Source organism: Pinus tabuliformis, chromosome 5_1 (genome assembly GCF_031772625.1).
Source record: "Pinus tabuliformis cultivar Carrire ecotype Pingquan chromosome 5_1, CPIR1, whole genome shotgun sequence".
Lineage (NCBI taxonomy): Eukaryota > Viridiplantae > Streptophyta > Pinopsida > Pinales > Pinaceae > Pinus > Pinus tabuliformis.
In genome coordinates this window covers 40,998,591-41,070,679 of record NC_142305.1, presented here as the reverse complement: position 1 = coordinate 41,070,679, position 72,089 = coordinate 40,998,591, and positions in this window count along the sequence as shown.

Below are 72,089 nucleotides of genomic sequence, written 5' to 3'. Positions count from 1 at the left end.
TTTCTCTCTATTAATTTTAATATGAATATGTTGAATGTTATTATAATGACTTTCATGATTGAGCAATGAATTTAGCAATTATTTTTAATCATCAATTTCAATTGAGTGGATTTCCTTATCAATTATTTTTATATTAGCTTATCTCAAGATATTTTTTTCAACTAAATTTATTGATTTGATTTTTTTTTATTTTTTTTTTCATTTTTAACTTTTTAATGGAAAATTTTAATTATACCAATGGATCCAAGGTTCAACCCCAAATCATGCAACTATAAGACTAACCCAATTGTTAGCATTACAAAATATATATGTATTAATTATAATTTTATCACAATTATCTATATATTTTTTATTTTTTAATATAAACATGTGATTATTAATATGTTTTATAACTTTTAATTAATATTTTTCAAATTTCTTTTTAAATATTAAATTTATTTATATATAAATGATTTCCTTGTTTACTTTTAAAATATATATAGTTAAAAACATGCAGGTTTCCACACTCCATAATTATAGTAATGTTATTTCTGTCATTACTATGTGGATGGATCTTCATGGACCAAACAAAGAATGATTAGAAAAAAGCCCAAAAAGAGTGCAAATAAGTTTGTATAGGTGCAGAGAAAGGAAGGAACATAAAGGAACATCAAAATTCATAGGTCAAAAGGAAAGTTGGAGAAAAGTTAATTAAAATAAAGACTAAAAAAGCTTTAAAATAAATAATGAATATTTATTTTGAATTACCCATTGGAATTAATGAATGAAAAATGTATTTTTATTATGAATTAATAATTGAAATTAATGAATTACAATTTAAGCAAAAATAAATAGAAAATATAAACTTAAATAATCAAATAATCAAATATGAAAACTAGATGAAAAGGGTTAAAAGGATTAGAACATCAAAGGCAAGAAGTGGGAAGATTTAAAGAAAAATAAGAATAAGAAACAAGAGCGGGGAATTAAAGTTCGAAAGAAAGTTATCAATCAGAGGTTTCTAGGAGTGTCTTAACTTGTAGCCATCTTCACGGTTAAAGTTATTAGGATGTTTTTCAATTTCAAGGGCTTAGTTGATGATTAAGATAGAATGTAATGGAGTGGATGCTAGGATTTCCTCTTGATCAAAGAATATAACGTGTTTAGATTTATGGAAATGTTCAGGAAGTGACAAATTCACACACACACACACATAATTTTAAGACATTTCTTTACTTTTATTTTAATTACTTGAATAGACATATTTATTTTGAAAGAAGATTTTAATTTAATTATCAATAATTATTAGGTGGATGGTAAAGATGTAACTTCCAAAAAATATTTTAGAATATTTTTAATTATATTGCCAAAACAAAAGTTAAAATTTATCTTCAAAATACTCTTATCATTTTTTCATTTTTAATAAAATTAATTAATTAAAAAATGATATAAATAAATGTAATATAAAATAAGTTATAGTATTTTTTATACCTGTGATATTAATAAACTATTACATTTATACATAATAAATCATTATTAAAAATCTTATATTTAACTTATATGTTATTTTTTTTTGTCATTAGTAATAATAATTTAAGGTAAAATTATAAATTAATTAAATATTTTAATTTTAACAACTTAATCAACATTATTATAATATATAATCGGCTAATTTTATTTTTAACTCCTGACTTTTCATTTTGACCATTCTCTTTTTATATTTTCCATTAACTTATCAATTTTCACTGATTAAGCAATACAGCGGCTTCATAACCATGGTTTTATTTCGATAGCTTTTGCTTCCCTCGCATACATGATCTTTGGTACGCGGAACATTTTCTTTCACCAATGACTTAGTTTCCGCAATTCTTCTTTGTTTTCTGTGCTCAGCTTTGCTTTTTAATCAATTTTCACCACCAGAGCCGCTGCGTGGTTAGAAAACATAACCCTTCGGTAACGACGGTTCCTGATGGCGACTTCTTCATGTTCAGTGGCACCCAAATCGATAGAACGCCTTTTGATAACGACTTCTTTCACTGCTTCCTGAGTAATGTTCAGCCGATTCAATGAATTGACAGGCTGCAGATTTTCCAATGCTGGCGGCATATATCCGTTCCACGAGAATATTTGGTAATCACAACCTCTCCCTATTTCCACGGACACAGAGAATGGAAACTTTACAGGTCGCACAACGACGTTGTTGGCTTTTGCAACTTTACAGGTCGTGTTTTGTTTTAGGTTATTAATTCTCAACATCGTTTGTTTAATACTGACGGCTCCAGCGTTTTGATTCGCAGAATAAAGAAAATTAAATGAATAGTCAATGCAAACATTATTATGTAATGTTGAATCTGTCTCCATCCCGACCTGAGGTCTGTGGTTCACTCGATTATAATTTTGTTTTGTAGGTAACGATGCATATAAAAATAGTCAAACATAAGATGAATTCTGTGGTCGACTTCATTGGGAGATTTATGGATTCCCTATACTCTTTATTAACAAAACACTCATTAGAAACAAGGCATAATTGGTGTGTAAGGGATATATTTAAATGTAAGGAATTGACTATGAAGGGATTTTCATTGGAGTTCCTAAGATTGGCGTGCGTGCAAGCGATATAGAGGCCATTTGGATGTTTTCAGCATTTGCATGTTCAAAATACTTCAAAGTCTATTACATGGATGTAAATTCAGCTAAATGGAAATTTAAGAGAAAAGTATACATGAACAACCAAAAGTTTGATTAGTTAGAAAATAAAGACTTTAAAATAAAGACTTTGTATACAAATTGAAGAAGGCCATGTCTGGATTAAAATAAGCTCCAAGAGCTTGGTATGCTAGAATTGATCCTAATCTTCAATAACAAGGGTTCAAGAGAGAAGTTGAAGGAAGCAATCTTTACATGAAGATGGATGAAGACAATCTTTGTTGAGATTATCTTCCGGATACATCGCATAAGGATTATTCTTCATCGAGTTTCGAACCACCAACGGTGGTTCATCTTCAGGATGTGAAAGAATATTGGAAGACTAGTCTTATTTTTCACTTATATATATAGAGATGCTTAGCAGATATAATTAGTTTAATTATTCTTTTTCTTTTTAGGTTTATGGTTAATGGTTGTATTAATTTATATTTTTAATTATTAAATTTAATTTCCATTGCTGTAATTCTTTTTAATTATTGATAATTAGTTTTAATTATTTATTTATTTTAATTGATTTTATATTCTATGATTTTTTAAATTACATTTATATTAATTAATTATTTAATTTTAATTAATTAATTATTTTGATTATAATTATTTTAATTATTAATTTTAATTGTTGTAATTTTTTAATGGTATATATTTTAATTATTTGTTTATTTTAATAAATTATTACTTTTGATTTTAATTGTTTTAATTCTATTTATTTTAATTATTATTTTGATTTTTAATTGTTATAATTGATGATGATGATGATGGTGGTGGTGGTTAACGTTCGCTGAGACCAAACAATGATCTATCGGACCTAAATAAACAAATTATTTATTTTGATTTAAGATTTTATTCCTATGCTCAAAAAGCTTGGAGAGAAGCCTCCCGAGCTCACTATAATTTTCACATTGTAAAAGGCTAGGAAGGTCAGTATTGTAACAAAGATTGTGAAATTGAGATCTAATGTGGTTGTATGCAGGGCACTCTACGAGGAAGTGGTTTTCATCCTCGATGCTCCTATTCTCACAAATATGGCAGATCCTTTCCATCCGTGGCGTTTTAGGAACTGCCCAACGACCTGTTTCACTATGGAGCTCATGAGAATTCATTCTAATATTTGTTATATTAATTTTCTTCTTTGAGCTAGTTAAAATAGAGAGATACTTTTGATCTTCAAGGGTGGAGTTGATGACCTTCTTATAATAACTTAATTTTCTTTTGGACGCTAAATCTTTCTCACACCACAATTCTTCTTTGAACTTAGAAGTAACAATATCTTTAATGTTACTTATGTTTTGCAATGCATCATTCTCGTTGATCTCCCAATAGTTTAACCAGGCCCTTGTGTCTTTATGCCATCCTCGATTGAGCCTTAGGTGGTTTTGGTTGGAATTTAAAGCTAGCGTAGGAAGTCTATGATCGTCTATGTTTTTGAGCTTGTGCTTGTACAACGGAAACCTAAGCATAGCTAGGCTCTTAATAGGGGAAAGACCTGCTTCTATAAGGAGAATAGGATAGGGTGTATTACTTATAATTTTCAGTTTATAAGTTATAAAATGCTTCTGGATTTGCTCAATCTTTCTCCATGATTCTCTGGAGATGCTGCAATCCCAAACCTCATAGCCATATAAGATAACAGGAGTGACTAAAGTTTCAAAGAGGAACTTCTTTTTATCCCACACTACGAGGTTTGCTATTTTACAATTATTTTCAAGACCAAAATAAGCTTTCCACCCCCCATTAATCCTTTTCTCAATGCTATGGTTCCAATTCAGCTTGTGATGGATATCAATTCCTAGATACTTGTAAGAATACACTTCCTCCAAGTTATTATTGTCATACATAAAATTAGCTTAAGTGTCCTTCTTGGATTTGATAATCATAACTTTTGTTTTGTCAGTGTTAACAGTCATACCCATGGTAGAGCAGAAATCCTTAAGAAGCTTGAGTTGCTTATCAAGATCAGAAGGGCACTTGCCAAAATAACAATATCGTCAGCATAGAGAAGAAGGATAACGACTATCCCAGCTAATATCGTGCCATCACATCCTGCTTCCTCTAAATAGCCTTCGAGCTTACCGATGTAAATGCCAAATAGGGTAGGGGAGAGGGGACAACCTTGTTTAACTCTGATGTTACACTTAATATCTTTCGACCACCCCTCATTGCTCTTTAGCTTGGCAATTACATTCTCGTATAACCTTATAGCAGCAGCTCTCAACTCAAGAGGAACCTTTAGCTCTTCTAACCTATTCCAAAGGTTGTATCTAGGAACTGTATCGAAAGCCTTTCTAAAGTCCACAAAGCAACAAAATAAATTGGATTTATCATTACGACATTCCTCCGCAATGATCCTAAGTGTAACAAGGTGGTTTGTTGTTGAGTGATGCCTTCTGAAACCTGCTTGGCCTTTAGCCCACTTACCTTCACTCTCAAGCCATATGCTTAACTTCTTTTCTAGAATACTACCATACAACTTGGCTAAGAGAGGGCTGATCATAATTGTCTGATAATTAGAGGGGTTATTTGTATCCTCACTTTTAAAAATAGGGATAATGAGGCTCTCAGTCCAAGGTTTAGGGAACCCTTTCTTGACTGCTTGATTGAAAAGCTTGTGGATGTGGGGGATGAGGACAGGACCTCCAATTTTTAAGATTTCCGCCTGGTAACCTTCAATGTTCCTAGCTTTCCCATTAGCGAGGTGATTAAACCCAAACTTAATGTCTTCTAAAGAGAAAACTTCTTTCTTTGTGAGCAGGGTTTCCAAATTATCCATGACATTTGGAGATTCATAAAGCTTATTAAGATAAGAATTCCAATCATGAAGAGCAATTTTATTATTATCCTTAGTCTTCCTAGTCAGAATCTGCTTCCAAAATTTCTTAGGAGCTACCTTAAAGAGGTGTAAGAGGTTCTCATGTCTTTGACGAATGTAATGCCTCTTTTTCCTTTTAGTTAGGGCTTTGTATATTTTTATCTTGTCCATTTTAAGAGAATCATCAACAACTTCCTTAATTTCTCTCCTCGCACTTTTACAATCTTTGTCATACCATGATGGCTCTATATCCCACCAAGTATATAGAAAAAGACTCACACTGAATAATATTTACATGCCTCCTCACATCATCACCCTACCCTCAACCTAGGAGTCCTCAACACTTTAACAACCAGAGCCCTTAGAATATCTGACAAGGAACACCTAGAAAAAGAAACATAACACCTTATTGAAGTTTTCCTAAAAAATGGATACAATAAACAACAAGCTATCAAAGCCATAAATAAGGCAAAAATGAGACCTAACAAAAATAAAAACTTGGACAATATAAAAGGTAAAGTCAACCTCCCTTACATACAACGGTCTACAGAAGAAATCTCCCGCATCTTGAAAAACAATGGAATTCTAACCACTTTCAAACCCTTAAACACTATCTGTAACTGCCTTAATCCAGCGAAAGACAAAAATGACCCTAAATGCCATAAAGGTGTCTACTTAATTCCTTGCTCATGTGGCAAACCCTATGTAGGTGAGACTGGGAGATCCTTTAACACAAGAATCCAGGAACACTCAGCAGACATAAAACACAATAGATCCAAATCCTCAGCTCTAGCTGAACATTCTGATAAAACTAAGCACCAAATATGCATAGAAGATACCCATATCTTAGCTAGGAGTGATCACTACTTCATAAGGAAATTCAGAGAAGCCATAGAAATTAGCAAACACCCTAATAACCTCAACAGAGACGATGGATGGACCATAAGCAAAAACTGGGTTCCATTCCTATCATCCAAATCTGCCCCTAACTAGAATTCTGCCCTAATTAACCTAGAACAAACATAAAAGGTCTAATCCATTTTAATTTAATAACACACTATGACCTTAATTAAATACAATTCTACAAAAATTCATATAAAATAAACATCGATTGAAAATATCTCAACTATAATAAACTCCTCAACATAGGATAATATGTAGAAAACCCTAATAAATAATCACGACTTATAACAAAAAACTAATACAAATACAAAGTAAAAATAAATCATTAATAAATAATTTAACAAATAAATTGAGATAATTATAATCATAACAATTAAAATTAAAATTAATAAACTAATACAAACTGAAACTAATATTTGTATTTTTTTTAATTATTATTATTAAAGCTAATACAAATACAAAGTAAAAATAACTCATTAATAAATAGTTTAATAAATAAATTGAAATAAATATAATTATAACAATTAAAAATCAAAATAATAATTAAAATAAATAAATAATTAAAATAAATATAATTAAAACAATTAAAATCAAAAGTAATAATTTATTAAAATAAACAAATAATAAAAATATATACCATTAAAAAATTACAACAATTAAAATTAATAATTATAATCAAAATAATTAAAATAATTAATTAATTAAAATTAAATAATTAAAATAAGTAATTAATTAATATAAATGTAATTTAAAATTTCATATAATATAAAATCCATTAAAATAAATAAATAATTAAAACTAATTATCACTAATAAAAAACAATTACAGCAATTGAAATTAAATTTAATAATTAAAAGTATTATAATTAGAATAATTAAATTAGAAATTATTAAGCTCTATCTATATATATATATATATATAATTAAAACAAATAGGATTAATACAACAATTAACCATAAACCTAAAAAGAAAAAGAATAATTAAACTAATTACATCTGTCGGCTAAGCATCTCTATATATATAAGTGAAAAATAAGACCAGTCTTCCAATATTCTTTCACATCTTGAAGATGAACCACCGTTGCTGGTTCGAAACGTCGATGAAGAATAATCCTTATGCGATGTATCCAGAAGATAATCTAAACAATAATGAAACTCGCAGAAACCTTGAAGACAATCTATTAATCTTACTCGCATATGTGGATGATCTTATTTTTTACAGCAACAATGATGAAATGTGTCACAAAGTTTCCCAAGAAATGTCAAAATAATTTGAAATGTCAATGATTGTAGAGTTTTCTTTCTTTCTTGGACTTCAAGTAACTCAAACCAATGCTGGAATGTTCATAACAAAATCAAAGTATCTCAAAAAAATCTTAAGAAATTTGGGATGGAATAATGTGTTTTTATAAGCACACCTATGATTAAAGATTTTGTAAGTAGAGTAAAGACGATGAATCACTTATAGTGGATAAAACTCTCTACAAATCAAGTATTGGAGGCCTTTTATATCTAACAGCTTCACAACCAAACATCATGTAGGCAATAGGTATGGTGGCAAGGTTTTAGCCAGTCCCCAAGGAATCTCACATGAAAGCCATAAAGAGGATATTCAGGTATCCAAAAGGCACCCTTGATTTTGGAATGTGATATCCTAAGAGCACAAATATTATCTTAACATCATAGCCAAGGACTCCAACTGAACTGTCATGAAGGAATCCAACACTCTGAAACTGGATGGGCTTTGAGTAGTCTGGAATATGAAAGGACACTTCCTTGTCATATCCAAGACCAGTTTGTGCTTGTTGTGTACAAGCTCTTCCCAAGGTCTGATGATGGTCTTGGGAAATGAAAACTGGATTTCTGCATCTGCATGTAACCTTGACGCTTCATTGGGCATTGGATATGAATTTGTAACATTATTGACGTGCTATTTATGGGAGTATGTTTCATTGTTCTAAACAGAAACAGGTTCAGAATGATGACTCCATTGTTGTAATTCTGCTCACTATAGATGAGATTCAAGCTGCAAAAAGTCAATTTTCTCCTGTGAATTTTGTAGACAGACCTGAATGTCTATGAGAGAAACTTTGCTTAATTTTAATGTATCATGAGTAGGAGACAATATCAGAGTTTTGAGGAGCTCTAATACTTCATTTCTGGCCATTTTCATTGAAAAAATAAGGTGAATTTCACATATATAGATTCTTGATCTCAAGCCATATATAAATAAACCAAGTCGCAGATATATATAATCATCTCAAAACCACAATAGAATATGGTTGAACATATAGAATATGCAAGCCTTCAACGTATTCAAAGCAGCATACAACAATTCCAAGCTGTGGAGTTTGAATTGCCCCTACTCGATTCTGAATAATACAAAAAAGGTATTCAAGCAGCTCTTCTTTTCATAAGCTAGAGAAAAATTAATAATATTGGCTTGGATAAAAGCCTTTATACTAGAAAAATTTGTAGTGATGAGGCTATCTCTCTAGCCTTAGCTTCACAGGTTTTAGTCTCAGAGGAAGCAAAGCAACGAGTGAAAATGTGATCTTAAAGCAAGATAACCACATGTGTTTTCACAATATCTAGGTAATAAAAGCTTATGCAACTATAAGTGGAGGAAAATCAAGGTAGTTTGCCTAAGTCAAAGATGAACACAACCCTTGAAAATCTGTTTCGAGTTCCTATGCTCCAATTTGTAGTCGGATTTGATGGACAACAATAAGAATGCATTATTGCATTTGGGCCAAACCAAAAATTGCCATTCTAATTGATTTCCTCAACATCGACATCCAGAGCTTTAACGCTCCTCCAAATTCAGATATAAAAAAGTGTGGGCTAGGCGTTAAGCATGGACCACAGCTCCATTAGAATGCTATGTGACTAGTAGGAAATGATTGTGATGCGACAAGATGACTGACATAAATTCCTCGCCCAACAAGTGTATGAAAATTAGTTGTCAATATTTGCAGAGATTTATATCACTTGTAAATAAATACCGGTTCCTTTCGGCTCTGAACAATGATAACCAGTTTCCACACTTAGATAGGGACACATGTTCTCCAAATCGAAAAATGGTGGTCGCAGGCTGGATTTTAGGCTTTCAATCTACCTTACAATCAACAACTAGTTTGCAATTGGATCATGGAATTTTGGCTCTTTGACAATGCAGCACCACTATAACTGCACTCAGCCAATAGATTCATGTCGGGTTCATGAGGACTCTTCTCTACGCAACATCATAGGCATATATTCAGTCTAGGAAAATCCTCTCAACACTGTCAATTAACTGAAGCACGAACATATACGATTACACTTTTTTCATTATATAAAAACTTGGGCTTTGAAGCATTTCATTACTCTTGATCAACTCTTCGAGGTCATAAATCAAACGCTGAATTCCACCAAGAATTACACACACACAGGTTTGAAACCAAAGGAGGAGCCCACAAAGGGGACAACATATACTCAATGTGTCACACCCATCATTATTAATAATATTTAATGGCCCGCACTACTTCAAGACTAGAAAGGCAGTATCATGACTAAGTCAAGGTGGCTCTTGAAGCAGCGCATGAATGATGGGGACCAACCTTCAATCCACATCCCAATAGAGTAGGTGGTGATTATTATTATCAAGTAAAGTGTTTTAATACCTCCTACTATGACTTCCATACCAGCGAAAGCTTAAAATGTTTGAACACATTTTGCTAGCATTGAATTAACATCATTACTATGTGGAAGTGTCCATAATGGAGAGTCTGGCTTGGAGTATAGAGCAATGCCTTCTAGGGGATCTAGGCTTCTTCAATGTTCGAAATGAAGTTAGGAATTGCATACGTGATGTCTTTCCTTGCTTGCCTTTATAGTATTTTACCAGATTTATTTTGGAATGGACTGGACTCCGAACGCAGAATTCACTAAACTTAGCGGCCAGAAGAAAATGAACATAACAAAAGAAAACAAGGTTGTCGGACAACAGACAAATTCACAATATCTCTACAATCCCTAGGATTTCTCAGATAAAGAAAATCTCTCGAGTGAGAAACAACGAATTTTTAAACTTAGACAAAGTAATATGTGAAACTCACATATTACTTATGCTTTAGTTTTCATCAAAACCAATGCAGGGTTGGTAAATTGGAAGCACAAAGACATTTAGAAGCGCTCAAATAAAACAAGTAATTTCACAATGACAGAGAAGCTAGAGGATAGTCGACATCAAAAGAAGTAATGTCCAATGCAGAATACAATAGTGCCCTCAGACAGGTCATTGATAAAAAATGAACGTTGTCTTCTACAAGCACTCACTGTAAAAATTGTTATGGACTGTCAAGTGCATTTGGTATCCAGTAACGGTGGGAAGAGATGTTATTTACAGGCCTGACAAACACAAAAATGGGCTCCAACAGAAAACTAAAACACTGACAAGAAGAAAATAGCACGTAAAGTGTGGTTTGGGAGTAGGGACCATTTCTTTTTGTTTGTTTGTTTGGATTGATTTACAACATTGCATGCAACACAAACCAACGCTATTCAAGGAGAAGGAGAATTGAAAAAGCTGAGGAAATGTCAGGGTTGACAGAGTTCGTAGGGTATAAAACCTAACACATAAATGGTAAAAGGAAGACTACACAATTAGTGGTTGAGAAACCTACTGAGAAGGCCACACATCACGGCTCTGATACCATGTTAAAGACATATATGGCGGAGGCAATATGAAAGATAAGCATGAGATTGTTTCTATTACTTGACAATGATATACATTTATAGTACATTTGTGTGACCATTGGGTTCCACATCCCAAGGTCTCTTGGACTCTCATGGCTGTTCACATTCTACACCAACCCATAGAGGATTAGGTGTCCAACATATATAATTTTCTCTTAGAAAGGATCCTCCATTGGGCCATGGCAAGTATGCCCATAATGAGAGCATAAATGTGGCGCAACTCAACTCGAACTACAATCACCAACTTGCCTACCTAGATTTTATGGCCTATAATCACTGTGACCCAAATACCTTACACCTAGATGCCTAAGAGACTCATATGATGGATCTCGTCTAGAGCCTACCACAAATAAACTATTTTGCATATGACTACATGTGATACATCCTATCGCATTATTGGTGTTGTCAAGGTGATCTAAAAAGTAAGGTGCTTATTGGGACGGGTTAGGCATACACCTAGGAGTATTGTTGGAAATACTGAAAGGGGGTGGGGGGTTGAATCGATATTTCTTTCAATTCTTAATTAGCTAGTTAAGTTTTTTCTTTGATTAGAAGCACAATATACCATAAAACTCTCTCTCTCTCTCTCTCGCTATATATATATATATATATATATATATATATATATATATATATATATATTATATATATATATATATATATATATATATATATATATATATATATATATATATATATATATATATATATATATGTAGAAAGTGAGGACTCTAATCCTCAAATATAAATTTAGTCTCCAACATGGTCTCTCAGAAGGCTCTAACATTGTGTCAGGACTCTGTTGTCACCTATTACACCTTTTGTGAAAATGTGTCAAATGATGTCAAAGGGTGGCCAAAAAATGGAGCCGAAGTGAAAAAGGCCAAAGAGGAGAGAAAATATTAGAGGCTAAAATCACGAGGAGGAAGCCAAAATATAAATCCTAAGTCTCGAAGCCAAAAGGAAAGCCGAAATCCAAAGGGAGGGAAAAATCTAAAGAGGACTGTCGAAATTTGAGACCCGATCACATCAAAGCCCGAAATCGAGAAGGATGGCAGGAAGGCATATCAGAGGTTAGAATTTTCGAGGATAGTCACCATCAGAACTTAATTCTAATTCCTTTTTAAAATATTACGATGAAGAGGGGCTCTGATTTAGGATGACACTTGGTCACAAAGCATTCCAAAGAACCATGGGACATAGAAAAAGCTGAGACCTCAGAGCATAGGCCTTCTGAACATTGGAGTTTCAAAAATTCTTAATAAATGCATCTATTTGGAAAGCACCAAAATCATGGAAGGATACAAATAAGACCTTTAAAAATCCAAAGACCACATGGACATTTTCTCTCTCCTCCAAGGAAGCCACTTGGTAGCTGATGATTGGTCCCGAAAAGTAGACATCGCTGATGACGTCAGCATGACGTGGTGGCATGGAGGACACTTGGTAGTCAATTTTGGAATTTTTAAGGAGTTAAAGGGGAAAATCTGAGTGACATGTGTCACTACCTGGGAGGCACCACGTGGAGGTGGGTGATGACATGAGCATGACATCATTTCGGAGGTCTATATTTTGAAGGAAGATGCCTTCGTACCTCTATTTTAATTAGTATTTTAAAAGATTCTAATGAGAGTGGCTTCAATATTTGTTGGCGCTTGGTCACAAAGACTTCAAAGAACTAAGGGTGTAGAGCTGGTCAAAGCACCTAAGTGATAAGATGAAATTTCAAAGGTTTGAAGCATCAGAACTCTTTCAGAAAAAGTTTCAATGAAGAGGGGTTTGATATTTGATTGGCGTTGGGTCATGAAAGTACAAAGGAAACCAGCGTGAAGCCAAGGACCCTAGAGACCCTTTCTCGCTCCTCAAAACTGGACACATGGCAGCAAATAGTTGGTTTTGAGAAGCTGACAGGGTGGATTCCGTTAGCATGGCATGGCGAGACAAGGACACATGGCAGGTGATTTCAATGTTTTGGAGGGCCTAAAGGGACAAATCTGGGTGACACATGTCACTACCCATGATGCGCCACGTGGAGGTGATGACATCAACATGATGTCACTTTGTAGGTCTACATTTCAGAGGAAGAGACCATCGTAACTCTGTTTTAATTAGTATTTGAAAAGATTCTAATGAGAGGGGTTTTGATATTTGCTGGCACTTGGTCACAAAGACTTCAAAGAACCAAGGGCTCAGACCTAGGCCAAGCACCCAAGCATTATAAAGTATTTCATAGGGAAAGGCATTGAAACTTTTATTGGAAGAACCTTCGATTGAAGGTGCTCTGAAATCATGTGGTAGTTGGTCACGAAAGATATAGAGAACTAAGGGTGCAGAGCTAGGGCATATCACCGAGATCTATGGGCCCATCTAAATTGGGAGTTTTCGTAACTCGAAGGTTAAATCTCACTTTGAAAACTTCTGATATAAGGTGCTCTGATATGTGGTGGCACTTGGTCATGACAATTCAAAAAACCAAAGGTGAAGCATGAATTACAAAGGGAGATAGGCCCGCAACAAGAGCCCAAAGGCAGTAGCACCCAAGCGTTGAGCCTAAGGTCACGACACTCGATCCCATGGGATACACAGGAAGAGTGCCAATGGAAAACAAGCTATAGGAATTAGGAAGTTATGATTTTGGAAGGTTATTTCGAATAAAGTTACAAGGATAGAAGTCTTTGATATTGAAGTGCCTATGCTTTAAGCCTTTGGGCACAAATGGTGGTCCCATGGTTGAGAAGTGATAAAGGAGCTTAATGTAACACCCTCCTCCCACATCTACCTAAGCAACCAGTGAGCCCAGATAAACATGTGACGAGAGGCCACTATGATGACTTGACCTCCTAAGTCATGTTAAGGAAGTGGAATTGACGAAAACACACAATGTAGACATTCGACATCAGTATTAGGATCCTTAGGAACCAATCCAACCTTTTTGCCAACTAGCCTATGGGTCCCACTAAGATTTTGGACCACTTGACCTTTGGACGCTCTCATGCTATGGGCATGAGAGCATCCAGCGACCTCTGGACGCTCTCACAAGCTTGCAAGCCAGCATCCAGGGACTATTTTGCATAGTCTTATGCCAACATCCTCGAGATTTGAGCCACTTTTATAAGCCGAGAGCACAAGTCACTTCCCAGAATTTAATTCCATATTCAAAATAGTAAAATAATAGAGAAATGACAATACAAATGAAATGACTTGAATAAGACCTTGACTAGACCCCGACTAGCCATGACAGGCATTTTGTCAAACATATTATGAATATGTAATCTACAGGTGTAAATAACAGATCTAAGCATAGGGGTTTCAATACTTAGCTGAGAATTACTAAGAAGCATTGATTCCTCAACACATCAACTTCCATTTCATCCATTGGGTCATAGATACATTTTTCATTCATTTACCAGTAAAAATATGATGAGAGCCATACATAGCTATTATCATAAAACATATATATAACCATCATAATAACAACAAAAATACCAATGGAATCACAACCATGTGATCCACATATAAGCCAACATAATACTAATAGAAATACAAGGAGAAATAACCTCATATTGATGATGAAAAATCAAACCTGAGATGACACTTCCACGTTCCACTCGACCGTAGAATGGCTTATCCAAATCTCTCTTCTGCCATTCACCCATGTTCCATATTCCAAGAATGAATTTGGGATCTCATGGAACATATCAGTCCAAAACCATCCAAGGCTTCCAAAGGCCATCCATCTCAACCCATCAAAAATTTATTCCACCTCACGGTCGGACATCACACAACCATCATCAAATTGGTCTATATCCAAGCCTTCCAGGGCTCCAGAGCATTTGTTTCAACCAAGGCTCCAAGACTAGTAACTTAACTCACAGCTATTGCTAGGCTCTAGAGCGTTTGCCCAACCAAGGCTCCAAGACTAGTAACTCAACCCACCAAGGACTCTAGAGTATTTGTCCAAACAAGGCTACAAGACTAGTAACTCAACCCAAGCTAAGGAAAAATGAGAACCAACTAGAAAACAAAGAAAATGAACTCACAACACTATGGCTATCCAGGAAATGGAAAGGCTAAGAAATCCACTATCAATCCAGGAAATCCTCCATGCTAGTGACAGATTATAACCAATAATCCACATGCATATGTCATGCATACTAAAACTAGTGAGGGGAACATACATGCAACTCGGTATCTACAAGAAAATCCCATTGTAGTTGTTGATCCCGATGTCTTCTTATGCTATCCTACTCTTCCTTTGCCTTCTTTATCCAAAAATTCAAGTATGTCACCACCTCGAAGAGTGCTAAAAGAAAACTCTAAGTATCCAAGAGTATGAGAGAGAGAGAGAGAAAAAAATGAGGGAGCTCCAACACTAAACTGACAAAAGGTTACCAAATGATCCTGAGACGCCTTTTTATGAATGAGGCCTCTATTTTCTTCATTTTCCATTATTTTTGTTCATTTTCCTCCTCACATGCAACCTATGACCTTTCACCTCCCTTTTCTCTTAATTTCCATTATTTTCATAAATAAATGTGCCAAAAATTCCATTTAGCCTTTCCAAAGCCTTAGGCACTGCCTTTTCCAATTTCCTTAGCCATTAAACAAACACAAGTGATCCCCATCACTATGCTTTTGCCCAACATTCAACTTGGAATAAATGTCCCATCAACCATGGTTATTATTTTTCCTTTATTAACTTTTATTACATGGAATTTTCACCACGATTGTTACACTTATCCAGGAGGAGCTTAGGATGATCATAGTTATGTGTTTTCGTAACAATATTTTATGAGAGTTGCGAGATATATTGGGTTTCGATGGTATAGCTAAGGGTTTATGTAGATGGATGGCTCGGTAGACGTGGTATAGACAATCGTTAAGGCCACCATAGTTGATCGCTTCTAGCTCCAGAAAGTGGGCAATTCAAGAAGTTAAGGGGGAAAGCAACAGGCATATCGGTCGATGACTGTGGAGGAACACAATGGCAGAGACGTGCCCTGATCAGAGGAAATCATAGGAAATGGAATTGAGATATTTTGTTGTGGCCATCATTCAGTTTTCCCATTTTTGTTATTTTGTAATTTTTGTGTTTTAACGAAGGAATAAAATCTATTGTAATCATTTTGGTAGCAGAACCTCTGCATTCTCAAACAACTGGTAGTTCAGAGAACTGGAGCATCACTGAGATATTTTGTAACTACTCCTTATAAATAGGGGAAGAAAATCATTTTAAAGGTTCCCAAATTCTATATTTTAAGGGTCCGAATTTCGTCTCTACAAAGGTTCCAATTTTTGTTTACAAAGAAGGAGGTTCTAACTATGGTCCAAATTTCTTTTCCCATGAGTCTAGTTTGTTTTCGCACATTTTCGCGTGTTTGGAACTATGGTATGTAATTCATTCTGGAATATTAATGAATAATTCTACGTGATTCCACGAATTTGGAGTATGCAATATGTTTTCTCATGTATGTCATTTCATATGTGTTTCTCTTCCTCTGAAATTGTGTAAATAGAAGTTGTTGGATTCACTCACAGATAATGGATTTACTTATGTTATATGGTATCAAACAGTACCTATGAGATTACAGATTTACTATGTTATTCTGTAGCATACCGTACAATCAAAGATTTACTATGTTTTTCTATAACATAATGTACTCGTGAAATATCAAGCTAGAAACCTTAAAATGCGCTCCACAATTTCTACACTTTTATCTTCTTATTATTTTAATATTTTACTGGGATTCGTTGCTTAGGATTCTGTGTTTATCCAACCCACTGCATTGAATTCCCTTCTCACTTTCCCTCTTCCCATCTTCAATGCAACGACAAATTTTCAGTTGCATTCTTTGTGTGTCGACAATTAGTACTAAAGAATTTATTCTTTGGAATGATACATATTTCATGTGTATATTCAATCTATTTTTGTGAAAGTGAATTGAACCAGACACCTAATCACTTTTATTCATCTCTGGAGTTGCATTAAGTTATCTTTCAATATAGACTAGGATGTCCTAGGCACTGATCCTTCCCTCAACCTGAGGGTTGTCTCTAGGAGTTACAACAAACTATATACCTTTACTTCACAAATACAAGCTCTATTTGAGTCTCCCACAAGGCTCCAACCTTGTATGAGGACTACAATATTCTATTTCGTAAATCCAGGCTCTAACCAAGTCTATATGAGGACTCCAATCCTCTTGGCCTCCAACCCTTCCAAAATTATCTAAATAAAACTTAATTACTGATTAAACAAATGAATCAAGATACTGCTTCATAGTGCCTTTGAGAATCGATTCTAAATGGATTCAGTGACTAATCCAAGTTCTCTTCAATAACTGCCCCAAAATCGCTTCAATGGCTGCTCCAAAACATTTTTAATGACTGCTCCAAAAACATGCTTTAAATGTTGCATCTCAAAGTCTTCAGCATCTGTTCCAAAAATTTCTCCATGGTTTGCTACAAGTGTTTCCAAAATATGCTCCAAGTCTACTTCAAGGTTAGCTAAAGTCTACTTTACACAAGTTCCAAGGTCTGTTAGATATTCCTTCAAAATCTTTTAGGTTCATGATATATGAACATCATCTATCTACCCCATGTTTGAGCTCCTTGATATTTGATTCCACCAAGTTAATCACCAAATGCAGGATAAGGGATCGTGTATTTATAAAAATTTCATTTAGTTGAACCATCATGTCTAGAGAGGGGAGCTCACTTGACATAGACATAGTTGGCTTATAGTGTTTTTAATGAATGTTTGAATTTGATTTAGGAGTCGGTTGTAAATTATAATGGAATGTAAATATAAATATATTAATAAAAAATAATTAATAGTTAGTTAGTTAGTAATGAAGAGGCATGTCCCTAAGAACATGACCATTGGTGAAGGGGTATCTACCTAGGGTATATAAGAAAAAGCTTACCCTCATTTGTAATCATCTCAACAATTCTTTTATACAATATTCAATATACAATTACTTTTCCTATGATGGATGCATTTTTCTTCAAAGTACTCTGAAGATTATTTCAAGTATACAAACTTTGTTTGTTACAGTGGTATCAGAGTCACGTTGTCTGATAAGCAGACCCATGCCCATCAAGCAATCACCAAGTTCCTTGTCGTTTCGATCAATGTTTTTAGCCATAGCAGTTGGGGTTTCTCCATCGTGGTTTCATCAGAAGTACTTGGTCATTAGAAAACAATGTACAAAAAATGAACGAAAACAATAAAATAAAATAAAAATTCAAAGGAAAAAAACCATATTAAAAAAAAGAAAAACATATATATATATTATAAAATAATTATTAAAAGAAAAGAAAAAAGAAAAAAAATAATAATAATATAAAAAATTGTAAAAAAAAATAAAAATTAACAATATATATTTATTAGAAAAAAAAAAAAAAAAACGGATTACCTAGGTTGTCCACAGCCACCAGCCACACATCGCAGTTTCCATCTACACCACAGTCACAGACCACCTCGTAGCTAAACACAGCCCCGATTCTGCACGTCGAAGCCCATCGCTATTCAAACATCTGTCGTCATCTTGGTCCCTTTTCTGACAATCAAATTTCCAACCCTCTTATAATTTCAGCGAAGACACTATTGTCTTATCTACTGATGCGTTCAAACTCTTATCCCTCTATCGCTAACTATCATTTTCGAGTCCTCTCTCATGCTTTCGATCATCTTGCACCCCTCCGTCACCCACGAGCCGGTCAAACAAAATAGTCGACAAACTTCTGCAACCCCCGACGCCTTGTGGCTCGTGCTTCCTCTGTCGTCTCTCGCTCAGGACAATTTTTTTGTCCTGCAAAGGTCTCTACGTCATGTTACTTTGTCCCTTGTTACCACACATATCCACCAATCAACGTTTTTCCGCTCCGCTGCTAAGCTCTCTGTGATTTATGTTTCCCCATGTCTCGGTTTTTTGTCCCGTCGTTCTTCCCTAGTCAAACGTTGTGTCTCCTCCACAATACCATCACATTTTTTAAACACCTTTTACTAATTAGTGATCCTTGCCAATATATGTTAATCATCTATCTATCTATATATATATATATATATATATATATATATATATATATATATATATATATATAATTTAAAAAAGGGAAAAAAAATTAGTGATGAAAACAAGGAATACTAAGGAAAAAATTCAATTCAAAGGATACTTTTTAAGTAGTTAAGTACGAAGTTATAAAGTTATAAGGAAAGATGAGTTCAACCAACAAGTCAACATTTTGGACAAAGTGTCCTTTCTTGTCTAAACAAAATTGGATATACTATATTCAAAAAAGTTGCAAATTAAGTTGCCTAGCATGTGAAAGATTATTTGGTACAAAAAAACATCAAGATAATGAACATATGCAAATGAAAATACTAAAGGAAGAACTCGCAAAACTACAACAAAAGAACGGAGCATCAGAAAAGAAATATAAAACTCTCAGATATCAGTTTTATAAAGAATCAACATAAAGTAACAATGAAATTTGGTGTCTAAGAGATCATAGTAAAAAATTACTTGAAAAGATCAAGAAGTCCAAAACTACAAAGAAAAAATTACAAGATGAAAAAGGATATCTCGAGAAGAAATTCAACAACAATATATTAGAGAAAGAAGAAGAAAATTTGCGCTTAAAAGTCCTTAATCAAAGATTATTGGAACAAATAAAAAATATAAAAGATGAGAAAGATACTAAGAATAAAGTCAACAATCTAGAAAGAAAAAGGATTTTACATCTAAGGAATCATAACCAAGTCCTTCTTATGCAGATAAAGAAGCTCAAAAGTGACAAGAAGTCATTGAATGACATGTTAGAACAACTTATTCCAGAATAAGTATTGAAGTCTCGACTCATAATAGTCCAAGTCAAAGATAAAGGAACAAATACTGATCCAGACAATATCACATCTCAAGAAGAGAATAAATCAGTTACGGTGAAAACATACTTAGAAGTTGTAGTCTAATTCAAGTGAAGATCTAATCAAGCAATTTCTGAACCTAAAAGAAATCAGTTGCCCCTAATCAAACAAGAAATCAACGTGATCATATTAGGGAAAAATTGAACTGCAAGAACTCCTTATCAACATCCAAATCACAAGAGCAGAAAACTAAATCAGTCTACATATTTTAACCATTCAGAACAGAAACAACAGATTTATTTTCCAAGGAATACTGAAGTTTGCAAAATCCAGTCCTATGATAACAATTCATTACAAATTTCGAGTCATTGGAAGATTCCATGGAAGATTAATCTTGGATGGTCAGATCCATTCTCATTCTGACAATTTTTTTTATCACTCAGAGGATCATATCATCTTCTATCAGTAAAGGTGAAAGTCCTAAGACGAGAATATATTCGAAAATGGGAAAATTGATATATCCCTTTAATCAATAAGCTTTGAGGACATAGATTTTTGAAGAGAGGGGCAATGTTATGAATATAATTCATATAAAAATAATAAATATAAATATAAATATAATAATAAAAAATTAACTAAGATTTAGTTAGTTAATAATGAAGAGGTATGTCCTTAAGGACATGACCATTGGTGAATAGGTATCTACCTAGGGTATATAAGCAGGCCCTCACCCTCATTTGCAATCATCCCATCAATTCTTTTATACAATATTCAATATATAATTACTTGTCCTACAATGGATGTATTTGTCTTCGAAGTATTCTGAAGATTATTGCAAGTATACGAAATTTATTCATTACACTCTACCTCAGGTCCAAACTCCTTAATATTTTATTCCACCAAGTTGATCACCAAATGGAGGAGAAGGGTATTTATAGAAATTTCATTTCATTGAACCATCATGTCTATAGAGGGGAACTAACTTGACATAGATAAAGTTGACTTGTAGTGTTTTTAATTCATGTTTGAATTTGATTTAGGAGTCAACTATAAATTATAATGGAATGTTGTTTGACAATAATTTTACAATTATTATGCCCATCCCTCTTGCTCTATATTATAATCAAATATATGGTAAGTACATTGTAATATGCTCTTAAAGCACACATATAAATGTGTCTCAAAGGTCAAGTCTTTATTTATTTGACATGTGCGACTCAGTGCCATTTTGATAACATATTTTCATAATCTCCGCACACATAACTTTTGTTATCTTTATTAACAGATTTCAATAAGCCTTGCTCGTATTTCATGGTATATATTTGATTCTTCCACTTTCCATAACAAACATCATTACTTTACAGTAGCATTCTAGCATCGTTTTGTGGTTTAATTCTTATATAGCAGAATTCTAGTATCATTTTGTTCATAAATGGTTCTATAGTAATTATCAAAATTGTAATGCATTGTGGACTAATTTTTGGGTAAAAGCATCTACATTAGTGACCTATCGACACCATTGAAGAACTTTCCTAATTCACTCCAATTGGCATTCAAATCTAAAAACAAACATTCACACATTTATTGATTCTAGATAAAGATCATTCTTAAGAGTATCATAATCTATTCTAGAATAATCTCGTGATTTTACATCTCATGCATACCTTGGAAAAAAATTAATTACATGAATTATGGTGACATGGTGGAGTGAGTGACATGATCACTTGAGTCATTATGGTTCAAAGCTTACTCTAATATTCTTTGTGCCTCTTATTATAGTTTAATTTCAACATAAAGAATTCAGGGGTAATGGCTTGGAGCATTTGTTTAAAATCTTCCACCAAAAATTTAGGCATGCTGATCGATAATTTGTAAACATTGGTTCAAAAAATCTAAAACAGTGGCACTAAAAAATCAAATGACAACACTCTATTTTTTCCCCTTTTAGCCATCAAATTTGGGCACGGTTTCCAAATAGATGGAAATGAATTTTTGAAAAAAGAAGAGGTTTTTTGTTGAGAATGGAACCATTAAGAAAAATCTCTCTCAGTTTTTATACACATTTCAAGATTTGGAAGATTTGAATGAATCTTTACAACCCATTTTTCCATATTTAAATGTTAAATAATTTTTTTTTTAGTGATTAAGTTTGGGCGCAATTTATGAGAAGAAGGTGATGAATTTAAAAAAAAAAAAAAAGGTTTTTGTTAGGAACATGCTCATTTATAAAAATTTCTTTCAGTTTTTACGTAGCTATCACGGTTTGATATATTCCAATGGATCTTTGAAGCCTATTTTTCATAAATTTGTGAGATTTATTTTTTTCTATTTTTAGAAAAATGCCCAAGAAACTTTTAGTTGGAGAGCTACTTGATCAATTCAACTTGAAGAAAACTAATGATGGATGAGGTGGTTTTTAGATCCATTTATTTTAGATATTTGTAGGATATGTATATATTTTTAGTATTTTGTCTTAAAAACTTCCCAGAAATTGTGGATATCAAAACTTATGTAATTTTTGTATAAATTAGAGGAATTGTAATAGATTAGGGTTGGGAATTTGAGAGAAAAAGCTCTATTGTAACTACGTTCATTGGAAATTAATGAAATATCTCTTAGACTAGAAGTACGGGGGCTTTTGTTTCAAGGATTCCTCTGTAGCAATTGTGGTTTGTATCTCAGTGTTGTATTTTCTTCTTTGTTTATCATTATACATGTATCTTCTTATAAAAATTGCAAAGTAGATGTAAAATTGATGTGACAGTGCTCTATATATCATATCTAGATTTTCACCTTTCAACTTATGATTTTATACATAATTCCTCGTATTGTTGCTATGTTTTAAACTCAGAATATACTCCTCTTCATCTATCCATGTTATGAATGAATTGATGTCTAACAATTGTTAATTGTAGGCCTTTGAAGGAAGTTACTCTTTTTCACCAAACTCTAAAGGTCTTGATTTAGTTTCTAATAGGACTCCATGCAAAATGGTCTTTTCCTTGATCCCAACCAAATTTATCATTCTTACACATTAAATCTAGCCACTGAGCGTATTAGTGACCTGCTATTGTAGTGACCTTGAGTAGCAAAGTCATAGAGATATCCGTCTCTAGATTGAAGGGATAAATTTCAATCCTAAAGTGGTTTAAAAGTTACCTCAGTAATTTCGCTCCATAGCCAGGACAATTTTTGAGTGATAACATTGCCTTCAATAGTCATCATTATCTAAAGCTTCTTAATGCCATATCCTATAGCAATAAGCTTTGAAACTCCCTAGAATAAGCCAAGAATTTTTGCACTCCTCGCAATCTCATCAAGATTTTTCATATCTACCTCATCATCCTAAGGTTCCACATCCTCGCAACACTTAATTCATATTCACTTGAAATAGTCTTGGTAAGGCCAATTCAATTTCCATCCAATATACTTCAAGGATTAGACCTCCTTAATTCCACTTCGACATCAATGACAACTTTACTCAATGATGGCCATATTAATAAATTATTATTAGCATTTGATTGATCCTATGAAAAGCAAAAAAGAACTCCCTAGAACTCACTCATGTCAAAATAGTTAACGTGGAGACCACGATAATGAATTCAACTCACAATTTCCAAAAGAAATATAATGGCACCTTCCTATTATTACAAGGGGGTTTATCAAAGACTATAAACCAACAACTCATCCAATTCTCTTTCCATGGGTCGAATGTGCACCCATCCATGAAATGATGTTTATTCCTTGGATCAGGGATTTGGTTGGTTCTTGGGTCAAGAAATAACCCCACAATGATTTTCTTGGTGATATTTAATTCTTTCACTTGCTATTTACTAATACCAAAGGATTTTAATTCTCTCATCCTAGCCCTTTATTCAATGATATTGTTCAATTGACCATGAGCATGATTAATGGATGCATAATACTATCAATTGATGTGGCTAATCAAAGTCATAATGGTTCCCTTGTGTGCATAAGCTCTTCAATTAATATTCTTAGTTCATTTAAATCATTCGTAATTTGTGCTTATAGATTTGGATTTTCCTCCGGTTTTATCTTCTTCTTTTTTATAGCTCTATTATGGGGATAGTTTCTTGATTGGGTTTGAGGTCTTTAGCCATGCTAATTGTGTTTATGTTTATGCATTAAAAAAATTACATTTAAAAAATAACCAAAAATCCAACAAAATATAGGAAACTAGAGGACCAATCTTACCTGTAGGTGTTGATCTTGGGTTGAGTGCATGTGTCTTCCTTTCCTTGGTACCTATTGATCATCGCGTTTGATAGGTCTATGAGGAACAATGCAATACCACTACCCTTTTTTAATACATGGAGTAACATGCAAGCATTTTTTTAAATCACGTGCACATTTCAAAAACACATGCGAATTTAAAAAAAAATAATGCAGAAACATTAATTTTCCATGTCATTAGCCGATGTGGAGGTTTGATGCTTGTTGAACCTAAGAAAATAAGAAGGAACACATGTTTTTAAGGAAAATTTTCACATTCATAAAAACTATTTCTCATGTGCTCCTATAGCACCAAAAATGGGTAGCATCTCCATGCACCCACACTAATCTCTTCCAATTAAGTGCACAAAAAACAGATTTCATCCTCTACTCATTAAAGTAACTATTGTTTCTAGATCAATATACCCATGAATGTTGCAATTTGAGCCACCCTGTCCACCCATATATAAATGCGCCAAATAGAGTCCTAAATTTCATCAATTTCTTTGGCAAGATAATGGGGTGACTTCCTTAGGCTGGAAAGTGCATGAGAGACCATCATGTGTGTAGGAAAGTGAGTAGGAGACAAATCTTCTTCCCTTTGAAAGAAGACAAAGAAATCTAGTAGAAACTACAAGGAGACAGGAGTTTGAAAAACCCCATAAAATGGAATTTAAGGGTGAAACAAATTACATTCTGTGATTGTGACGACAACCGCCATCCTAATCCTTAACATACCATTATTTAATTGATGCACAGGCATGTCCTTTGCTACAAGGGAAATTTCACTTTCAACCCAAGACATTATTTTCCCATTACATCCTGAATTCTAACTAGTGTTGAGCCCACAACCTATTCAGGAGATGTGTATCGATATTCTCATTAAATTTGTAAGGAAACAAGTTAGAAATATGGCCTTGAATTGATTCTTATGGTGCCTTCTTGCTCTTCAATTGCTTTGTTTTTGAAGTGATTGATTAATGAGTTGTTCTTACACAAGGCATGATAAAATTCCATGTAAATATAAAAATTGGTCGCAAAGAAACTTGCTAAAAGATTAAGCTCTACTTGGAATTTGTGAGGGATAAACAGGAAAACCCACATATAAATGGTAGATTGTATTTTTTGAATTTGCAATTATAACGAAATTTTATAGATTGATAGTTACTATTAAATTTGTAGCTTTATTTTGGGTTACCCAATTTAAATTCGAAGAGAACGAAAATTCAACTATTCCTTTAAAACAGAAGCAACCTATTGACGTTCCAGCCCCGACCCCAATTATGAATATATTTTTATTATGTAATAAATTTAATATAATTTTTTTAATTAAATCAAATATCACAAAAATACCATCAAAAGAAAAATGTTTAAGTATTTACACGTGTTAGGATAAGGAAGAAACAATTGACAATGGAGAGGCTTAAATGTATGTATTTGTTAGAGGTTTAGAATAATGCAAAGGCAATGATTGATTTAGTGATGGGATGGAATGCAATTATGCAAATAGTCCAAGTTTAAATTTCTATTGGTATAGAGTCTTTCTAATTAAGGTTTTTAACTTTCAAAATGATCTGTAATATTAAAATCCAGGTAAATCAATTTAAGTTATTATTTTTATGAAGTTGTTTATTTATTTATTTTTTTTAATAATTTTATTATTATTAATTTGAGATATTTTTTTATTATATATAGGGGTGGTTAAGATAAATGTTATTATTTTTTCCATATATGTGAGTGTTTATAATAAGTATATGTTTGTAATAGTTTTAAACATATGGAATATAAAGATATTTCTAATTAAAAATATTTAGTATTTTTTCCAATGGAATAATTATTTATACACATTTTTGATATGGATAAAAACTCACTTGTGAACAAAAACTCTTCCTTGAGTTCATTGGTAACTCAAGACAAATAGGGTGGAACGTTATATGGAAGTAAAAGAACTTACAGCAAATGATCAATTAAAATGTGTGTGGAAAGTGAAAGTAATTAAAGGTGCACCATTTTATCGTCGATTGTCCTATTGTATCGATGCAATACTCGAGATCCAAGTTCTTGCTCCGACAACTTGCTTCCTTCACACAAGAAGACAATGAATACTTTTCAAATACTTGCAACCGATAGAGTTTTAGCAACAAGAAATCCCCAACCTAATTGATATAATCAAATGGACATGAGCATAAATGTAAATAGTTGAAATCAAAATCACAAGATATCATGCATTAAATGAACATTAAATGATAGGGAAGGTATACAAATCCATTATATTAATGAGAAAAGAAATACAATTCATACATGAAATTTCCTCAACCAAGGAGAGGTCTTCTCTAACTCTTTTCCTCGGTCTTTCCTTGAGCCTCTCTTTAAATTTCAATAGCATGAGATTACTCTAATTATTCTCTCCCTTTGTTCCCTTGGTATGGCCTTCATTATATAGATGGATGGGAGTTAGTTTTGGGATTAATGAATGTGCTTGAAGGCTTCAGTGAATTAGCCGAAGCTAGAGTTAGTGGATCAATTTATAAGTGATGCGTATGAGGCATGATTTGAATCTCAAATTGATTCTCCTTGAGATTGTTAATTGTGAAGGTTGAGAGGGTTGTTGCATTTTGGAAGTAGTGCAACCCACAACTGTCGCATGTTGCAAGTGGTGTAGCCTATGAATGATCGCACTCTACTCTGAAGGATGGGTGTGATCATGCTAAAAAGTATGAAAATAAGGGAAAATGATATAATGTCTAAGTGTTTTATGTGAGTGAATCCTCCAAGGCTCATAGGTGTGTCTTTTAATGCTATGGAGAAAAACTCAACTTTAGACAGGTAATCCTTCTGTTGCATTTTCTTGTAACTCAAAGTAGATGAGGGGTGGAATGTTATAATGAACCAAAAGAACTCGAAGCAAACAATCAATAAAAATTGATTTGGAAAGAGAAAATGCACCTTTTTATCATTAATTGTCATATTATATTCTTGGTTGATTCATATCCAAAGATTAAAGCTCCGGCTCCTACGGCTTGTGACTTGCATACAAGAATAAAATAAATACTTCCAAGCGATAGATTTTTAGTAGCAAGAAATGTAACAAAATCGACATGAGCATACATATAATTGTTGAAATCAAAATTATAAGATATCATGAATTAAATGAACATTAAAGGAAGGGGAAACCATACAAATCGATTATATTAATGACACAAGAATTACAATTCATACATGAAACTACCCCAACCAATAAGAGGTCTTATCTAACCTTTTTCCTTGAGCCTCTCTCTAAATTTCAAGAGCATGAGCTTAGTCTAATTCTTTCTTGCCTCTTTTCCCTTGGTATGGCCTTCATTATATAGAGGGAGGAGAGTTAGTTTTATGATTAATGAATGTGCTTGAAGGCTTCAATGAAATGGGAATATTTGGAGTCGATGGGCTAGTTTAGTGGTGATGTGTACAATTCATGATTTGAATCCCATGTCGATTCTCATAGGATTGTCAATCATGAAGGTTGAGAGGGTGGTCACAATCTGGTAGTAGTTCAAATTGCGACCATCGCATGCTGTAAATAGTGTAGCCTATGACCAATCACACTATTCTCCAAAGGATGGATGCGATTCTGCTAAAAAATATGTTGCAAAGGGAAAATGATGTAGTATCTCAATTTATGATATGAGTGGATCTGGCAAGGCTCATGGAGGTGGTTTTTAAGGCTATAACAACCTCCATATAACTTTAGTAGTCAATTCACTATGAAGAAGCAAGTCCCTTGTTCTACAAACAAATGATCCTTCTACACCAATTTGGTGTCTCGTTTGGCTATGACCTTAAAGTCAAATTATCATCATCATAATTATTATATGAGTATTTTTTCTTTCATTTCTACATAAACGATAACAAAGAAAGATACTTTATCAAAATGAAACTCACTAGATTTGCTAGTAATTATCTTTTATTTCACTAATATTATTTATTAGACCATTAAGTGCATCTTTTATGATAAATGAGATAACCACATGGTTTTTTATTTCATCTCAAGTGGTTGAGAAAAATAGAATAATTATTGTCTTCCCATCTTAATTAAAAATATTTTTTTATTTATTATTTTTTAGACTTTCATTAAGCTGAGAGGCTCATTCTAGAGCCCAGTATGATGTATAACGTTGTCCGCCCATCAACAAAGATGAAATTTTACTCATGTCAGCCTAAAAAAAAACCTGTACAAAATATTCAAATAATATCAATTCATAAAAGAAAAATTACATGTCAAGAAATTCGATTCTTCTTGGCTCATGTTAAATCCGTATTTAAGATATATCTATACTGATAGCTAAAAATATGAAACATGTTAAATAAATTATATTATTCTCTTAAAAAACCACTTTAAAATAATTTTATTCAAAATTGTATTTTGCAACATGTGATGAAGATTTTTTATTATGATTTTCCATGTTCCTTTGAAACAAGTTGAACTTTAACTTTCTCATCCATTTCCTTCAACCGCAACCGTTCTAGGATAATAAGATAGTGATGGGTGTGTGGGTATGAAGTCTAGCCTGCGAGAACACGGGTGGGACTACTGCAAATCAATTCCAAACACCAAAACTCCAGAGGCTCAAGTTGGTGATGGGACTTGCTTTCATATTGCTTGTATCCTCCTATACTATGAGCATATGAGTGATGCCTCCAGAGATTTGAAAATGGGTGGGACTACTGCAAATCGACTCCAAACACCAAAACTCGAGAGGTCAAAGTTGGTGATGGGACTTGCTTTCGTATTGCTTGTATCCTCCTACAATGTGGGCGTAGCTAATGTTTCACCTAGGTAGTCTAAGGTTTGTCTAGGATCAAGTTTCCTCTCTATTAATTTTAATATGAATATGTTGAATGTTATTATAATCACTTTTATGATTGAGCAATGAATTTAGCAATTATTTTTAATCATCAATTTCAATTGAGTGGATTTTCTTATCAATTATTTTTATATTAACTTATCTCAAGATATTTTTTTCACCTAAATTTATTGATTTGAATTTTTTTTGTTTTCATTTTTAACTTTTTAATGGAAAATTTTAATTTTATATATATATATATATATATATATATATATATATATATATATATATAAAATATTAATTGATTATGTTTTATGGAACATTTTAATTAGCGATCGAAATGATGTGCAGTTGTGTATACCAATGGATCCAAGGTTCAACCCCAAATCATGCAAGCATAAGACTAACCCAATTGTCAGGATTACAAAATATATATGTATTAATTATATTTTTATCTATATATTTTTTATTTTTTAATATAAACATATGATTATTAATATGTTTTATAACTTTTAATTAATATTTTTTAAATTTCTTTTTAAAGATTAAATTTATTTATATATAAGTGATTTCCTTGTTTACTTTTAAAATATATATAGTTAAAAACATGTAGGTTTCCACACTCCATAATCATTCCATAATCATATTAATGTTATTTCTGTCATTACTATGTGGATGGTACGAGGATTGTGTCCAACTTTTATGTGGACACTCCACGGACCAAACAAAAAATGATTAGAAAAAAGCCCAAAAAGAGTGCAAATAAGTTTGTATAGGTGTAGAGAAAGGAAGGAACATAAAGGAACATCAACATTCATAGGTCAAAAGGAAAGTTGGAGAAAAGTTAATTAAAATAAAGACTAAATAAGCTTTGAAATAAATAATGAATATCTATTTTGAATTACCAATTGGAATTAATGAATTAAAAATGTATTTTTATTATGAATTAATAATTGAAATTAATGAATTACAATTTAAGTAAAAATAAATAGAAAATATAAACTTAAATAATCAAATAATCAAATATGAAAACTAGATGAAAAGGGTTAAAAGGGTTAGAACATCAAAGGCAAGAAACAAGGCAAGAAGTGGGAAGATTTAAAGAAGAAATAAGAATAAGAACCAAGAGCGGGGAATTAAAAATCAAAAGTTATCAATGGGAGGTTTCTAGGAGTGCCTTAACTTGTAGTCATCTTCACCATTAAAGTTATTAGGATGTTTTTCAATTTCAAGGGCTTAGTTGATGATTAAGGTAGAATATAATGGAGTGGATGCTAGGATTTCCTCTTGATCAAAGAATATTACGTGTTTAGATTTATGGAAATGTTCCCGAAGTGACAAATTCACACACACACATAATTTTAAAACATTTCTTTACTTTTATTTTAATTACTTGGATAGACATATTTATTTTGAAAGAAGATTTTAATTTAATTATCAATAATTATTAGGTGGATGGTAGAGATGTAACCTCCACAAAATATTTTAGAATATTTTTAGTTATATTCCCAAATCAAAAGTTGAGATTTATCTTCACAATACTCTTATCATTTTTTTCATTTTTAATAAAATTAATTAATTAAAAAATGATATAAATAAATGTAATATAAAATAAGTTATAGTATTTTTTATACATGTGATATTAATAAACCATTACATTTATACATAATAAATCATTATTAAAAATCTTATATTTAACTTATATGTTAAATCTGTTTTTGTCATTAGTAATAATAATTTAAGGTGAAATTATAAAATAATTAAATATTTTAATTTTAACAACTTAATCAACATTATTATAATATATATAATTGGCTAATTTTATTCTTAACTCCTGACTTTTCATTTTGACCATTCTCTTTTTATATTTTCCATTGACTAATCAATTTTCACTGATTAAGCAATACAACGGCTTCATAACCATGGTTTTATTTTGAATGCTTTTGCTTCCCTCGCATACATGATCTTTGGTATGCAGAACATTTTCTTTCACCAATGATTTAGTTTCCGCCATTCTTCTTTGCTTTCTGTGCTCAGCTTTGCTTTTTAATCAATTTTCACCGCCAGAGACGCTGGGTGGTTAGAAAACATAACCCTTCGGTAACGACGGTTCCTGATGGCGACTTCTTCATGTTCAGTGGCACCCAAATCGATAGAACGCCTTTTGATAACGACTTCTTTCCTGTTCACTGCTACCTGAGTCGATTCAATGAATTGATAGGCTGCAGATTTTCCAATGCTGGCGGCATATATCCGTTCCACGAGAATATTTGGTAATCACAACCTCTCCCTATTTCCACGGACACACAGAATGGAAACTTTACAGGTCGCACAACGACGTATGTTGGCTTTTGCAATAATGATATACGAATAATTTATTTATCTTTTGAAGGTCGTGTTTTGTTTTAGGTTATTAATTCTTAACATCGTTTGTTTAATTATACTGACGGCTCCAGCGTTTTGATTCGCAGAATAAAGAAAATTAAATGAATAGTCAATGCAAAGATTATTATGTAAGGTTGAATCTGTCTCCATCCCGACCTGAGGTCTGTGGTTCACTCGATTATAATTTTGTTTTGTAGGTAACGATGCATATAAAAATAGTCAAACATAAGATGAATTCTGTGGTCGACTTCATTGGGAGAGTTATGGATTCCCTATACTCTTTATTGACCAAACAAGTCATTAGAAACCATGCATAATTGGTGTGTAAGGGATATATTTAAATGGAAGGAATTGACTATGAAGGGATTTTCATTGGAGTTCCTAAGATTGGCGTGCGTGCAAGGGATATAGAGGCCATTTGGATGTTTTCAGCATTTGCATGTTCAAAATATCTCGAAGTCTATTACATGGATGTAAATTCAGCTCAATGGAAATTTAAGAGAAAAGTATACATGAACAACCAAAAGAGTTTGATTCGTTAGAAAATAAAGACTTTGTATGCAAATTGAAGGAGGACATGTCTGGATTAAAATAAGCTCCAAGAGCTTGGTATGCTAGAATTGATCCTAATCTTCAATAACAAGGGTTCAAGAGAGAAGTTGAAGGAAGCAACCTTTACATGAAGATGGATGAAGACAATATATTAATCTCACTGGCATATGTGGATGATCTTATTTTTTACAGCAACAATGATGAAATGTGTCATAAAGTTTCCCAAGAAATGTCAAAATAATTTGAAATGTCAATGATTGTAGAGTTTTCTTTCTTTCTTGGACTTAAGTAACTCAATCCAATGTTGGAATGTTCATAACAAAATCAAAGTATCTCAAAAAAATCTTAAGAAATTTGGGATGGAATAATGTGTTGTTATAAGCACACCTATGATTAAAGATTTTGTAAGTAGAGTAAAGACGATGAATCACCTATAGTGGATACAACTCTCTACAAATCAATTATTGGAGGCCTTTTATATCTAACAACTTCATAACCAAACATCATGTAGGCAATAGGTATGGTGGCAAGGTTTTAGCCAATCCCCAAGGAATCTCACATGCAAGCCATAAAGAGGATATTCAGGTATCCAAAAGGCACCCCTAATTTTGGAACGTGGTATCCTAAGAGCACAAATATTATCTTAACATCATAGCCAAGGACTCCAACTGAACTGTCATGAAGAAATCCAACACTCTGAAACTGGATGGGATTTGAGTAGTCTGGAATATGAAAGGACACTTCCTTGTCATATCCAAGACCAGTTTGTGCTTGTTGTGTACAAGCTCTTCCCAAGGTCTGATGATGGTCTTGGGAAATGCAAACTAGATTTTTGCATCTGCATGTAACCTTGATGCTTCATTGGGCACTGGATATGAATTTGTAACATTATTGACTTGCTATTTATGGGAGTCTGTTTCACTGTTCTAAACAAAAACAGGTTCAGAATGATGACTCCATTGTTATAATTCTGCTCACTGTAGATGAGATTCAAGCTGCAAAAAGTCAATTTTCTCTTGTGTATTTTGTAGACAGACCTGAATTTCTGTGAGAGAAACTTTGCTGAATTTTAATGTATCATGAGTAGGAGACAATATCAGAGTTTTGAGAAGCTCTAATACTTCATTAATTCTGGCAATTTTCATTGGAAAAATAAGGTGAATTTCACATATACAAATTCTTGATCTCAAGCCATATATAAATAAACCAAGTCGCAGATATATATAATCATCTCAAAACCACAATAGAATATGGTTGAACATATAGAATATGCAAGCCTTCAACGTATTCAAAGCAGCATACAACAATTCCAAGCTGTGGAATTTGAATTGCCCCTACTCAATTTTGAATAATACAAAAAAGGTATTCAAGTAGCTCTTCTTTTCATAAGCTAGAGAGAAATTAATAATATTGGCTTGGATAAAAGCCTTTATACCAGAAAAATCTGTAGTGATGAGGCTATCTCTCTAGCCCTAGCTTCACAGGTTTTAGTCTCAGAAGAAGCAAAGCAACTAGTGAAAATGTGATCTTAAAGCAAGAGAACCACATGTGTTTTCACAATATCTAGGCAATAAAAGCTTATGCAACTATAAGTGGAGGAAAATCAAGGTAGTTTTCCTAAGTCAAAGATGAACACAACCCTTGAAAACATGTTTCGAGTTCCTATGCTCCAATTTGTAGTCAGATTTGATGGACAACAACAAGAATGCACTATTGCATTTGGGCCAAACCAACGATTGCCATTCTAATTGATTTCCTCAACATCGACATTCAGAGCTTTAATGCTCCTCGAAATTCACATATAAAAAAGTGTGGGCTAGGCGTTAAGCATGGACCACAGCTCCATTAGAATACTCTGTGTCTAGTAGGAAATGATTGTGATGCGACAAGATGACTGACATAAATTCCTCGCCCAGCAAGTGTATGAAAATGAGCTACCAATATTTATAGAGATTTATAGCACTTGTAAATAAATACTGGTTCCTTTTGGCTCTGAACAACTATAACCAGTTTCCACACTTAGATAGGGACACATGTTCTTCAAATCTAAAAATGATGGTCGCAGGCTGGATTTTAGGCTTTCAATCTACCTTACAATCAACAACTAGTTTGCAATTGGATCATGGAATTCTGGCTCTTGGACAATGCAACACCACTATAAAATCACTCAGCCAACAGATTCATGTCGGGTTCATGAGGACTCTTCTCTGTGCAACATCATAGGCATATATTCAGTCTAGGAAAATCCTCTCAACACTATCAATTAACTGAAGCATGAACATATATGATTACACTTTTTTCATTATATAAAAACTTGGGCTTTGAAGCATTTCATTACTCTCGATCAACTCTTCGAGGTCATAAGCCAAGCACTGAATTCCACCAAGATTTACACACACACACAGGTTTGAAACCAAAGGAGGAGCCCACAAAGGGGACAGCATATACTCAATGTGTCACACCCATCATAATAATATTTAATGGCCCGCATTACTTCAAGACTAGAAAGGCAATATCATGACTAAGTCAAGGTGGCTCTTGAAGCAACGCATGAATGAGGGGGACCAACCTTCAATCCACATCCCAATAGAGCAGGTGGTGATTATTATTATCTAGTAAAGTGTTTTAATACCTCCTGCTATGACTTCCATACCAACGAAAGCTTAAAATGTTGGAACACGTTTTGCTAGTATTGAATTACCATCATTACTATGTGGAAGTGTCCATAATGGAGAGTCTGGCTTGGAGTATAGAGCAATGCCTTCTAGGGGATCTAGGCTTCTTTAATGTTCGAAATGAAGTTAGGAATTGCATGCATGATGTCTTTTCCTTGCTTGCCTTTATAGTATTTTACCAGATTTATTTTGGAATGGACTGGACTCCGAACGCAGAATTCACTAAACTTAGCGGCCAGAAGCAAACGACCATAACAAAAGAAAACAAAGTTGTCGGACAACAGACAAATTCACAATATCTCTACAATCCCTAGGATTTCTCAGACAAAGAAAAGCTCTCGAGCGAGAAACAACGAATTTTTAAACTTAGACAAAGTAATATGTGAAGCTCACATATTACTTATGCTTTAGTTTTCATCAAAACCAATGCAGGGTTGGTAAATTGGAAGCACAAAGACATCTAGAAGCACTCAAATAAAACAAGTAATTTCACAATGACAGAGAAGCCAGAGGATAGTCGACATCAAAAGAAGTAATGTTCAATGAAAAATACAATAGCACCCTCAGATAGGTCATTGATAAAAAATGAACGTTGTCTTCTACAAGCATTTCAATGTAAAAATTGTTATGGACTATCAAGTGCATTTGGTAGCCAGCAACGGTGGGAAGAGATGTTATTTATAGGCCTGACAAACACAAAAATGGGCTCCAACAGAAAACTAAAACACTGACAGGAAGAAAATAGCACGTAAAGTGTGGTTTGGGAGCAGGGACCATTTCTTTCTGTTCGTTTGTTTGAATTGATTTACAACACTGGATGCAACACAAACCAACGCTATTCAAGGAAAAGGAGAATTGAAAAAGCTGAGGAAATGTCAGGGTTGATAGAGTTCTTAGGTTAGAAAACCTAACACATAAATGGTAAAACGAAGACTACACAATTAGTGGTTGAGAAACCTACTGAGAAGGCCACACATCACGGCTCTAATACCATGTTAAAGACATATATGGCGGAGTCAATATGAAAGATAAGCATGAGATTGTTTTTATTACTTGACAATGATATAAATTTATAGTACATTCGTGTGACCGTTGGGTTCCACATCCCAAGGTCTCTTGGACTCTCATGGTTGTTCACATTCTACACCAACCCATAGAGGATTAGGTGTCCAACATATATAATTTTCTCTTAGAAAGGATCCTCCATTGGGCCATGGAAAGTATGTCCATAATGAGAGCATAAATGTGGCGCAACTCAACTCGAACTAGAATCACCAACTTGCCTACCTAGATTTGATGGCCTATAATCGGTGTGACCCAAATACCTTACACCTAGATGCCTAAGAGACTCATTTGACGGATCTCGTCTAGAGCCTACCACAAATAAACTATTTTGCATATGACTACATGTGATACATCCTATCGCATTATTGGTGTTGTCAAGGTGATCTAAAAAGTAACGTGCTTTTTGAGACGGGTTAGGCATACACCTAGGAGTATTGTTGGAAATACCGAAAAGGCGGGGGTGGGGGGGGGGTTGAATCGATATTTCTTTCAATTCTTAATTAGCTAGTTAAGTTTTTTCTTTGATTAGAAGCACAATATACCATAAAACTCTCTCTCTCTCGCTATCTATCTATATATATATATATATATATATATAGATAGATAGATATATATAAAGTTAGGACTCTAATCCTCAAATATAAATTTAGTCTCCAACATGGTCTCTCACAAAGCTCTAACATTGTATGAGGACTTTGTTGTCACCTATTACACCTTTTGTGAAAATGTGTCAAATGATGTCAAAGGGTGGCCAAAAAATGGAGCCAAAGTGAAAAAGGCCAAAGAGGAGAGAAAATATTAGAGGCTAAAATCACGAGGAGGAAGCCAAAATATAAATCCTAAGTCTCGAAGCCAAAAGGAAAGCCGAAATCCAAAGGGAGGGAAAAATCTAAAGAGGACTATCGAAATTTGAGACTCGATCACATCAAAGCCCAAAATCAAGAAGGATGGCAGGAAGGCATATCAGAGGTTAGAATTTCGGAAGATAGTCACCATCAGAACTTAATTTTAATTCCTTTTTAAAATATTACGATGAAGAGGGGCTCTGATTTAGGATGACACTTGGTCACAAAGCATTCCAAAGAACCATGGGACATAGAAAAAGGTGAGACCTCAGAGCATAGGCCTTCTGAACATTGGAGTTTCAAAAATTCTTAATAAATGCATCTATTTGGAAAGCACCAAAATCATGGAAGAAGGATACAAATAAGACTTTTAAAAATCCAAAGACCACATGGAAATTTTCTCTCTCCTCCAAAGAAGCCACCTGGTAGCTGATGATTGGTCCCGAAAAGTATACATCGTTGATGACGTGAGCATGACGTGGTGGCATGGAGGACACTTGGTAGTCAATTTTGGAATTTTTAAGGAGTTAAAGGGGAAAATCTGAGTGACATGTGTCACTACCTGGGAGGCACCACGTGGAGGTGGGTGATGACATGAGCATGACATCATTTCGAAGGTCTATATTTTGAAGGAAGAGGCCTTTGTAACTCTATTTTAATTAGTATTTGAAAAGATTCTAATGAGAGAGGCTTCAATATTTGTTGGAACTTGGTCACAAAGACTTCAAAGAACTAAGGGTGTAGAGCTGGTCGAAGCACCTAAGTGATAAGATGGAATTTCAAAGGTTTGAAGCATCAAAACTCTTTCAGAAAAGGTTTCAATGAAGAGGGGTTTGATATTTGATTGGCACTGGGTCATGAAAGTACAAAGAAAACCAGTGTGAAGCCAAGGACCCTAGGGATCCTTTCTCGCTCCTCAAAACTAGACACATGGCAGCAAATAGTTGGTTTTGAGAAGCTGACAAGGTGGATTACGTTAGCATGGCATGGCAAGACAAGGACATGCGACAGATGATTTCAACGTTTTGGAGGGCCTAAAGGGACAAATCTGGGTAACACATGTCACTACCCATGATGCGCCACGTGGAGGTGATGACATCAACATGACGTCACTTTATAGGTCTACATTTTAGACGAAGAGACCATCGTAACTCTGTTTTAATTAGTATTTGAAAAGATTCTAATGAGGGGTTTTGATATTTGCTGGCACTTGGTCACAAAGGCTTCAAAGAACCAAGGGCTCAGACCCAGGCCAAGCACCCAAGCATTATAAAGTATTTCATAGGGAAAGGCATTGAAACTTTTATTGGAAGAACCTTCGATTGAAGGTGCTCTGAAATCATGTGGCAGTTGGTCACGAAAGATATAGAGAACTAAGGGTGCAGAGCTAGGGCATATCACCGAGATCTATGAGCCCATCGAAATTGGGAATTTTTGTAACTCGAAGGTTAAATCTCACTTTGAAAACTTCTAATAAAGGGTGCTCTGATATGTGGTGGCACTTGGTCATAAAAATTCAAAAAACCAAAGGCGAAGCATGAATTACAAAGGGAGATAGGCCCCCAACAAGAGCCCAAAGGCTTTAGCACCCAAGCGTTGAGCCTAAGGTCATGACACCTGATCCCATGGGATACACAGGAAGAGGGCCAATGGAAAAGGAGCTATAGGAATCAGAAAGTTATGATTTTGGAAGGTTATTTCAAATAAAGTTACAAGGATAGAAGGCTTCGATATTGAATTGTCTATGCTTTAAGCCTTTGGGAACAAATGGTGGTTCCATGGTTGAGAAGTGATAAAGGAGCTTAATGTAACACCCTCCTCCCACATCTACCTAAGCAACCAGTGAGCCTGGATAAACATGTGACGAGAGGCCACTATGATATGACTCGACCTCCTAAGTCACGTTAAGGAAGTGGAATTGACGAAAACACACAATGTAGACATTCAACATTAGTATTAGGATCCTTAGGAACCAATCCAACCTTTCTGCCAACCAGCCTATGGGTCCCACTAAGATTTTGGACCACTTGACCTTTGGATGCTCTCATGCTATGGGCATGAGAGAATCCAGTGACCTCTGGATGCTCTCACAAGCTTGCAAGCCAGCATCCAAGGACTATTTTGCACAATCTTATTCCAACATCCTCGAGATTTGAGCCACTTTTATAAGCCGAGAGCCCAAGTCACTTCCCAGAATTGAATGCCATATTCAGAATAGTAAAATAATATAGAAATGACAATACAAATGAAATCACTTAAATAAGACCTTGACTAGACCCCGACTAGCCATGACAGGAATTTTGTCAAACATATTATGAATATGTAATCTACAGGTGTAAATAACATATCTAAGCATAGGGGTTTCAATACTTAGCTTAGAATTACTAAGAAGCATTGATTCCTCATCACATCAACTTCCATTTCATCCATTGGGTCATAGATACATTTTTCATTCATTTACCAGTAAAAATATGATGAGAGCCATACATAGCTACTATCATAAAACATATATATAACCATCATAATAACAACAAAAATACCAATGGAATCACAACCGTGTGATCGACATATAAACCAATATAATACTAATAGAAATACAAGGAGAAATAACCTCATATTGATGATGAAAAATCAAAACCTGAGATGGCACTTCCACGTTCCACTCAACCATAGAATGGCTTATCCAAATCTCTCTTCAACCATTCGCCCATGTTCCATATTCCAAGAATGAATTTGGGATCTCGTAGAACATATCAATCCAAAACCATCCAAGGCTTCCAAAGGCCATCCACCTCAACCCATAAAAAATTTATTCCACCTCACAGTCGGACATCACACAACCATCATCAGATTGGTCTATATCCAAGCCTTCCAGGGCTCCAGAGCATTTGTTTCAACCAAGGCTCCAGGACTAGTAACTTAACTCATAGCTATTGCTGGGCTCTAGAGCATTTGTCCAACCAAGGCTCCAAGACTAGTAACTCAACCCACCAAGGACTCTAGAGTATTTGTCCAACCAAGGCTACAGGACTAGTAACTCAACCCAAGCTAAGGAAACATGAGAACCAACTAGAAAACAAAGAAAATGAACTCACAACACTATGGCTATCCAGGAAATGGAAAGGCTAAGAAATCCACTATCAACCCAGGAAATCCTCCATGCTAGTGACAAATTATAACCAATAATCCACACGCATATGTCATGCATACCAAAACTAGTGAGGGGAACATATATGAAACTCGCTATCTACAAGAAAATCCCATTGTAGTTGTTGATCTCGATGTCTTCTTATTCTATCCTACTCTTCCTTCGCCTTCTTTCTCCAAAAATTCAAGTATGCCACCACCTCCAAGAGTGCTAAAAGAAAACTCTAAGTATCCAAGAGTATGAGAGAGAGAGAGAGAGTAATGAGAGAGCTCCAACACTAAACTGACAAAAGGTTACCAACTGATCCTCAAACACCTTTTTATGAATGAGGCCTCTATTTTCTTGATTTTCCATTATTTTTGTTCGTTTTCCTCCTCACATGCAACCTATGACCTTTCACCTCCCTTTTCTCTTAATTTCCATTATTTTCATAAATAAATGTGCCAAAAATGCCATTTAGCCTTTCCAAAGCCTTAGGCACTGCCTTTTCCAATTTCCTTAGCCATTAAAAAAACACAAGTGATCCTCATCACTATGCTTTTGCCCATCATTCAACTTGGAATAAGTGTCCCATCAACCGTGGTTATTATCTTTACTTTATTAACTTTTATTACATGGAATTTTCACCACGGTTGTTACACTTATGCAGGACGAGCTTAGGATGATCAGAGTTATGTGTTTTCGTAACAATATTTTATGAGAGTTGCGAGATATATTGGGTTTCGATGGTATAGCTAAGGGTTTATGTTTAAGGCCACCATAGTTGATCGCTTCTAGCTCCAGAAATTGGGTAATTCAAGAAGTTAAGGGGGAAAGCAACAGGCATACCGGTCGGTGACTATGGAGGAACACAATGGCAGATACGTGCCCTGATCAGAGGAAATCATAGGAAATGGAATCAAGATATTTTGTTGTGGCCATCATTCAGTTTTCCCATTTTTGTTATTTTGTAATTTATGTGTTTTAACGAAGGAATAAAATCTGTTGTAATCATTTTGGTAGCAAAACCTCTGCATGCTCAAACAACTGGTAGTTCAGAGAACTGGAGCATCACTGAGATGTTTTCTAACTACTCCTTATAAATAGGGGAAGAAAATCATTTTAAAGGTTACCAAATTCTGTATTTTAGGGGTTCGAATTTTGTCTCTACAGAGGTTCCAATTTTGGTCCAAATTTCTTGTCCCATGAGTCTAGTTTGTTTTAGCACATTTTCGTGTGTTTGGACCTATGGCATGTAATTCATTCTGGAATATTAATGAATAATTCTAGGTGATTCCAAGCATTTGGGATATGCAATATGTTTTCTCCTTTATGTCATTTCATATGTGTTTCTCTTCCTCTGAAATTGTGTAAATAGAAGTTGTTGGATTCACTCACAGATAATGGATTTACTTATGTTATATGGTATCAAACAGTACCTATGAGATTACGTATTTACTATGTTATTTTGTAGCATACCGTACCTATGAAATCAAAGATTTACTATGTTTTTCTATAACATTTTGTACTCGTGAAATATCAAGCTAGAAACCTTAAAATGCGCTCCACAATTCCTACACTTTTATCTTCTTATTATTTTAATATTTTATTGGGATTCGTTGCTTAGGATTCTGTGTTTATCCAGCCCACTACATTGAATTACCTTCTCACTTCCCCTCTTCCCATCTTCAATGCAACGACAAATTTTCAACTGCATTCTTTGTGTGTCAACAATTAGTACTAAAAAATGTATTCTTTGGAATGATACATATTTCATGTGTATATTTAATCTATTTTTTGTGAAAGTGAATTGAACCAGACACCTAAGTCACTTTTATTCATCTCTAGAGTTGCATTAAGTTATCTTTCAAGATAGACTAGTATGTCCTAGGCACTGATCCTTCCCTCAACCTGAGGGTTGTCTCTAGGAGTTACAACAAACTATATACCTTTATTTCACAAATACAAGCTCTAGTTTAGTCTCCCACAAGGCTCCAACCTTGTATGAGGACTAAAATATTCTATTTTGTAAATCCAGGCTCTAACCAAGTCTATATGAGGACTCCAATCCTCTTGGCCTCCAACCCTTCCAAAATTATCTAAATAAAACTTAATTACTAACTAAACAAACAAATCAAGATACTGCTTCATAGTGTCTTCAAGAATTGATTCTAAATGGATTCAATGACTAATCCAAGTTCTCTTTAATAATTGCCCCAAAATCTCTTCAATGGCTTCTCCAAAACATTTTTAATGACTGCTCCAAAAACATGCTTCAAATGTAGCATCTCGAAGACTTCAGCATCTGTTCCAATACTTTCTCCATGGTTTGCTACAAGTGTTTCCATAATATTCTCCAAGTCTACTTCAAGATTAGCTAAAGTCTACTTTACACAAGTTCCAAGGTCTATTAGAAAGCCTTCAAAGTTTAATCCAGATTGTCTTCAAAATATTGTCCTAGATTATTATCAAAGTCTGTGCCATATTGTCATCAATGTCTTCCCTAGTTTGTCATCGAGGTATGCTCGTGATTCAGTCATCAAAGTCTATTCCAAATCCTTTAAATCACCTTCAAAAAATGGTCAACAAGGGTGCTCAAAAGATGTTATAAAAGGACTTCAAGATTTTCTAAAGACTACTTCAAAAAGTCTATTTCAAAGATGCAAGAGGCTTGCTTCAAATTGAGATCAAGTCAACCCAAATATTAGAATAAAATATCTACCAAAAGGCTCTATCACAAAGTTGAGTTATCACCACGGGTCTAGATTTGTTCCTTGCCACAGATGCCAAGATTCTGTCACAGGGTGTTGAAGTCCTATACCTCACCATAGGCCAAAATTGCATCAAACAAGTGGCTTTAATATGAAATACAGTCTAAGTGGTACAAATAAGTTACTACAGGTCTTTCCATTGTTTGAATTTTATATTGGAACAAGGTTTATAGATGAAGGCCGAATTCTATCAGCTAACTCGAGTTATTTCTCATATAGTTGCTCAAAAATGCTGAAGTACTTGATAAAAAATCCCTTCCAAGAAACCTTAGTCCAAAACATAATTAATCTTCACTTGATATTCCTTAAAAATATTTTAGGTTCATGAGATATGAACATCATCTATCTACCCCATGTTTGAGCTCCTTGATATTTTATTCCACCAAGTTGAACACCAAATGGAGGAGAAGGGATCGTGTATTTATAAAAATTTCATTTAGTTGAACCATCATGTCTATAGAGGGGAGCTGACTGTAGAAATTTTGAATAATTTAACACATATTCAACAGAGATTATCCTGATCATGTACTATTGCGGAATACATACACAATACATAAGCTCCTCTACGTTGATCATCAATATAGCAGCATCAATAACAATAAAACATCAAGAGCATTCACACATTAACACAGTATGTAACCCGGGGAAAGCATCTCGCTAAAAACCCCAACTATCTGTATATTAATGATTGAGACCATGTAACATTACAAAGTACAATGCTTATCACAAGCAATCCAGTACCAGCTCCACCTGTTACACACAATACAGCTAAGATCTGATCTCCAAATCTATTCCACTGCTTTCCTACCTCCACTGCTCAATACCTGCTCAAGAACTGATGAGAATGGCTTACCAAACTCGTATTTCACCTCAAAATAATCACTCACAATTTTTTGGACGTGAGCAAAGGCTACAATACTGGGCAAATACGTGAGAAAACTCATTGGCATACTCAATCCCTTGATTGTGCAAGATCTGGTCCACAACTATAGTCACAACTGATAGCAATCTGATTCTCTACCACCTGTCCCTGTTGAACTGAACATGCACTAACATGCAACTGAGTTAACTGATGTATTCTATAGTTGTATTATGAGTTAATAATTAGTTTAACAACTCATCATTAGTCTATCTGCAGTTAGACTAACTACAACTAGTTTAACCAAGTCAAACTGAACACAACTCCATCAACTCCACAATCAACTCCACCAAACTCAACTGATTGAGTTCTAACTGAAGTCATGCATGCAACAACTCAACTGACTCATAAGAAAAGCGTATTTCCTTCTGACAGCTGCATGTGCCACCTCTGTAGCTCAAACTGAAGTGCTCCAAGAGAATAAGATCAAGTTTATAGTCCAAATATTATTATGAGACAATAATATTTGACTTTTCTATTTTTGACAGCCAGTCTAAAAATAGACTTTGATCACTCACATTGTGATCACTCACACTTTGATCGAAAATAGAAGTCCATCTATTTTTCCCAACTTGACCAATCATCCATAAACAACAACCTGCAATCCATAGACATGATCCATATGTCTAAAAATAGACATAGTCTAAAAATAGAGTTGCTCTAAAAATAGCCTGCGGGCCCACTTAGTGAAGGCGACTCTTTTCACTAAGCCCCATCATCTTGTTGCAATCTCAACACTCCCTCTCGACAAGATATGGATTATCAGCAACCCCTATCCTACCTCGGTGTTACTCGTATTTGTTCCTGGTGAGAGCCTTCGTCAGAATATCAGAATCCTGATCCTCACTTGGAATGTATGAAAGCAACATGATCCTCCGCTGCACACAATCTCTGATATGATGGTACCTGATGTCAATATGTTTAGATCTATCATGAAATACAGGATTAGCCGAGAGTTTAATGCAACTCTGGTTATCACAGTAAATCACAATAGGATCCAAATGAGAACCGAACAAACCAACCAGGATCTTCCTCATCCATATAGCCTCGCATGCAGCCAAACTTGCTGCCATATACTCGGCCTCCGCCGAACTGAGTGCCACGGATCTCTACTTCCTGCTGTACCAAGAAACTGTTGTCGATCCAATACTGAAGACCCCTCCTGATGTGCTCTTTCTGTCCGTTGGGCTCCTTGCCCAATCTGCATCCGTGAAGCCACATAGCTTCACCTCATCCTCCTGTCTGTACCACAAACCATATCTTGATGTTCCTCTCAAGTAGCGCAATACATGCTTGCTCGCCTTCCAAAAGAGCTTGGTAGGCTTAACCATAGCTTGTGAAAGCTGGTTAACTGCATAGCATATATCGGGTCGTGTATTGACCAAATACATCAGCGACCCCACCAACTGTCGATAAACAGTGGAATCCACTTCTTCTCCCAAAGTGGCATCCTCCTTCCTCCAACCTCCAGGAAGAGGATTATCAACAGGCTTGCAGCCATGCATGTTGAACTTCTCCAGTATCTCCCGAGCATACTTGCCCTGAGAAACAAACAGTCCACCACTACGCTGCCATATTTCCAATCCTAGGAAATAGTGAAGGAGGTCCAAGTCCTTCATCTCAAACTCTATAGCAAGATCCTTCTTGCATGACAGTATCAATAGCTCATCACCCGTTAGAATCAAATCATCAACATACAGTACAATGATAAGCAACTTACCCTCCACCACAATCTGGTATAGGTTACGATTCGCCTCGCTCTTGGAGAATCCAAGTCCTGTGAAATAGCTGTCTATCCATGTGTACCAAGCACATGGTGCTTGCTTCAACCCATACAGCGCTCTCTTGAGCCTGCACACATGCGACTCGCTGCTGAAGACCTCAAAGCCTTCGGGTTGCTCAAAGTACACCTCCTCCTCAATGACTCCATTGAGGAACGCAGTCTTCACATCCATCTGATGAATGTGCCATCCCATCTGCGTTGAGAGAGAAAGAATCGTCCGTATGGAAGAATACCTTGCGACAGGTGCAAAGGTCTCCTCATAATCGATCCCCTCAATCTGTGAAAAGCCTCGGGCAACAAATCTTGCCTTGTACTTCTCCACACTCCCGTCAGCTACCTGCTTAACTTTGTAGATCCATCTCGAACCCACCACTGATTTCCCTTCCAGTCTAGGAACAATCTCCCATGCATTGTTTCTGACAATAGAATCATACTCTCCCACCATGGCGTATACCCATGCGGGATCCTCCACAGCTTCTTCGAAAGAGGATGGCTCAGTCACAACACACTTGCTCATAAGAGCCATGTATCCAGTGTACCAATCAAGTGACTGTCTCTGCGTGCGTTGGGCTGTAGGTGGTCCTACAACTTTCTCTGCATCTTGAGCCAGTCACTCAGCTTCTGTCAAGCGCTTTCGCCCTCTGATGGTTGGCGCTGCATGAGTGGACTCGTCCACTCCATGAACCTCATCCTGTGGCTGATCCACATCCTGAAGTTCATCCTTAGGAGCTAATAGCTCCTCATCTGCATGAAAGTGTAGCTCCCTCTCAAGAGAACACTTCATGGCTTTCTCCTCCTAAAATTTTATATCCCGTCGCACAACAGTTTTACCATTGTCTGGCAAATACACACGATAGTTGTGGGGTGTATCAGTGTACCCCACAAATATCCCAACCTCTACGGTCGGCTCCAACTTCTTCCTGGCATCCTTCGTCACATGCATGTAAACGTTAGCACCAAAAATCCTCAAATGAGAAAGATCAGGCTTCTTACCAAAATAAGCCTCCTCGGGTGTACTCATGCCAAGTATCCTATGAGGACAATGGTTCTGCACATAAACTGTTGTATTGCATGCTTCCACCCACAAGTGAAGGGGTAGGCCCTGATCATGCAACATTGCCCATGCAGCACCCACAAGCGTTATGTTCTTCCGCTCAGCTACCCCATTCTGCTGTGGGTTATGGGGAGCTATGAGCTCTCTACGAATCCCTTCTGCCTTACAGAAATCCTTGAACTCATCTGATATGTATTCACCACCATTATCGCTCCTAAGAGCCTTCACCTTCTTCCCCAACTCCTTCTCGACCAGTGCTTTGAATTCACAGAACTTTGAATATGTCTCGCTCTTCTTCTGCATGAAGAAGATCCAGCACTTACGAGAGAAATCATCAACAAAAATCACATAATACCTGTGTTTTGCTGTCGAAGAAACTGAGAAAGGTCCACACACGTCTGTGTGAATTCTCTCAAGGATCGTCGTGGCGCGACTATCCTTCTCGTGAAAGGTGGCTTTCACAAACTTCCCTAAAGTACACCCCTTGCACTGATCTGACTGCGCAAGTGTGCCTTTAGGAAGCCCTGTAGTGATCTGCTGCAGTATCTTCAAGGCTCCATGGTGAAGGTGACCCAATCTCCTATGCCACAACTCGCCATCATCCCGGCTCACCAATCCTTCTGCCTTGCTTGCCATTGCTGCGCATCCATCTACATGCAACTGATAAAGGTTCCTCACTTGAACCCCTATCTTCCGGGTCTCACTGGATGTCTTGCTGTGCAGGAAGGCCTTTCCCTCGCTGAAAACAACATCATACCCCTTGTCTTCTAACATCACCACTGAGATAAGATTCTTCTTCAATCCTGGATCATGCATGACTTCCTTCAATACGAAGGGTTTACCAGACTCCCTCTCAAAGGAAATGGTACTGATACCGGTCGCACTATATCTACCATCATCACCCATCTCGATGTGCACTCCAAGATCTTTGTCCTCTAGATAAGAGAACAAATCTTTATCTCCCGTCATGTGAAAAGACGCACCACTATCCAAGAACCACATGGATCCCATCACACTTGAAACCAAGCATACGATCAATGAAAAATCAAGCTCAAATTGAGAAGCTAAGGCCTCTCCCCCTGCAGATCCAGCAGCTTGCTTGTTCTTCTTCTTCTGCGGACAATTTGTGGCATAGTGTCCGTGTTGGTGACAGTGAAAACACTTCACCTTGGACATATCCTGATTCTTTCCTTTCGCACCAGACTGAGAAGCTTTCCTGCTCTTCCCTTTCTTTGCTTTGGCAGCCAAAGCACAATTCTCTTCATCAGCTCCCTTTGACGAAGATTCGTCCCTGGTACTCCGCCTGATCTCCTCCCGCACAAGATCTGACCATAGTCTTTCCCATCCTGGCAATTTCTCCCGACCATTGACAGAGTCCTGATAGGAATGCCAACTCTTCGGAAGACCAAGGAGAGCCAAACTCACCAAGTCCTCATCATCGACAGTAACCCCCACACTTCCCAGCTCATCTCGACACTGAGTGAACTTCGTGAGATACTTGGGAATACTGTCACCCTTCTCGCATTTGATGTTTCTGAGTTTATCTTTGAGCGCCAGCTTCCTCTGATTGCTCTTGCTTTGGAATAATTCTGTTAATGATTTCCACATCAAATATGGAGTGGCCTTTCCATGGATGCTAGACACAATGTGATCCTTCACGCCCTCCAACAGAATCCTTCGACATTTTGCGATCTTCTTTTGCCAAGCATCAGCTTGAGTAGCATCAGTAGGCTTTGGGATATCCGTATCTATGAACTCCTTCAGCCCGTTATCATCCAATACTGCCTCCATCCTGTCCTTCCATGCAATATAGTTTGAGCTGCCCTCAAGAGCATACTCCAATCGCAATTCGTTGAAAGACATTGCTGCGTTGTCACCAAAAAAATACTGCTGCAAATTCGAATTCCACCAGCAACCAACTCAACCGCCTCGAATCTAAGATTCGTGAGAACACAATATTTCTCGTACAAAGATTGACTGTATGGGCATTCACCAGATATCTCACCTTCCAAAGGAAGGATGAATCCAGAGGCTACCTAGCCCGATTACAGACTCTGCCTGAAGAAATAGAATGTAAACACTTCCTGAATAGTAGATCTGATGATCAACAGCTCTGATACCATGTAGAAATTTTGAATAATTTAACACATATTCAACAGAGATTATCTTGATCATGTACTATTGCGGAATACATACACAATACATAAGCTCCTCTACGTTGATCATCAATATACCAGCATCAATAACAATAAAACATCAAGAGCATTCACACATTAACACAGTATGTAACCCGGGGAAAGCATCTCGCTAAAAACCCCAACTATCTGTATATTAATGATTGAGACCATGTAACATTACAAAGTACAATGCTTATCACAAGCAATCCAGTACCAGCTCCACCTGTTACACACAATACAACTAAGATCTGATCTCCAAATGTATTCCACTGCTTGCCTGCCTCCACTGCTCAATACCTGCTCAAGAACTGATGAGAATGGCTTACCAAACTCGTATTTCACCTCAAAATAATCACTCACACTTTGTTGGACGTGAGCAAAGGCTACAATACTGGGCAAATACGTGAGAAAACTTATTGGCATACTCAATCCCTTGATTGTGCAAGATCTGGTGCACAACTATAGTCACAACTGATAGCAATCTGATTCTCTACCACCTTTCCCTGTTGAACTGAACATGCACTGACATGCAACTGAGTTAACTGATGTATTCTATAGTTGTATTATGAGTTAATAATTAGTTTAACAACTCATCATTAGTCTATCTGCAGTTAGACTAACTACAACTAGTTTAACCAAGTCAAACTGAACACAACTCCATCAACTCCACAATCAACTCCACCAAACTCAACTGATTGAGTTCTAACTGAAGTCAGGCATGCAACAACTCAACTGACTCATAAGAAAAGCGTATTTCCTTCTGACAACTGCATGTGCCACCTATGTAGCTCAAACTGAAGTGCTCCAAGAGAATAAGATCAAGTTTATAGTCCAAATATTATTATGAGACAATAATATTTGACTTTTCTATTTTTGACAGCTAGTCTAAAAATAGACTTTGATCACTCACACTGTGATCACTCACACTTTGATCGAAAATAGAAGTCCATCTATTTTTCCCAACTTGACCAATCATCCATAAATAGCAACCTGCAATCCATAGACATGATCCATATGTCTAAAAATAGACATAGTCTAAAAATAGACTTGCGCCAAAAATAGCCTGCGGGCCCACTTAGTGAAGGCGACTCTTTTCACTAAGCTCCATCATCTTGTTGCAATCTCAACACTGACCTGACATAGACATAGTTGGCTTCTAGTGTTTTAAATGCATGTTTGAATTTGATTTAGGAGTCGGTTATAAATTATAATGGAATGTTGATTGACAATCATTTTTTAATTATTATGTTATGCTCTCTTTCTCTATATTGTAATCAAATCTATGGTAAGTACATTGTAATATGATCTTAAAAAACATAGATAAATGTGTCTCAAAGGTTGAAGTATTTATTGCTTTGACATGTGACATGTTATGAGTATAATTCATATAAAAATAGTAAATGTAAATATAAATATAATAATAAAAAATAATTAATAGTTAGTTAGTTAGTAATGAAGAGGCATGTCCCTAAGAACATGACCATTGGTGAAGAGGTATCTACCTAGGGTATATAAGAAAAAGCTCACCCTCATTTGTAATCATCTCAACAATTCTTTTATACAATATTCAATATACAATTACTTTTCCTATGATGGATGCATTTGTCTTCAAAGTACTCTGAAGATTATTTCAAGTATACAAACTTTGTTTGTTACAGTGGTATCAGAGTCACGTTTTCTGATAAGCAGACCCGTGGCCATCAAGTAATCACCAACTTCCTTGTCGTTTCGATCAATGTCTTTAGCCAGAGCAGTTGGAGTTTCTCCATCGTGGTTTCATCAGAGGTACTTGGTCATTAGAAAAAAATGTACAAAAATGAAGGAAAACAATAAAATAAAATAAAAATTCAAAGGAAAAAAACCATATTAAAAAAAGAAAAACATATATATTATAAAATATATATAAAATATAATTATTAAAAGAAAAGAAAAAAGAAAAAAATTAATAATAATATAAAAAAATTGTATAAAATACAAAAAATTAACAATATATATTTATTACAAACAAAAAAACAAAAAAATGGTTTACCTAGGTTGTCCACAGCCACCAGCCACACATCACAGTTTCCATCTACACCACAGTCACAGACCACCTCGTAGCCAAACACAGCCACGATTCTGCACGTCAAAGCCCATCGCTATTCAAACATTTGTCGTCATCTTGGTCACTTTTCTGACAATCAAATTTCCAAGGAACCCTCTTATAATTTCAATGAAGACACTATTGTCTTATCTACCGATGCGTTCACACTCTTATCCCTCTATCGCTAACTATCATTGCCGAGCCCTCTCTCATGCTTTCGACCATCTTGCACCCCTCCGTCACCCACGAGCCAATCAAACAAAATAGCCAACCAACTTCTGGAACCCTCGACACCTTGTGGCTCGTGCTTCCTCTATCATCTCTCACTCAAGACAATTTTTTTGTCCTGCAAAGGTCTTTGCGTCATGTTACTTTGTCCCTTGCTACCACACATATCCACTGACCAATGTTTTCCCACTCCGCCGCTAAGCTCTCTGCCGATTTATGTTTCCCCACGGCTCGGTTTTTTGTCCCATCGTTCTTCCCTAGTCAAACGTTGTGTCTCCTCCACAATACCATCACATTTTTTAAACACCTTTTACGAATTATTGACCCTTGCCAATATGTGTTAATCATCTCTCTCTCTCTCTCTCTCTCTATATATATATATATATATATATATATATATATATATCTATATATATATATATATATATATATATATATATATATATATATATATATATATATATATATATATATATTATTTAAAAAAGAGAAAAAAAATTAGTCTTGAAAACAAGGAATACTAAGGAAAAAATTCAATTCAAAGGATATTTTTTTAAGTAGTTAAGTACAAAGTTATAAAGTTATAAGGAAAGATGATTTCAACCAACAAGTCAAGATTTTGGACAAAATGTCCTTTTTTGTCTAAACAAAATTGGATATAATATATTCAAAAAAGTTGCAAATTAAGTTGCCTAGCATGTGAAAGATTATTTGGTACAAAAAAACATCAATATAATGAACATATGCAAATGAAAATACTAAAGGAAGAACTCGCAAAACTAGAACAAAAGAATGGAGCATCAGAAAAGAAATATAAAACTCTCAGATATCAGTTTTATAAAGAATCAACATAAAGTAACAATGAAATTTGGTGTCTAAGAGATCATAATAAAAAATTACTTGAAAAGATCAAGAAGTCCAAAACTACAAAGAAAAAATTACAAGATGAAAAAGGATGTCTCGAGAAGAAATTCAACGACAATATATTAGAGAAAGAAGAAGAAAATTTGCGCTTAAAAGTCCTTAATCAAAGCTTATTGGAACAAATAAAAAATATAAAAGATGAGAAAGATACTAAGAATAAAGTCAACAATCTAGAAAGAAAAAAGATTTTACATCTAAGGAATCATAACCAAGTCCTTATTACGCAGATAAAGAAGCTCAAAAGTGATAAGAAGTCATTGAATGACAAGTTAGAACAACTTATTCAAGAATAAGTATTGAAGTCTCGACTCATAATAGTCCAAGTCAAAGATAAAGGAACAAATACTGATCCAGTCAATATCACATCTCAAGAAGAGAATAAATCAGTTAAGGTGAAAACATACTTAGAAGTTGTAGTCTAATTCAAGTGAAGATCTTGCAATTAATCAAGCAATTTCTAAATCTGAAAGAAATCAATTGCCCCTAATAAACAAGAAATCAGCGTGATCATATTAGGGAAAAATTGAACTGCAAGAACTCCTTATCGACATCCAAATCACAAGAGCGGAAGACTAAATCAGTCTTCATATTTTAACCATTCATAACAGAAACAACAGATTTATTTTCCAAGGAATACTGAAGTTTGCAAAATCCAGTCCTATGATAACAATTCATTACAAATTTCTAGTCATTGGAAGATTCCATGGAAGATTAATCTTGGATGGTCAGATCCATTCTCATTCTGACAATTTTTTTTATCACTCAGAGGATCATATCATCTTGTATCAGTAAAGGTGAAAGTCCTAAGACGAGAATATATTCGAAATGGGAAAATAGATCTATCCCTTTAATAAATAAGCTCTGAGGACATAGATTTTTGAAGAGAGGGGCAATGTTATGAATATAATTCATATAAAAGTAATAAATGTAAATATAGATATAATAATAAAAAAATAACTAAGATTAAGTTAGTTAATAATGAAGAGGTATGTCCCTAAGGACATGACCATTGGTGAAGAGGTATCTACCTAGGGTATATAAGCAGGCCCTCACCCTCATTTGCAATCATCCCATCAATTCTTATATACAATATTCAATATATAATTACTTGTCCTACAATGGATGTATTTGTCTTCGAAGTATTCTGAAGATTATTGCAAGTATACGAAATTTATTCATTACACTCTACCTCAGGTCCAAACTCCTTAATATTTTATTCCACCAAGTTGATCACCAAATGGATGAGAAGGGTATTTATAGAAATTTCATTTCATTGAACCATCATGTCTATAGAGGGGAACTAACTTGACATAGATAAAGTTGACTTGTAGTGTTTTTAATTCATGTTTGAATTTGATTTAGGAGTCGACTATAAATTATAATGGAATGTTGTTTGATAGTAATTTTACAATTATTATGCCCATCCCTCTTGCTCTATGTTATAATCAAATATATGGTAAGTACATTGTAATATGCTCTTAAAACACACAGATAAATGTGTCTCAAAGGTCAAGTCTTTATTTCTTTGACATGTGCGATTGAGTGCCATTTTCATAACATATTTTCATAATCTCAGCACACGTAATTTTTGTTATCTTGATTAACAGATTGCAATAAGCCTTGCTCGTATTTCATGGTATATATTTGATACTTCCACTTTCCATAACAAACATCATTACTTTACAGTAGCATTCTAACATTGTTTTGTGGTTTAACTCTTATATAGCAGAATTCTAGTATCATTTTGTTCATAAATGGTTCTATAGTAATTCTCAAAATTGTAATGCAGTGTGGACTAATTTTTGGGTAAAATCATCTACACTAGTGACCTTTCGACGCCATTGAAGAACTTTCCTAATTCACTCCAATTGGCATTCAAATCTAAAAACAAACATTCACACATTTATTGATTCTAGATAAAGATCATTCTTAAGAGTATCATAATCTATTCTAGAATACTCTCGTGATTTTACATCTCATGCATACCTTGGAAAAAAATTAATTACATGAATTATGGTGACATGGTGGAGTGAGTGACATGATCACTTGAGTCATTATGGTTCAAAGCTTACTCTAATATTCTTGGTGCCTCTTATCATAGTTTAATATCAAGATAAAGAATTCAGGGGTAATGGATTGGAGCATTTGTTTAAAATCTTCCACCAAAAATTCAGGCATGCTGATCGATAATTTGTAAACACTGGTTCAAAAAATTTAAAACAGTGGCACTGACAAATCAAATGACAACACTCTATTTTTTCCCCTTTTAGCCATCAAATTTGGGCACGGTTTCCAAATAGATGGAAATGAATTTTTGAAAAAAGAAGAGGTTTTTGTCGAGAATGGAACCATTAACAAAAATCTCTCTCGGTTTTTATACACATTTCAAGATTTGGAAGATTTGAATGAATCTTTACAACCCATTTTTCCATATTTAAATGTTAAATAAATTTTTTTAGTGATTAAGTTTGGGTGCAATTTATGAGAAGAAGGTGATGATTTTCAAAAAAAAAAAAGATGTTTTTGTTAGGAACATGCTCATTTATAAAAAATTCTTTCAGTTTTTACATAGCTATCACGGTTTGATATATTCCAATGGATCTTTGAAGCCTATTTTTCATAAATTTGTGAGATTTATTTTTTTCTATTTTTAGAAAAATGCCCAAGAAACTTTTAGTTGGAGAGCTACCTGATCAGTTCAACTTGAAGAAAACTAATGATGGATGAGGTGGTTTTTAGATCCATTTATTTTAGATCTTTGTAGGATATTTATATACTTTTAGTATTTTGTATTAAAAACTTCCCAGAAATTATGGATATCAAAACTTATGTAATTTTTGTATAAATTAGAGGAATTGTAATAGATTAGGGTTGGGACTTTGAGAGAAAAAGATCTATTGTAACTATTTTTCATTGGAAATTAATGAAATATCTCTTGGACTAGAAGTACAAGGGTTTTTGTTTGAAGGATTCCTCTGTAGCAATTGTGGTTTGTATCTCAGTGTTGTATTTTCTTCTTTGTTTATCATTATACGTGTATCTTCTTATCAAAATTGCAAAGTAGATGTAAAATTCATGTGACAGTGCTCTATATCTCATATCTAGATTTTCACCTTTCAACTTATGATTTTATACATAATTCCTCGTATTGTTGCTATGTTTTAAACTCAGAATATACTCTTGTTCATCTATACATGTTATGAATAAATTGATGTCTAACAATTGTTGATTGTAGGCCTTTGAAGGAAATTACTCTTTTTCACCAAACTCTAAAGGTCTTGATTTAGTTTCTAATAGGACTCCATGCACAATGGTCTTTTCCTTGATCCCAACCAAATTTATCATTCTTACACATTAAATCTGGCCACTGAGCGTATTAGTGACCTGCTATTATAGTGACCTTGAGTAGCAAAGTCATAGAGATATACCTCTCTAGATTGAAGGGATAACTTTCAATCCTAAAGTGGTTTAAAAGTTACCTCAGTAATTTCCCTCCATAGCTAGGACAATTTTTGAGTGATAACATTGCCTTCAATAGTCATCATTATCTAAAGCTTCTTAATGCCATATCCTATAGCAATAAGCTTTGAAACTCCCTAGAATAAGCCAAAAAAATTTGCACTCCTCACAATCTCATCAAGATTTTTCATATCTACCTCATCATCTTAAGGTTCCACATCCTTGCAACACTTAATTCATATTCACTTGAAATATTCTTGGTAAGGCCAATTCAATTTCCATCCAATATACTTCAAGGATTAGACCTCCTTAATTCCGCTTTGACATCAATGACAACTTTACTCAATGGTGGCCATATTAATAGATTATTATTAGCATTTGATTGATCCTATGAAAAGAGAAAAAGAACTCCCTAGAACTCACTCATGTCAAAATAGTTAACGTGGAGACCACAATTATGAATTCGACCCACAATTTCCAAAGGAAATATAATGGCACCTTCCTATTATTACAAGGGGGTTTATCAAAGACTATAAACCAACAACTCATCCAATTCTCTTTCCATGGGTCGAATGTGCACCCATCCATGAAATGATGTTTATTCGCTGGATCAGGGATTTGGTTGGTTCTTGGGTCAAGAAATAACCCCACAATGATTTTCTTGGTGATATTTAATTCTTTCACTTGCTATTTACTAATAACAAAGGATTTTAATTTTCTCATCCTAGCCCTTTATTCAATGATATTGTTCAATTGACCATGAGCATGATTAATGGATGCATCATACTATCAATTGATGTGGCTAATCAAAGTCATAATGGTTCCCTTGTGTGTGTAAGCTCTTCATTTAATATTCTTAGTTCATTTAAATCATTCGTAATTTGTGCTTATAGATTTGGATTTTCCTCCGGTTTTATCTTATTCTTTTTTATAGCTCTATTATGGGGATAGTTTCTTGATTGGGTTTGAGGTCTTTAGCCATGCTCATTGTGTTTAAGTTTATGCATTAAAAAAAATTACATTTAAAAATTAACCAAAAATCCAACAAAATATAGGAAACTAGAGGACCAATCATACCTGTAGGTGTTGATCTTGGGTTGAGTGCATGTGTCTTCCTTTCCTCGGTACCTATTGATCATTGAGTTTGATAGGTCTATGAGGAACAATGTAATGCCACTACCCTTTTCTAATACATGGAGGAACATGCAAGCATTTTTTAAATCACGTGCACATTTCAAAAACACATGCGAGTTTAAAAAAAATAATACAGACACATTAATTTTCCATGTCATTAGCCGATGTGGAGGTTTGATGCTTGTTGAACCTAAGAAAATGAGAAGGAACACATGTTTTTTAGGATAATTTTCACATTCATAAAAACTATTTCTCATGTGCTCCTATAGCACCAAAAATGGGTAGCATCTCCATGCACCCACACTAATTTCTTCCAATTAAGTGCACAAAAAACATATTTCATCCTCTACTCATTAAAGTAACTATTGTTTCTAGATCAATATACCCATGAATGTTGCAATTTGAGCCACCCTGTCCACCCATATATAAATGCGCCAAATAGAGTCCTAAATTTCATCAATTTCTTTGGCAAGATAATGGGGTGACTTCCTTAGGCTGGAAAGTGCATGAGAGACCATCATACACGTAGGAAAGTGAGTAGGAGACAAATCTTCTTCCCTTTGAAAGAAGACAAAGAAATCCAGTAGAAACTACAAGGAGACAAGAGTTCGAAAAACCCCATAAAATGGCATTTAAAGGTGAAACAAATTACATTCTGTCATTGTGACGACAACCGCCATCCTAATCCTTAACATACCATTATTTAATTGATGCACATGCATGTCCTTTGCTACAAGGGAAATTTCACTTTCAACCCAAGACATTATTTTCCCATTACATCCTGAATTCTAACTAGTGTTGAGCCCACAACCTATTCAGGAGATGTGTATCGATATTCTCATTAAATTTGTAAGGAAACAAGTTAGAAATATGGCCTTGAATTGATTCTTATGGTGCCTTCTTGCTTTTCAATTGCTTTGTTTTTGAAGTGATTGATTAATAAGTTGTTCTTACACAAGGCATGATAAAATTCCATGTAAATATAAAAATTAGTCCCAAATAAAATTGCTAAAAGATTAAGCTCTACTTGGAATTTGTGAGGGATAAACAGGAAAACCCACATATAAATGGTAGATTGTATTTTTTTAATTTTCAATTATAACGAATTTTTATAGATTGATAGTTACTATTAAATTTGTAGCTTATTTTGGGTTACCCAATTTAAATTCGAAGAGAACGAAAATTCAACTATTCCTTTAAAACAGAAGCAACCTATTGACGTTCCAGCCCCGACCCCAATTATGAATATATTTTTATCATATAATAAATTTAATATAATTTTTTTAATTAAATCAAATATCACAAAAATACCATCAAAAGAAAAATGTTTAAGTATTTACACGTGTTAGGATAAGGAAGAAACAATTGACAATGGAGAGGCTTAAATGTATGTATTTGTTAGAGGTTTAGAATAATGCAAAGGCAATGATTGATTTAGTGATGGGATGGAATGCAATTATGCAAATAGTCCAAGTTTAAATTTCTATTAGTATAGAGTCTTTCTAATTGAGGTTTTTAACTTTCAAAATGATCTGTAATATTAAAATCCAGGTAAATCAATTTAAGTTATTATTTTTATGAAGTTGTTTATTTATTTATTTTTTAGTAATTGTATTATTATTAATTTTAGATATTTTTTAATTATATATAGGGGTGGTTAAGATAAATGTTATTATTTTTTTTTATATGTATGTGAGTGTTTATAATGAGTATATGTTTGTAATAGTTTTGAACATACGGAATATAAAGATATTTCTAATTAAAAATATTTAGTATTTTTTCCAATGGAATAATTATTTATACACATTTTTGATATGGATAAAAACTCACTTGTGAACAAAAACTCTCCCTTGAGTTCATCGGTAACTCAAGACAAATGGGGTGGAACATTATATGGAAGTAAAAGAACTTGTAGCAAATGATCAATTAAAACGTGTGTGGAAAGTGAAAGCAATTAAAGGTGCACCATTTTATCATCGATTGTCCTATTGTATCCTTGGTCGATGCAATACTCGAGATCCAAGTTCTTGCTCCTACAACTTGCTTCCTTCACACAAGAAGACAATGAATACTTTTCAAATACTTGCAACCGATAGATTTCTAGCAACAAGAAATCCCCAACCTAATTGATATAATCAAATGGACATGAGCATAAATGTAAATAGTTGAAATCAAAATCACAAGATATCATGCATTAAATGAACATTAAATGATAGGGAAATTATACAAATCCATTATATTAATGAGAAAAGAAATACAATTCATACATGAAATTTCCTCAACCAAGGAGAGGTCTTCTCTAACTCTTTTCCTTGGTCTTTCCTTGAGCCTCTCTTTAAATTTCAATAGCATGAGATTACTCTAATTATTCTCTCCCTTTGTTCCCTTGGTATGGCCTTCATTATATAGATGGATGGGAGTTAGTTTTGGGATTAATGAATGTGCTTGAAGGCTTCAGTGAATTAGCCGAAGCTAGAGTTAGTAGGTCAATTTATAAGTGATGTGTATGAGGCATGAATTGAATCTCAAATTGATTCTCCTTGAGATTGTTAATTGTGAAGGTTGAGAAGGTTGTTGCATTTTGGAAGTAGTGCAACCCACAACTGTCGCATGTTGCAAGTGGTGTAGCCTATGAACGATCGCACTCTACTCTGAAGGACGGGTGTGATCGTGCTAAAAAGTATGAAAATAAGGGAAAATGATATAATGTCTAAGTGTCTTATGTGAGTGAATCGTCCAAGGCTCATAGGTGTGTCTTTTAATGCTATGGAGAAAAACTCAACTTTAGACAGGTAATCCTTCTGTTGCATTTTCTTGTAACTCAAAGTAGATGGGGGTGGAACGTTATAATGAACCAAAAGAACTTGAAGCAAGTAATCAATAAAAATTGATTTGGAAGATAAAATGCACCTTTTTATCATTAATTGACATATTATATTCTTGGTTGATTCATATCCAAAGATTAAAGCTCTAGCTCATACGGCTTGCGACTTGCATAAAAGAATAAAATAAATACTTCCAAGCGATAGATTTTTAGTAGCAAGAAATGTAGCAAAATCGACATGAGAATACATATAATTGTTGAAATCAAAATTATAAGATATCATGAATGAAATGAACATTAAAGGAAGGGGAAACCATACAAATTGATTATATTAATGACACAAGAATTACAATTCATACATGAAACTACCCCAACCAATAAGAGGTCTTATCTAACCTTTTTCCTTGAGCCTCTCTCTAAATTTCAAGAGCATGAGCTTAGTCTAATTCTTTCTTGCCTCTTTTCGCTTGGTATGGCCTTCATTATATAGAGGGAGGAGAGTTAGTTTTATGATTAATGAATGTGCTAGAAGGCTTCAATGAAATGGTAAAATTTGGAGTCGATGGGCTAGTTTAGTGGTGATGTGTACAATTCATGATTTGAATCCCATGTTGATTCTCATAGGATTGTCAATCATGAAGGTTGAGAGGGTGGTCACAATCTGGTAGTAGTTCAAATTGCGACCATCGCACGCTGTAAATAGTGTAGCCTATGACCAATCACACTATTCTCCAAAGGATGGATGCGATTGTGCTAAAAAATATGTTGAAAAGGGAAAATGATGTAGTATCTCAATTTCTGATATGAGTGGATCTGGCAAGACTCATGGAGGTGGTTTTAAGGCTATAACAACCTCCATATAACTTTAGTAGTCAATTCACTATGAAGAAGCAGGTCCCTTGTTCTACAAACAAATGATCCTTCTACACCAATTTGGTGTCTCGTTTGGCTATGACCTTAAAATCAAATTATCATCATCATTATTATTATATGAATATTTTTGCTTTCATTTCTACATAAACAATAACAAAGAAAGACACTTTATCAAAATGAAACTCACTAGATTTGCTAGTAATTATCTTTTATTTCACTAATATTATTTATTAGACCATCTTTTAAGTGCATCTTTTATGATAAATGAGATAACCACATGGTTTTTTTTTTGTCAAATTTAATATATGAAAAAATAATATATATATATATATATATATATATATATATATATATATATATTTCATCTCATGTGGTTGAGAAAAATAGAATAATTATTGTCTTCCCATCTTAATTAAAAATATAATTTTTTTTATTATTTTTTAGACTTTCATTAAGCTAAAAGGCTCATTCTAGAGCCCAGTATGATGTGTAACTTGTCCGCCCGTCAATGAAGATGAAATTTTACTCATGTCGGCCTAAAAAAAAAAACCTATACAAAATATTCAAATAATATCAATTCATAAAAGAAAAATTACATGTCAAGAAATTCAATTCTTCTTGGCTCATGTTAAATCTGTATTTAAGATATATCTATATTGATAGCTAAAAATATAAAACACATTAAATAAAATATATTATTCTCTTAAAAAACCACTTTAAAATAATTTTATTCAATATTGTATTTGCAACATATGATGAAGATTTTTTATTATGATTTTCCATGTTCCTTTGAAACAAGTTGAACTTTAGCTTTCTCATCCATTTCCTTCAACCACAACTGTTCTAGGATGATAGGATAGCGATGGGTGTGCGAGTATGAAGTCTAGCCTGTGAGAACACGGGTGGGACTACTGCAAAGCGATTCCAAACACGAAAACTCCAGAGGCTCAAGTTGGTGATGGGACTTGCTTTCATATTGTTTGTGTCCTCCTATACTATGAGCGTATGAGTTATGCCTCCAGAGATTTGAAAACGGGTGGGAATACTGCAAATCGACTCCAAATACCAAAACTCCAAAGGTCAAAGTTGGTGATGGGACTTGCTTTCGTATTGTTTGTATCCTCCTACACTATGGGCGTAGCTAATGTTTCACCTAGGTAGTTTAAGGTTTGTCTAGGATCAAGTTTTCTCTCTATTAATTTAAATATGAATATGTTGAATGTTATTATAATGACTTTTATGATTGAGCAATGAATTTAGCAATTATTTTTAATCATCAATTTCAATTGAGTGGATTTCCTTATCAATTATTTTTATATTAACTTATCTCAAAATATTTTTTTCAACTAAATTTATTGATTTGAATTTTTATTATTTTTTTTCATTTTTAACTTTTTAATGGAAAATTTTAATTATTATATATTTATTTATTTAATATTAATTGTAATTATGTTTTATGGAACACTTTAATTAGTGATTGAAATGATGTGTAGTTGTGTATACCAATGGATCCAAGGTTCAACCCCAAATCATGCAAGTATTAGACTAACCCAATTGTCAGGATTACAAAATATATACGTATTAATTATAATTTTATTTTAATATAAACATGTGATTATTATTATGTTTTATAACTTTTAATTAATATTTTTCAAATTTCTTTTTAAATATTAATTTTATTTATATACAAGTGATTTCCTTGTTTACTTTTAAAATATATATAGTTAAAAACATGTAGGTTTCCACACTCCATAATCATAGTAATGTTATTTCTGTCATTACTATGTGGATGGTACGAGGATTGTGTCCAACTTTTACGTCGACACTCCACCCATCCTCATGGACCAAACAAAGAATGATTAGGAAAAAGCCCAAAAAGAGTGCAAATAAGTTTCATGGACCAAACAAAGAATGATTAGGAAAAAGCCCAAAAAGAGTGCAAATAAGTTTGTATAGGTGCGGAGAAAGGAAGGAATATAAAGGAACATCAAAATTCATAGGTCAAAAGGAAAGTTGGAGAAAAGTTAATTAAAATAAAGACTAAATAAGCTTTAAAATAAATAATGAATATTTATTTTGAATTACCAATTGGAATTAATGAATTAAAAATGTATTTTGATTATGAATTAATAATTGAAATTAATGAATTACAATTTAAGTAAAAATAAATAGAAAATATAAACTTAAATAATCAAATATCAAAACTAGATGAAAAGGGTTAAAAGGATTAGAACATCAAAGGCAAGAAACAAGGCAAGAAGTGGGAGGATTTAAAGAAGAAATAAGAATAGGAACCAAGAGCGGTGAATTAAAGATAAAAAGTTATCAATGAGAGGTTTCTAGGAGTGTCTTAACTTGTAGCCACCTTCACGATTAAAGTTATTAGGATGTTTTTCAATTTCAAGGGCTTAGTTGATGATTAAGGTAGAATAGAATGGAGTTAGATTTATGGAAATGTTCATGAAGTGACAAATTCACACACACACGCATAATTTTAAAACAGTTTTTTACTTTTATTTTAATTACTTGGATAGAGATATTTATTTTGAAAGAAAATTTTAATTTAATTGTCAATAATTATTAGGTGGATAGTAGAGATGTAACCTCCACAAAATATTTTAGAATATTTTTAATTATATTCCAAAATGAAAAGTTGAGATTTATCTTCAAAATACTCTCATCATTTTTTCATTTTTAATAAAATTAATTAATTAAAAAATGATATAAATAAATGTAATATAAAATAAGTTATAGTATTTTTTATACATGTGGTATTAATAAATCATTACATTTATACATAATAAATCATTATTAAAAATCTTATATTTAACCTATGTGTTAAATCTGTTTTTGTCATTAGTAATAATAATTTAAGGTAAAATTACAAATTAAATAAATATTTTAATTTTAACAACTTAATCAACATTATTATAATATATATAATTGGCTAATTTTATTTTTAACTCCTGACTTTTCATTTTGACCATTCTCTTTTTATATTTTCCATTGACTAATCAATTTTCACTGATTAAGCAATACAACGGCTTCATAACCATGGTTTTATTTTGATAGCTTTTGCTTCCCTCGCATACATGATCTTTGGTATGCGGAACATTTTCTTTCACCAATGACTTAGTTTCCGCCATTCTTCTTTGTTTTCTGTGCTCAGCTTTGCTTTTTAATCAATTTTCACCACCAGAGCCGCTGCGTGGTTAGAAAACATAACCCTTCGGTAACGACGGTTCCTGATGGCGACTTCTTCATGTTCAGTGGTACCCAAATCGATAGAACGCCTTTTGATAACGACTTCTTTCACTGCTACCTGAGTAATGTTCAGCCGATTCAATGAATTGATAGGCTGCAGATTTTCCAATGCTGGCGGCATATATCCGTTCCACGAGAATATTTGGTAATCACAACCTCTCCCTATTTCCACGGACACAGAGAATGGAAACTTTACAGGTCGCACAACGACGTATGTTGGCTTTTGCAATAATGATATACGAATAATTTCTTTATTGTTTGAAGGTCGTGTTTTGTTTTAGGTTATTAATTCTTAACATCGTTTGTTTAATTATACTGACGGCTCCAGCGTTTTGATTCGCAGAATAAAGAAAATTAAATGAATAGTCAATGCAAAGATTATTATGTAATGTTGAATCTGTCTCCATCCCGACCTGAGGTCTGTGGTTCACTCGATTGTAATTTTGTTTTGTAGGTAACGATGCATATAAAAATAGTCAAACATAAGATGAATTCTGTGGTCGAATTCACTGGGAGAGTTATGGATTCCCTATACTCTTTATTAACAAAACAAGTCATTAGAAACAAGGCATAATTGGTGTGTAAGGGATATATTTAAATGGAAGGAATTGACTATGAAGGAATTTTCATTGGAGTCCGTAAGATTGGCGTGCAAGGGATATAGAGGCCATTTGGATGTTTTTAGCATTTGCATGTTCAAAATATTTCAAATTCTATTACAGGGATGTAAATTCAGCCTTTCTAGATGGAAATTTAAGAGAAAAGTATACATGAACAACTAAAAGAGTTTGACTTGTTAGAAAATAAAGACTCTGTATGCAAATTGAAGAAGGCCGTGTCTGGATTAAAATAAGCTTCAAGAGCTTCGTATGCTAGAATTGATCCTAATCTTCAATAACAAGGGTTCAAGAGAGAATTTGAAGGAAGCAATCTTTACATGAATATGGATGAAGACAATCTATTAATCTCACTCGCATATGTGGATGATCTTATTTTTTACAGCAGCAATGATGAAATGTGTCACAAAGTTTCCCAAGAAATGTCAAAATAATTTGAAATGTCAATGATTGTAGAGTTTTCTTTCTTTCTTGGACTTCAAGTAACTCAAACCAATGCTGGAATGTTCATAACAAAATCAAAGTATCTCAAGAAAATTCTTAAGAAATTTGGGATGGAATAATGTGTTGTTATAAGCACACCTATGATTAAGGATTTTGTAAGTAAAGTAAGGACAATGAATCACCTATAGTGGATACAACTATCTACAAATCAATTATTGGAGGCCTTTTATATCTAACAACTTCACAACCAAACATCATGTAGGCAATAGGTATGGTGGCAAGGTTTTAGCCAGTCCCTAACGAATCTCACATGCAAGCCATAAAGAGGATATTCAGGTATCCAAAAGGCACCCCTGATTTTGGAATGTGGTATCCTAAAAGCACAAATATTATCTTAACATCATACACCAATGTAGACTAAGCAAGAAGCATTGATGATCCAAAGAGAACTAGTGGAAATGTATTTTTCCTAGGAGATTGCCTTGTATCTTCGCTAAGAAAGAAACAACCATCTATATCTCTCTCCACAACTGAAGCTGAATATATAGATGCAACAAGCTGTTGTACACAAATCCTATAGATGAAGGAAGCCTTGAATAATGTCAAAAAACAAATAGTTCATCCTATCACCATCTACTATGACAACACCAGTGCAATGAGTCTCTCAAAAAACCCAATTATGCACTAAAAAAAACCATATTCCAATTAGGTGACTCTTTCTTCGAGAAGAGGTTGCCGATCAGAACATCAAAATGAAATATGTTAGCGCTAATGAATATATTACATACATCTTCACAAAACCCCTGCCTCAAGAAGCATTTGAATATCTTCACCAAAAAATGGGGGCATCTCTCTTCTATCCCATTAGAGAACCTCTTTGTTATTTCTATCTAAGGGGGAGAACATGAAGTCAGGCGGAAAAGCACAAAATCAAGGAGAGCAACACAAAGTTAGGGTAAGCGGCAGGAAGTTATCAATGTTGCCAACAATAACAAAGGGAGATAGTGTTGAAGAAATTAACTATTATTGATGGAAAAGTCTATTCAACTTTATAAAATAATGGCATGAACTTAAAGATTATTGTAATCCCTTTCCAACAAGGTATCACATGCCCCCTAACTCTTATCCATTAAGGACAAATGAATTTTCTAAAGACACATAAAACCACTTATATTACCCCTAGTCAAGTTGGCCCTATTTGGGTGACTTGAATAGTATAAAGAAGAGAGTCTTCTCCTCCATTCAGCTTGTAATTCAATCAAGAAAGAAGTAGAGGAAATTGAGACATGTGAAGAAGAGTGAAATGGTTCATATCTCATGAACCTAGAAGCAGATTGAAGGAGCAACTATGGTTTCTATTTTGTTCTAGATTAAGGGTTATTGGTGGGTTATGTAATCAGATTCTAGAGCATATTTAGGGCTATCTATTGTTGGGAACTCGACCTTTTTGTAGCTTTGAACTCAGCCCTCTTGTGGAACAAAATTTGTCCCTCTAGGGGCACAAACTTTGACCCTCTTAAGGCACAAAATTCAACCTCTTTGTAGCACAAGCCTCAGCGCATTTTGGAGTAGAATTTGACCTCACAATAGATCAAACCTCAGCCTATCTGTAGGAGAAAAACTCACCACCCCCTATTGGTAATTTTAACTTGAGGTAAAGAATAGAATTCGACCCTGAGGTGAGACAGAACATGGCCCCCTCATGGGTAATTTGGACTTGTGATAAAAAGATAGAATTCGACCCTATGGTGAGACGCAACTCGACCCGCTAAGGAAAAAACTTAGGCTTGTTCTTGGAGGCGAACTTGGGCATGCATGCGAACTTGGGCATGCATTGATACATATTTCAACCCTCTTTATTGACTCAAATTTCGAACTTGTGGATGACCATCTTTGAAGCTAAGTATTGAGAGTTATCCTTGAATATTGTTGAAGCCTTTCTAAAGCGGTCTTTGAAGCCATCGTGAATTAGTACTAAAGTCATTTTTGAGAAGTCATTAGAGACACCTTGAAGCAGCAGTTTGGAACTATCTTGGTAGAGTTATTTTTTATTCATTGTTTTTTAAGCATTTATATAGGTTGGAACCTAAAAGGATTTGTGTCCTCATATAGACCAAGTTGGTGCCTATATTTTCTTAAGAGGATTGGTGTCCTCATTCAAGGTTGGTGCCTTGAAGAATTTGGAGTTCCTATTGTACAAGTTCGAGCTTGAATTTTGTAAAAGAGGATTGGTGTCCTCATCTTTGAACAATCATTACATAATTTATTTTTTATTTTATTTCTTATATTTTGGCATGACTTGCGGTTATAATTAAGAAAAATATTAATTTGAAAATAGACAATTGAAAGAAATATTGATTCGCACCCCACCTTGCTTAGTGTTTCCAACAATGAACATTAAAGGAGGGGAAAACCATATAGATCCATTATATTAATAACACAAACATTACAATTCATACATGAAATTACCTCAACCAAGAAGAGGTCTTCTATAACTTTTTTCCTTGGTCTTTCCTTGAGCCTCTCTAAATTTCAAGAACGTGAGATTACTCTAATTTTTTCCTCCCTTTTTTTCCCTTGGTATGGTCTTCATTATATAGAGGGAGGAGAGTTAGTTTTGGCATTAATGAATGTGCTTGAAGGCATCAGTGAATTAGGAAAACTTGGAGTCAGTACGACAATTTTCTGGTGATGCATATGATACATGATTCAAATCCCACATCGATTCTCCTCAAGATTCTTAGTCATGAAGGTTGAGAGGGAAGTCACTGTTGATTTGGGGTAGCATCAAATGTGCTCTAAGCCTCAAATTTTGTAGGGAGGCTTGGACACAGGTATTCCAAAGAACCCAGAAAGCGTTTTGGTAAATTCCACCAAGAAATGACTTTATTAAAATAATTAATATTTTTAATGGGTTCCTAAGTCTAAACTTAGGAAAATTAAAATATTAATGGGTATTAATCTAATCAGGGGTGAAAATTCTAGAAAAATCCACAGATCAAGCCAAAAAGATCTAAGCCTTTGATTAATATGCAATCTAGGCCATTGGTTTTCCAATAGGAAGATATAAGGACGGGTTTGAGGGTCATTCAGAAAACACATAGAGAGATAGAGGAAATCGATTTTCTGAAGTGAGAAGTTCTGAGGAGGAAAAATCGATTGAGGAAATCTCTTGCAATTGAGGGGCAAGGATAACAACTTCTGGAGAGAGATATTCTCAACCGGAGATACATCAGCAAAGAGAGGCAGTGAGTGGTCTAGAAGCCTTAACGCAGAGGCTGATGTAGAGGCAGAAGGGTCATGTAGAACCAATGGAGAGGGAGTGTTATAGACAAATTTGTGCCTTACAGCAACAAGCATGAATTGTCAATAATCCAAGGGATCCAAAGTTCCCTAAACATGATGTTCCTACCCCTAGAGGAACAAGGTCAGCAAACCAACAGCTCTCAGATCAGTTCTCCACTTGAAAACACTCAAAAACAAGCAATCCTGAAATCAAAGCAGGTGCTCCACTAGGTTTCTGCGCTGAAACTCAGTTGCTCCATGGTGTACCTGCGTTGCAAAGCAAGTGGAACAAAGGCCACCTGCGCTGAGCGAGATGGGACAAGTGGCACACTGAGTCATTGCTCTGGAATCTTCCAAAAATGACACTTGGATCAGGTATTTCGCCTTGTGATGAGTCAGAGGCTCTGTTTCTCCAAGTGGAAGCAAGGTTCTCCAAGTGGACTCAAGAACTGAAGATCAACTAAAGATTAACTGAAGAGAGAGAGGACACAAGGCAGCTACACATCAGTTGCAAGCTGACTCATCCTTTCTCAATTCATCTATATATTGAGCTCTCTCCTATGAGCTCAGGAGGCTGGAATTTTGTGCAAAGTAATGATATGCTGTTGGTTTCACTATAGAACTATTGGGTGATTGTTTGAGAGAGGTGAAGAGGAGAAATTCTTTCTGTTGGGAGGTGTTGCTGGGTTGGAGCCTTCAATGGTTGTAATACTCTCAGAACCTTTACTTCTTCATTAATAAAAGCTATTGAGGTTCTTCTATGTGCTCTTGTTTCAATAATATATTGTGATGATTGCATGTTTGGTTTACACTAATCCATGAACCAGTTATGATTGCATGCCTCTTGTAGTTTCCTTCTTTGTTATTTTGCAGGATCTCATTGTAGCTGGGCAAGCAAAAGAACAGGGAGCTAGGAGCAAGCGGCCAAAGAGAAGAGTTTGGATTCGACATTAAGCGCAAGGCAACAGTTAGTGCATTTCTCCATTCTCTTTTGCTTTCATAAAGAAGTAAACCTTAAGTAGTTTGTTTTACAGTTGTTGCTAAGGAACTATCACCCTTAGAGTGGGATAGGGTCATCCGAGTCGGATACTTTTCCCTACAACAAACTGGCGACTCCGCTGGGGATCGTATCCGTTTGATTGTGTTTGTAGTATTTTGCTATTCATTTCCTGAACAAGAGAGTACCAAATCGAAAAGCTTTTGACTATATCAAAAGCGAAGTAGAGGGCAGCTACTCTGGCTCATTTCTGAGCAAGTTCATGATTTGAAGAGCTGATCTACAAGGATCCTTGTAAGCTCTTAGTGATAACTTTTCACCTTTCTAATCATCCCTTTGAGTGTGCTTGACTGATTGCTTCTGATTTGAGCAAAAACTGTGCATTTTTGAGAAAATTATGACCCGGAAACTGTGAAAACGCAACTTTCGTTTTCCAAAGCAGGTAGTACACAGGCTACCTGCTTTGCAACGCAGGTCCCGAAGGGGCTACCTGCGCTGAGAGCCAGACTGGCTGTGCAGCACCTGCGCTGGCCCAAATTTGCCTAGTGAATTTGGGGTTTCCTTCCTTTTCTCTTGCCTGTTTTCACTATTGATTTGGCTGCCAGTTACCAGTCTTGCACCTGTTCTGAAACCAATATTACTTGCCATCATTCTGCCTCTGTTATATAACGAAATTGTACTTGTTCTTTGTATTTCTTACTCATTTACAATTTCCCATAACGAAAAGTAAACTAGTCTTGCTTTTGGCCTCTTAGATCTGAACCTGTGTTAGGCATTTTGCTGGTCTAAAGAGTTAGCTTGTTTGCTGTCCATAGCTGATTAGTCATTTACTTTCGTCATTATGGTTTGATTTCATGCATTTCCAGTGATTAAGCAAGTGAATCTTAAGGTGTCTTTTGATTTTGGACAAACTTGTTTACTTTCGCTTTAAATCGAAATCAAAGTTATATAACAACTTTCTTTTTGTAACCCATCCACATTAAGAAAGGGAAAAAGAAAATACATGCATTGTGCATTTTGCATTTGACTGTTTGCTTGACGATTTAGGAAAAATTTGCATTTAGTGTGTGCTCTATGATCTGTGTGAAGAGATTTGCCTTTCTTTTCCCTCAGTAGTTAAGGTTTTCAAAGTTGAAAGATTGAAAAGTTTGCTTCTCATCTTAGACTGCATTCAGGAATTTGTTACATACATCTCGTGGTGATCCTTAAAGGCAAACTGCTAAGCAAGATCAACATTAAAATAAATCCAATTTACATAACAACGCTTTGTAACATAAACGCAAACAAATAGAGGTCTAGGTAGAGACGTGTTCCGGCGTCGTTAAACATAGTGACTGTCGATCTCTACGAAGGTGGGTGATTCCTCCTGAGAGTCGGTGGCACTAATACGGACTTGTGCTCCCACGTACCGTCGCGTATATATTGGGAGACCCCTATAGGCAATTATCCTTTATCCATAGGAAGCTGTGTCGGCCGCCCTACTGATCGCGATGCAGTGAACACAGCATTCACGAAGATCGACCACCCGTACCGTAAAACGTATTCTGTGGTTTCGCGAAAAGTTTGGCACACCCTCTGCCTAGAACTCCAGAGAAGTTTCTTTTGGCCTTTTTCAAACTCTATAACTGAAAAAGTCCATCCGAGCATTTGTCACTTCGGGCTCGTTAATACATCGAAGGAGACTAGAGTCATCTTTAGCTTTTTCTCGACTCTTAAAACATGAAAAAGCAAGTTTGTGTCTAAAAGCGTCGTTAATAAAATTTATTTTAAACGGAACATAATCACCTGTTATTCCCACGTTGATATTTTAGTTGAAAAGTATGGAGCCCACCAACCAAGGAAGTAACCTTGGTGGAAGTCCCAATCCCTTCTCCTCTTGGGGAGATGTTGGTGCGCCTCATATGGCCACATTGTCACTTCCAGGATTGACAATTGGCCTACCTGTATGGCTCTTTTCAACTAATGTAGTTCAAATCGCCGCAAATCCTGAGCAGTCGAATCAACAGTCAGACCAGTCTAGAGCTGCCCACCAGCCTTCCACTTCTTACATTTCTTCCTCTGATCCTTCATCTTCACAAGGTATAGCCGGCAAAAGTCAGCCTCCCATGGAGAAGAAGGAAAAGAAGAAGAAAGAAAAGAAGCAAAAGGGGCCTATGGCAAAGGCGACTGGGGGCAAGCAAAAGACATCTGACAAAAATCCACACACTGCACCGACCGGGCCTAAATCGCCATGTGTCATTTGCAAAGGGACCCACTTCCATCATGATTGTCCTTGTATTCCCCGGATACTAAGGGACTGGTCCCCCAGGTTGCACAATCCGGTAGCATCAACCTCTGGTAGTCATGTTGATTGCAATCCGTCAACTAGCGAGAGTGAAGGACGAAAAGGGAGACCAAGATCACCCTGTATGTTGTGTGAAGGCGATGATGCCATCCACCGATGTCCATTCTTAGACGAGGCGAAGAGAGTTTTGGAAGATCGTCCGGTATCACCGTTACGACTTCCTCCTGGATACCAAAAACTCGTGCCTAATCCCTCGATAGTTGAAAATCCAGCTGGCCCGCTCAAGTGGTCAGCTGAAGTGTCGGTCATTGAGAATGAACCAACTGAATCCAGACCAGATGAAAGTCTAAAGGTCGAAACGGCAGTTGACCCGGTTCTTCCTTCAGAGGTTTCATCCTCAAATGACACCGTCGTTGAAGATTCATCTTCAAATGACACCCTCACTGAAGAGAATAAGGATGACACCGTCCAGATTCTTTTCAACAACACAGGCTCTGATGAGCATCAGGGCAATGCGCCCATTCCTTTATCGCAGGAAGGAACATCGTCAGGGTCGTATCCGGCCGTGTATTCGGTCCCACCACCAAGCAACCTAGTTGTATCCTTTGATTGGAACCAACTAGGCAGACCCCGGTTACCAGCCAGTATACCATTCAGAATCATTGTCCAAATCTATAGAATGGTAATGGCTGGAACCATCATTGATGAAGGGGCATCTGTGAGTATCCTTTCCTCTATTGCTTGGAAAGCACTGGGTTCCCCGACGCTTTTACCTGAGATGAGAAATCTATCAGGTTTTGATAAAGGAACCAGTCGCCCATTAGGGATTCTCCCCAATGTTCCCATTACATTGAGGAAGAAGACAGTTCATATGAATGTCATGGTCGTCCGAGGACCCTTGGATTATAACCTACTCCTTGGACGGGACTATATATATTGCATGGGAGCTATAGTCTCCTCACTCTTTAGAGTAATGTGTTTTCCACACGAAGGAAAGATGGTCAAGCTCGTAGACCAACTTTCATTTCCGGGATCTCGCATCGCAAATAGTCAAATACCAACCCTAAACGGCTTATTCACTCAAGAAATGCCTCCACCCCCGGTTCTACTTCCCGATGAATGCGAGTAATTCGGAAAGAAAGAACTGGGACCCAGGGGGCATGCACCCTGGCCTGCCTTGGGCAGAGAAAACCTTGGGTATAAAGTTAATTTCTGCAGAAGAATAGACTAGTCCGTACCCCGTCCGAAAAAGGAAGAGAGGG